Raw genomic sequence first — 72,089 nt, 5'->3', positions numbered from 1 at the left:
TATTATTATTTGCATTTTTAAAATTTATTTTGATTCATTTTGTGCAAGTGGGGTACAACTTGTTTCTCTGGTTGTACACGGAGTAGAGTCGCACCATTTGCATAATCATACATGTACATAGGGTAATGATGTTTGTCTCATTCTGTTATTTTTCCTTCCCTCCACCCCTTCCCCATCCCTCATTTCCCTCTGCACAATCCATCCTTCCTCCATTCTTCCCTGACCCCCTCCCCAACCCCCATTATGTATCATCATTCACTTAACAGAGAACTCAGCCCCACCCAGAGACCAGAGACAGCTAACTTATTATTAATTCACATTGATACTTTCTTACAGATAAGGACTTCTTGCTCTTGAATATAGTAAGTGCTGAAGAAATTGAAGGATTAAAGTGTTAACCAATCTATTGCTTTTAGAAAGTATTTAGAAGCTGGTTACTGCAATATATTTATATATATATATTTTTTTGGTTGGAAATTTCATCCTCAGATATCCCATCTGAATGTTCAATGGTTTTTGTTAATACATAAAGGGACACATCTGCAAAAGACAGATAGAAAATCAAGTATAACCACATCTCAGGTTGGTTTTTTGTTTGTTTGTTTGTTTGTTTGTTTGTTTGTTTGTTTGTTGGGGATAGAACCTAGGGCCTCAAACGTGCTATGCAACTACTCTACCACTGAGCTACACCCCCAGCCCTGATTTTATTCTTTATCAGTACAGAATAAAACAGAACACCAGAGTTCTGCAGAAGCAAAGTTGAACTTCGCTTGCAAGAAGTTCTAACCACCTAATCAACAGGAAAAAAATTGCACATTTTCACTCAGATACAAACTTGTACAATGAACTTGAAACATTTAACAATGGAATGTGAACTCAGCAAAATTATTTTTCATGACCCTGGGACTTGGTGAGGTTTCCCTCTTATGTCTTCTACATCTTCAACTTGATGTTTTCAACACCTGTTTCAAGTGTCACCTCCCATTTCTAACAGAAGTTAAAAATTCAGTACTAGAAGCTATCATAATCATAGTTATGGCAAGAAATTTAGTCATAACTAAATATTAAACTAAATAATAGGAGGCTGAGGTTAGGATCTGCAGTGAGCTGGATTTAAGGAACTCCACTCTGAGTGAGAACTAGGATGTATTATTAAGTGGGATTAAGTCTTCAACCTTTCAGTTTGCAGGGCAGGCAAGGGTATAGAAGACTGGTCCTACCTGGAAAATCCTGAATCAGAGGCAGTCCCAAACTTCCACACATTTGGTTCCTACCATATTTGACCTCCCTAATAGAAGCAGATTTAGAGCACAATAATGAAGAAAACATGAAGTGGATGCAATTGGACCATCAAATCTTTAACCCTCAAATATTGGTTGTGGACCATAAGGCATGTCACATGTCTCTCCGAATTTCAACTTCTCCATCACTGAAACCAGGATAGTATGTTAGTCAGCTTTCTGTCACTATAACAAACATCTGAGATAATCAACTTATAAAGAGAAAAGGTTTATCTTAGTTCATTGTTTCAATAGTTCTAGTCCATGCTCCATTGGCCTCATTATTTTTGGCCTGTGGTGAGGCAGCTCATCGTGGTGAAAATGTCTGGCATAGCAAAACCACTGACCTCATGGTCAGGTTGCAAAAGAGTGAAAGAGGAAGAGACCAGGATCTCACAATCCCTTCCAAGGGCATCTGCCCAGTGACAGGAAGTCCTCTCACCAGGCCCTACATCTTAAAGTTTTCACTACTTCCCAACAGCACCAAGCTGAGACCAAGCCTAACACACACAAGCCTTGGGGCACACTCCAGATCCAAACCACTGCAGAGAGTGATAATGCTTATTTTCTATTGAAGCTGGATGACAACCTCTGAATCACTGTTGGAAGGTTAAATAAAATCCAGGATGTGCAGAAATCAATAGAGTTCCTAAAAGTTGAGCTATGTTGATTGTGGTTCTTATTTATCACCTGGTGTACCTCCTACAAATAACCCGCTCATTCTTTTCTGTCTGCTTGTTTGCATCTATTGCTTTGAATATTTTCCTTCCAGTCTCACAAATTCTCTAGCTTTTCCTGTTCTTCCCTTAAACTCACTTCTTCTATGAAATTTATCCACATTTGTGTTTCCATTATGTGAATCTCCATCTTGATTGCCAAACCTGGACATATCATGAAGACAAACAATAACAGGCTTTTTTTTTTTAAATGACATTTCACAAGCACTTAATAAATATTTGTGGTCTTCAGTCCTTAAATGAGGTAGCAGTTATATAGTCTGAAGAGTTTACAGAGGAGGCCTCTTTAATTCATAATTCATAAGTATAAAGTTCAATAAAATTATAAATAATAAGGAATCAAGAAGCAAATGATTTTTCACTCAGGTGAAGGTTATTTATTTGCAAAGGCATGAAAATAGATGATGCCCTATGGAGATAATTGCTAGATCCATGTGAACTTGACTTTCAGAGAAATGGTGTGTAATGTTCTGCTTTTCAGTTTGTAAGTCAATCATCCAAAAGCCCAGGAGTATCTAGGTAAGTAAAGAGAAGCGAGGTAAAATGTAATCAAAATAGGCTACCATAGCCTGCTTATTCAGCTGTGAAGGCATGCAGTAAAATGGATAGTTTTAAATAAAAAGTATGCATTCATTATAACATAAAATGAATATTTTTAATTAAAACATGGGTCTTTAGAGCAATAAACTGAGCATTAAGAAATAGGATGCATTGATATAATTAAGACAAAATGAATATGATCCTTTTTAGTCATTTTTAGTTCACTGTAGCCCTCCTACAGAGTTCTGTGGTTCATAGAACTACTGATAAAACAGACCTGCCTTTAATGAAACAAGAAAACTAGAAGGAGTGAATCCTTCTTTTGCATAGAGAAGCATAAAGAATCTTCACAAGGAGGCAGGGGTATAACTCAGTGGAAGAGCACTCACTTATCATGTGCAAGGTCTTAGATCTGATCCTCAGCACCCCAAGAAATTCTGCACTCAAGGTCAGAAAACAGAAGCCGTAAATATACTACTTCTGATCCTGTAGGGGAATTTGGGGAAAGCACAGCCTTTATGAATCTCATTTTACTAAAATGCAAATGAAGGGGTTGAATTTGATGTCCAATAAGGTCCCTTCTTCCTTCTCAAACATTCAGTACAATACTTGCATAGCCTGGGGAGGGTCAACTCCTACTATACTATGTTTTCGGTTCTAAGTTATGGACATTAAGATTATTGGATCCTTAAAACACTCTCATTTCATGTATCTGGAATGGGTTGACTGATCTCTAGCCTGGTGTGGGTAGGGTTCAAGGCAGGGTTTCATTTTAATCATGACTAAAGTCACACTATAGATCATAAAAGTTCTGCTATTCATTTGGTAACAGGCTTTTTGCAAGACTAGAAAAAGAACAGAAGCTTTGAAGAAGTTAGGTAGCTTGAATGGAAGTTTGTTGACCTTGTCTGAGAGACAGGATTCTGAGACCTCACTTGATTAGTGAGAAAGAAGACTGTACTCCTCAGGACATAAGCATGGACCTGGGAGGGAATTAAGGCAAGCAAGTTGGATGAAGCTCTATTTACCTGAGTTTTCTAAACCTAGCTGTTTATATGCTCCATATACACAAGTCCCTTTGCTTCCTTATATGCAAAATTTTACTACAGGCAGACTTAATGCTGTTTGAAACAGTTCTGTAATTGCCAGAATTTCAGTGCATATATAAGCAACACTCCTATTAAGGAAAATTGGAAAAAGAAAGATCTGGATCTAGAGAAGAGGAAAGTGGAAAAATTTTAAAGAGCAGTAAAAATGTTTCAGTGTCCTCTTAGGGGAAAAAAAAAATGAACGAACAAATGAAAATAAAATATTCTTTCCCCAAAACGTAAAGACTTATATTTCTAAAAACACCCGACTAAATTTTTAGTTGAGGTCATGATGAAGTAACAAGTATCAGACTCACTCTCCAAAACATAAAAACAACAAAACAGGATAAAATACCTGAAGCAGCTCTTCTCAGGCAGTAGACAACAGACAGATGTGGCCTTTGAAGGAAAGAGAATAGGACATTCACTGACAGCACTTTTCAAACTGTGGCATAGGAAAATGAAGCCCAAACAGATAGCAGTGGTCTTACTGAGCTGAGGCAACAGATTGATTAAAGACTCTTAAGGCAACAGATTTGGGGTTAAACATTGTAAACACAGGAGCTTCTCAGAGAAGGGCTGCCAAAATCTTGGATTCACAGAGTGCCTTAGATCCTTGAGTCTTTGGCTAAAGGTTAAGCTGTGCATGTTCAAGGCGAGACCCTTGAGGAAGATAATAACTCTCGGAGGCCTCTGAGCAGAACTGAGTTTTCAGATGTCAGGCAGGCTGGAAGATGTTGGAGTTCCACCCTGAACTTGCTAAACAACTCAGACATTCAGTTAAGAACCAAGAAAGGGCATACCTAGAACAAAGTCCATTCAAATCCTACCCTAACAAAGCCTAAAATAATCAGGAAAACCAAATTGATCAATCAACAAATCTACCAGACACCAGAGTAAATGCAATGTTTTTAAATGAAAAGTATCAAAATTTAACGCTAAGTAGCATTCTCAAAGACCAGCATAGAACAAAAAATTGTTAGATGTGACACGAAGCAGAAAAACACTGGCCACAACTAGGAGGAAAGAAAGTTTACAGAAACAGAGTCAGCAATGACACATGCTAGAATAACTAGGTAGAACTCTAAGATAGTCGTTATAAATTTATTCAAGGATATGAAAGAAAAAATGAACATAAGGAGTTAACATCTCAATCAAAAAATGAAACATAAAATATGAAACCAAATGGAAATTATAGTCTTTAAAATTGAGTGTATAATATTATTAACAGAAGATGTATAATACAAAAGCACACAGATGGGAGGGCAGTAAATGGAGTAGAGGGTCTAAGATTTTACCAGGAAGTCATATAATAGGCTGACAAGTTAAGGATGGAACGGTAATCTCCAGAGCATCTCTTAAACATGAAAACAAACAGGAATAACTCAAAAAGCTTATAGAGAAGGAAATGGAATCCCCAAAACCAAAAAATTTCATCCAAAAAAAAAAAAGATAATCAAAGAAGGAGATAAAACTAAAACAAAAACAAAAACAAAAAAAAGGTGGGACAAATGGAACCCAAACAGCAAATAAACTCCTGAGCCAAATGTAATGATTCCTGAGGGAATTCAGTTCATGTGGGAAAATCCCTTACAAGCACTGTTGTATTCACTAAATATCAAAATCAATGCACTGCACAAACTCAGGAGTAATATATATGATAATTCATACCTACTAAGTTAGTTTGAGTTATTAATAATTTCTGTTTACTCTCTTCTACTCAAGAGAAATTTTTAGAAATTCCACACTCAGTAGTTTCAACAAGAGGCTTGGAAATTCTGTATTGTCACAGTTAAAATCCATTTTGAGACTAAGAATTATTTCCCCAGTGATTGGGTATTTCCAACTGTCTGACTAGGATACTTGATACAAAAGACTAGGATACTGTGGCTGCTTGATACAAAAAGTTTTGGATGTCACCTTTTATGCATGTCACCTGGCCAGGGAATCTGAAGATCTGATACCCTTGGCTCTGAAGGAGACAGTGGAGGAGCTTAGACTTTGGAGCCCAAAAGACTTGCAGTTAGTGTTGAACAGTCCCCTGCAAGAACCATGAGGTCACTTGGAGAGAGAGACAATGAGCCAGGTACAAATGTCCTCAATGAATTGTTTTGGGGCGCAACTTAAGAACAGACTGATCACCACTGAGAAGTCCAAATTTGAGAGTCTTTATTAAGCTGGCCAGCTGACTGTCTCACACAATGCCCCAAAAATGGCTATTGGTAGAACAGCCCCGACCACAGTGTTGTTGGGGTTTTTATACCATAAACTGGTACATCAATCATAAGTGTCTGTTGCTATGATTCAAAATTACAAACTAACATCTGAAATCATTAGCAGAGGGGAAAGTGGGTCAAAATGACCTTACTTAGGTACAAACTAAAGAATGGTTAGTAACATCTGAACAATCACTGTTGACATCACCGTTAACATGGTACATCGTTTAGGAAACTAGGAGTCAAAAAGAGAACAATTTTTCATTATGCAAGAATTGCCATTTTGTTATTTTGTATTGTCAAACAAGTCATGCTAAGCAACTGTTGATGGTACAGAGGCGGGGCGTTCCCGTGGGAGAAGCATTTCCTACATAACAGGGAGTCTCAGGGTAAAATGGAGTCTGTTTAGTCATTGTCCATATAGCCTGGCCTATAACAGTTCCATGGAGTCAGATATGTCAACCCATCACAGAATGTGGGAGCAACCTGAGGATTGATGGATGGTGGGACTGAGAAGTGGGTCATGGGTCCTATACACATAGGTGACCTGACCCTCAAAGCTGCAGTTCATTTGTGGTACAACAGGAGTTCCAGAGGACACACTGGGAGGCAGGGTGAATCTGGGGTACAAAGAAGTCACCTTATAAAACAGAACAGGTGCGTGGAGAAGTCCTGATTCTCTGTTCCTTTCTTTTCCCATTTTCCTTTTGTATTTACTTGTGTATTTTAGGAATTGTCAGTCTTCCTGAACAGTAAATTCTGGGGTTGTCATTGACAACACAGTAGGACACTGGCCACTAGTCGCTCTAAAGGAAAAGGCAACACCCATGGGACAGGGTTAGGAGGCACCTGTGGACTCCCTCGCCCTCTCCAGTTTGGGACGTGTCCTTTCTAGAGCTCCTGTCTGCAAAACACACTCGGAAGGCTCTGAGTTTCACGAGGGGAGGCAGATTCTTCCCTTAAAAATAATGTCTCCAATTTAATTTCTTTGCTGTTGCTATAACGTGCACATGAGCATCTTAACCTCCACGTGGTTCGTTTTCTCCATCTATAAACTGTGGAATAGGATATTTACAATATACCCAGCTGATGGGGAGTCTCATAAAACAAATTACCAAGACTTTTATGTTGCGTGTGATAAAATAGAACCGACTCCATTTCTCCAGCCTTTAAAACAAAGTGTGATGAAGTCAATGTGCCATTTTACAATGACTAATGAAATTGAGTTTAAATACAAACTTTAGTAATTTGTAAAATTGGAAAGAAAACACAAAGGATTTACTACATTATTTCACTTTAATCAAACTAAATGAACACTATTTTCTTGTCCTCAAATGACCTCTTGAAAGTCATAAAAGCCAAGATATTACCTATGTTGTTCCTTTAAAAATATTTGCTTCATTACTGCTGGAACCAGAAATCGATCAAAGAGGCAAAGGCAAGTCCAGTTATGTGACTGTTTCCTAAACCCAATGTTTTGATGCTTTGGTCTACTTTTAAATCTGGCCAATTCCAAACACTTCTGAGCTCATGAGTAACATGAAAACAAATTCACACAGTGATGCAGAGTTGCAGCAACCCTAGCACAAAGAAACGGAACAACTCAATCAGATTTTAGCTGTTCACGTGGCAAAGGTCCTGAAAGAAAGACTGCACAAAGCTTTTGAGGTCAAGCAACTCAAGGCTATGTACAAAAATATACTCTTACTCCCCCCACCCATAATTCTAATTTTTTAAGTATAAGGGATTGCTCATTGCCCGTAGCTCATTAATCACAGTAGCTTTTGATTGTGGAAAGTGCAGTCCAAAAGATAGTACTCTGAAGACTTGGCAGTGAGATTCCATGCCCATCCCTTCAATGTGCCAGAACACCCTGAACTCTGCCAACTATGATTGCACTTGGCATTCATTGAAGATGCTGAGAGATGTAAGCCTTCCTGAGTACAGCCACCTGGAGCAGATTAAAATCTGGGTCCTGCCGGTAAGGAGGTCTGAGGGATTGGGAATACAAGGCTGTTTTAATCTTTTCCAAGTCAGGCTGTTTAGAAACATCCATACATCAAATGTTCATGGATCTCATACAATTTCCTTCTCAGGGGAGAATTCAATTACCAGCAACATGAAGTGGGATTAACTTGTTGTGGAAAGCCATCTGGAGAGAAAGATTCACCATCCCCCATAAATATGTTCAGAGATTTGCCACCATGATTTTGAAGAAGTTGCAGGAAGTTGGTGCTCGAAGCCACAAATGATGTTTCCCCCCAAAGCCTGTTCAGTTGACCTGGTAAAATTAAAATGCAACTCGGAGAAAATCGAGACCTCCTTCTGTGCTGAAATAATCCTGCTAAGAGAGGGTAGTGTTTGGGTTTCAAGGAGGAGTTTGAGTATTTGCAAAGACATAACACATAGCCAGTGGAAAGGTTCCTGAAACTGTTGTGCATAAGTGAGCAGAAAGAGTCAGAAAAAGGCAAATAGGACTGGAGTGGGGACTACTAGGGACATGACTGAATCAGACTCTGGCTCTCTAGACACAGTCTAGAGGGCCAAATAAGGCTCACTCTCTTGAGAAATAAAGAACTAAATTAACCTCAGAAAGTAGAGGACCCAGAGAAGCACTAGAAACAGAGAAAGGCTCACATTTTAAGGGAAGAAAACCAATTGGCAGAATCTGGAGATAAACATGAGAAGGCCCAGACATGAGCCTAGCTGATGAACAAAGTCAAGTGGAAACCAGAGTTTTAGGTCATTCTGAAATGAAGCCAGTCTTTAGAGTAATAGAGATGCCAGTCTAGAGGGGAAGTGACCTCTGCTAAAAAGCCTGGGCCAGTCATAAAACAGTTTGGACAGGAACCTCTGTGAGGGGCAGACACAAATCAGAAAAATTATTATTTAAAAATTGGTCACATTAGGGCTGGGGTTGTGGCTCAGTGGTAGCGCGCTCACCTAGCATGCATGAAGCCCTGGTTCAGTCCTCAGCACCACATAAAAATAAAGGTACTGTGTCCACCTACAACTAAAAAACACATTTTTAAAAACTAGTTACTTTAAATATCTACAATCTTTACTGTTAAAATTACCAACAAACTATACACCAAGTATCTTTTTTATTTGCAGATAAATTGTGATACATCCAAGCAAGGCTTCTAGGTGAAGTTAGTATAAACTTGATTTTGGTAAAGTTAGTATAAGCTTGATATTTAAACCAGGTAATGAATGACCCTATGAGAAAGGAGAGTTGCAAAGTAAACTCAGTTTTGAACTTAAATACAAAAATCCTAACTAAGATATTGACAAACCCAATCTAAAAATTAGTAAAAATAACCCCTACGCCATGACCAATCAGGGTGGATTTTGAGATTCAATGGTGGTTTAATGTTAGCAGGAAATCTATTAATAAAATATACATTCATTTAGTAAACGAAAAAATCATACAATCATTGCACTGGGTGCAGAAAAGGCAAGAAATAAAATCCAATATTCAAAAACTCTTGGTAGGGGTTGGGGATATAGCTCAGTTGGTAAAGTGCTTGCCTTGCATGCACAAGGCCCTGGGTTCAATCCCCAGCACCGCAAAAAAGAAAAACAAACAAACAAACAAACAAAAACGAAAAAAAAAAACCTCACTCTTGGTAAACTAGGAATAGAAGGGAGTTTTAATAGTCTGATAAAATTAACTCCCAGAAATCTATAACAAACATATGTATCAGGGAAGTGTTTAAAACATTCCCTTTAGTATCAGAAACAACACTGGTATCACTACTTCTGTTCAACATTTATTAGATGTCCAAGTTAGCACAATAAGAAATTAAAGGTATATAACAGAAAAAGAAGAAAGTTAATGTGATGATAAGATTGTTTCTATAGAAAGGTCAAGAAACTCTTCAAGACAAACTATTGAATATTAGAAGAGAGTTTTGGTAAGCTTGTTAGATGAAAATATATTGCATTCAAATATACAAACGACACATGATTAGAAATCAAATTGTGTATTATGGTTTAGATATGAGGTCTCTCCCAAAAGTTCATGTGTGAGACAATATAAGAGCGTTTAGAGGTGAAACGATGGGGTTATGAGTACCTTAATCTAATCAGTGCACTAATCTGCCGATAGGGATTAACTGGGTGCTAACTACAGGTGGGTAGGGTGTGGCTGAAGGAGGTGGGTCACTGGAGGTTAGCCTTTAGAATATATATTTTGTCCCTGGTGAGACAAGCTTAGTTTCTGTCTGCTTCCTGATTGTCCTGTCCTGAGCTACTTGCCTCCACCCACACCCTCTGCCATGATGTTCTGCTTCACCTTCACCCAGAGCAATGGAGTCAGCTGCCTGTGACTGAGATCCCTGAAATCTTGAACCCCAAATTAACTTTTCCTTCTCTACATTGGTCTTGTTGGGTCTTTTGGTCTCAAAGGCAAAAAAGATAACTAAAACATTGTATAAACACACATACACACACACACACAAAAAAAAAAACAACAACAAAACTTACAAGGTTTCTACCAATACTTCTAACAAAAGATCTAACAATAGATGTGCAAGTCCTTTATGAATAAGAGCATAAAATTATAGAAAAACATAAAAGAAAGCACATATAAGTGGAAAATTGCGGTATTGCTTACTTACTATTTTGATAATAAAACTATTAAGAAATAGCAACCATCTGCCTGTTAATACATAAATGCAGTGCAAGTTCAATGTTCCAATACTTTTATGCTCCTCAATATCATTGAAAAATGATTCTACACTTAATTTGATGAATGAAGAGCAAAGAATATTTAGTAAATTTTTGAAGAAAAGAGATACATATCAAGTACCAAGGCTTAATATGAAACTACAATATTGAAACACTGTAGTATTGGGGCAGATGCAAATCAAGGCAATGGAATAGAATACACACTTTCAAAATGGTTTAATAACTGGACATATATAATAAGTGGTTCTGAAAACTGGATCTCCAGATAAAGAAAGGCAAAAGTAGATCCCTAACTTGCACTGCACACAAAAACCAGTTTTGAGGGAGCTAAAAACTTAAAATGTGAAAAAGCAAAACTGTAAAACTTCAGAAGACAACATAAGAGAAAATCTTTGTTACATTAAGCTCCATTAAAATTAATAAAATAGATCTAAAAATCGATGGACATAAAAATTTAAAACAAAATATTGTGTTAGAAAAGCAAGTAGGAAAAGGATACAGACAGTGGTGGTAACAGTGTGTACTGTTTGTGGAAAATTATACACAAATCTAGGGATAAACACAACAAATGGACATAAACAAATAAAGGTAATGATTGATAAATTTGAACCTTAAAAATTAAAAATTTAAAGCTGTGGCTCAATGGTAGAGAGTTTGCCTACCATGCTCTAGGCCCCGAGTTCAATCCTCAGCATAAAAAAAATATATAAAACATGTATACAAAGGATAGCAAGATAAAAATCCAATGGATGAAATGGGTAAGAATAATGAAAACCCATGTAATCAACAAATAATTGGTAGACCTGGTAATAAAGAACTCCAACAAGACCACAATAAAAGAAAAATAATCTAAAAGAAAGAGACATGATGCCCATAATTCACAGAGAGAAGAACTTTAGTGGCTAGTAAATGAAAAGATCCTCAATTACATTACCATTTGGAGAAATGAAAATTGAAAATCAATGAGACACTATTTAGTACCTATCATATTGGCCCAAAGTAGTAATAAATTGCATAACATCAAACACTGGTAAAAATGGGGAGCTGGTAATATCACCAGTGGGAAGAGCATTGGGGGGACCCTAGGAAAGCTGAAGAGCATTATTCTTTGATCAACTAGTTCCTCCTCTAGGTGTTTCTAGAGAAATCTTGCGTACATAAGAAGATTTGAGCAGGGCTCAGTGGCACATGCCTATAATCCCAGCAACTCTGGAGGCTGAGGCAGGAGGATCTCGAGTTCAAAGTCAGTCTCAGCAACTTAGCAAGGCTCTAAGCAACTCAGTGAGGCCCTGTTTCTAAATAAAATACAAAATATAGGGTTGGGGATGTGATTCAGTAGTTAAAGAGTCCCTGAGTTCAATTCTTGATACAAAAACAAAACGATTCATTTCAAAGTAGCTTTTAAAAAGAGGTTGGGGAAATCATAAAGGTAAGTAAAAATCAAGATGTAACCTTTAGATGGGTTCCATCAGGATAAGATAGTCTCTGGTTTATTGATACAGTAGATTCTATTCAGCAATTAACATGAATGAACTCAGGACTCCGGGTACAGCTCAGTGGTGGAGCAATTGCCTAACAAGCCAAAGATTTGGGTTTCCTCCCCACAGCCCACTCCTAAAAATATTAGTGCACTAAATTCTTTTCTGTCTCTCATGAAACTTTAAAAACCATGATCCTGATTTATGATGAGATCAAGTTGTGAAAGTATACTAACAGTATGATACCTCATCTGTGAGTTTTAAAAATATACTAAACAGCAATGTAAATTGTTTTAGAATATAGTTATTTGCTGTAAAAATACAAGAACACGTATGGAAATGGGGAGAGAGAAAAAAGAAAGGGAAGTGGAAATTACTTGATCTCATATTTAGTTTCTTCATGGGGATGGTGGCGGGTGTGGAGTGGGGGGTTGTGATGGTGATGAAGGGAGACAGAAATCTGAAAGCAAATATAAATTTTTAAACATTTACAATGTAAACATACTATTCTGGCTACACTGATGTCTGTTACATTGTAGGCCTTGTTTTCTAGATATTTTAAGTATCTCATAATTACATAATAATTTTATAAAGATATTCCTGATGCGTTAGGTGAAAAATATGCATGTAACATTTTGTTCAGACTTATAGTTTTTAAAGATAAAAGATTCATTTCAAAGTAGTTTCTAAAAAGGGGTTGGGAAAACATCTGATCTTTGGTTTTTGGGGATTGGTTTATTTTCACTTAGCATGATATTCTCCAATTCCATCCATTTATTTGCAAATGCTATAATATTATTCTTCTTTTATGACTGAATAATATTCCATTGTGTATATATACCACAGTTTCTTTATCCATTCATCTGTTGAAGGGCATTTAGGTTGGTTCCACAATCTAGCTATTGTGAACTGAGCTGCTATAAACACTGATGTGGCTGTGTTACTGTAGTATGCTGATTTTAAGTCCTTTGGGTATAAACCGAGGAGTGGGATAACTGGGTCAAAAGGTGGGTATAATGGGGGTGGTGAGGGTGGGGAGTGAGAAAAGAGTGGTGGAACTTTATGTAGAAGGAAATGAGGGGGGTATAAAAAATGGTGGAATGAGACAGACATCATTACCCTATGTACATGTATGATTACACGAATGGTATGAATCTACATCGTGTACAACCATAGAAACGAAATGATGTACCCCATTTGTGTACAATGAATCAAAATGCAGTCTGTAAAAAAATAAAAAATAAATAATTTTTTAAAAGAGGGTTGGGAAATTTATAAAGGCAAGTAAAAATCAAGATGTAACCTTTAGATGGGTTCCATCAGCTCACACGATATTCACGGCTAAGATTCTCCACACTAATTCTGTTTTCCAAGTTATGGGCTTCATCCTGAATTCTACTCATGCCTCCAACTCAGTCTCCAAAATGACACACTCCATCCTGGGGCTTCCAGATCTCAATTCTCCCTCTCATGCTATACCATCGAGATAAGAAAGACAAAGCTTGCTTTTCCTGGGGGCTCAGCCAACCATTCCTTTCTCCTCAGTGGTTCTGTCTGGCTGTGAGCTCATCTCCGATCAGATCCTGGGGTTGACTAATGGAGGCAGCTGAGTGGCTATATTAGGGTTCTCTAGAGGAACAGAATCAACAGGAAGTATGATTATAAAAGGGGATTTATTAGATTGGCTTCATGACCAGAAGCTGGATAGTCCACAATGGCTGCCTGCAGCTGGAGAGCTGGAAGAACCAGCAGCTGTGCAGTCCAAGAGTCCAAGAGCCCAAGAACAAGAAGAATCAACAGGGCTACCCTAGTCTGAGACCAAGGCTTCTGGGAACTATCTGGAGAATCACTGGTAGAGTCCACCTTGGAAGAATGAAAAAGGGAGAATCCCATATCCTCAGATGATCCAAGCAGCAATCAAGAACCCATTCAAGAAGAGCTGAGCTCACATCTGTATCTGCACCTGCTTCCTTATTCTTCCAACTTTTATTCCACTCAAGCCACCATCCTATTGGGCAGTGCTGCCCACCCTTAGGCAGGGTCTCCACTTCAGTTCACTATCCCACATGCCAATCATTCCTAGGTATGCCCTCACTGACACACCCAGAGCCTCTTAATCATCGGCATCTCTTAATCCAATCAAGTTGACAATTCAGATTAACCATTACAGTGGCTTACATCCTTCCAAGTCTGCGTCTAGATCAGTGGTTCTCAACCTAGGGTCTTTCACTTCCCATAGGACATTTGTCATTTTCTGGAGACATTTTTGGTCGTAATTCTGAAATAGGAGGCTACTGGCAACCAGAGGGTAGAGGCCAGGAATGCTGTTGAACATTCTACAATGCACAGAATAACTATAGACTGAACCCACTGCCCCTTATCCATTCACACCTCACACCAGTGAATTATTTGGCCCCAAATGTTCTCAGTACCGAGGCCGAAAAACCCTACTACAGATTCATCCTATCCAAATGGCATGACAAAAAATAGAGGCAAAGGACAACAGCATAATTTGTCAAACAAAATAAAATAGCACAGTTCAAGGAGAAGAAATAATTAAAACACTGGTCAGAGTATATGTGACAAAGATTGAAAAAAATACACTAAAAAAATCAGTAATGATTTCTGAGATAGTGTTCAAGAATTTTTTTGCATACTTCTATTTTCCAGTGTATCTAAAACAAATGAAATTTTGAAAAAAATAATTTGAGCAGGGTGCAGCAGTACATGCCTATAATCCCAGTGACTGGAGAGGCTGAGGAGGAGGATCTTAAGTTTGAGGCCAGACTTGGCAATTTAGTGATATCCCATCTCATAATAAAAAAAATAAAAAGGGTTGGGAATGCAGTTCAGGGGTAGAGTGCCTCTGGGTTTAATCCCCAATGCTTCAAGTAGATAAAATTAATTTTTAAAAAATCATTTGAAGCTGGGCACTATGGCGCACACCCATAATCCCAGTGGTTTGGGAGACTGAGGAAGGAGGATTGCAAATTCAAAGCCAGCCTCAGCAATTTAACAAGGACTTAAGCAACTTAGCAAGACCATGTTTCAAAATTAAAAATAAAAAAATGGGCTGGGGATGTGGTTTAGGGGTCAAGTACCTCTGGGTTAAATCCCTGGTACCAAAAATAAATCAATCAATAAAAATCATGAATAGTACAAAAAAATATCTTTTCAACAAACAATACCAAGTTGTCCAAGTCTTGCTATTAACTATTATGTCTTCTTTGTTTTTTCTTGACATTATTTCATGTAGACCATTCCATAAATCCAGATAGTCTTTATATTTGACATTTGGGTGACTATATTTCCTTGCATTACCACGTGAAGCTTTACCTAGCCATTTACTGGTGGTTAATGATTTTGAATTCATCTACCATTATGAGAAGTACAACTATAAATATCCTTGAAAAAATAATGTTCCTTTCAGTGCTTCTTTCCCTGGGATTTCCTCTCCAAAACAGATTTGCCAAATTGATAGAGAATGAGTTCTATGGTCTATGTCCATATTGTCAAATTTCTTCTGGAAAAACTATGCTACAATTTCTACAGGCAAAGTGGAAAGCTCAATCATCAGAGCTCTGTTAGCTTTGGTTCCTTAAAAATCCATTATTAATAATCAAAATGTGAGAGGTGATGTATTAAGCTATTCTATCTTATTTACTTTTGGTACTGGGGATTGAATCCAGGGGTGCTTTATCACTAAACTACATCCCCAGCCATTTTTGTTTTTAAATTCTGAGACAGTCTCACTAAGTTGCTAACGGACTCTTTAAATTACTGAGGCTGGCTTTGAACTTTCGATCCTCCTGTCTCAACCTCCTGAGATTGTTGCTGGAATTACAGGTGTACGCCACCATGCTCAGCTACTGAGCTATTTTAATTTGCAATTCTTTAATTATTATGGAAGCTGAACATTTTCCCAAGTGTTTATTCACTATTTGTATTTTCCCTGTGCAAGCCATCTGCTCGTACCCTTAAACCATCTGTCCAGTCAGACCTGACTATTGACCATGCAGATAACATTAACTTCCCTTGTATGCAGAACATTAAGTGTTTCTCTGTTATGTTTATTATAGTGCTTCCTTATGATCCTTTTGATTTTTCCAATTTGACACTAATCACTTTTGGTCCTTATTTCGTGCTGTGTATGTGTGTTTGTATTTAAATTTTCATTCACTTGAACTTGTTTGTCAACCTTATCATTTGTTTATTAGTATGTTTTTCAGGATTCTCTGTGGGAACAGAACCACAGGATATGTATATATATGATTATAAAAGGGGATTTGGGAGATTGGCTTATTAACCATCACAATTAGTAACTCTTCCTGTTGTTTCTATTGTCAGAAAATCATTTTTATTCTAAAATGGATATGTGTAGTGTTGTTTTATTGTGTGTCTCTGTGTGTGTGTGTGTGTGTGTGTGTGTGTGTATACACACTAAATCAAAACTTCTTTTGGTCAAAGTGACTTACCAGTCTAAGCCTTAAACACTAAGGTTTTATAGTTTCCCTATATTGGTAGTCATTATCCTTTTTGGTATTTCATTTATTTAAATATAAATATATATGTATAGATTTTGATTGATTTACTTATTTATTTGTGTGTGTGTGTGTGTGTGTGTGTGTGTGTGTGGTGCTAGGGATTGAACCCAGGGCTAATCTAGCACTCTATTACTGAGTTATACCTCCAGCCCCAAAATATACTTCTTATCTTCAATTATTTTAAATTTTTTGGCAACACAGCACCAGTGTGTTGTCTCCACAATGACATAAAATATCCAGGAACGCCGCTCCTGTACTTCTTTAACATCAGGCTGTGAGTCTTATCTTTAAGAACACCAGAGGATTGCTGGAGCTCCGGCCATCATGACTAACTTCCAGGGAGAAAGAAAAGGAAGGGCAAAAATTTGGTGCTGAGTCATCTCCTCTCTTACTACCAGTGAACATTATTTTAATCTTCATCATTTTCACTCTCTGGTTCCCAGAAGGGTACATATTTCTATTTTTCATTGAAAGTTGTATAATAACAGACCTAAGAGTTTAGATATTTTGAGTTTCAGTTCTAGGCCACCCTCCCAACACCCATACCACTTTCCAGGTGAGGAATCCAAGGTCAAAGACTGATTTGTCCAAACACCTGTATCCTGTAGGGGAAAAGGTGAAAATAGAATCCAGAGCCTATCCCCTGCTTTTTCTTTCTCCTCCTCCTCCTTCTCCTCCTCCTCCTCTTCTCTTTTCTTGTCCTTCTTCTTCTTATTTTGGTCCTTAGCTTGAACCCAGAGACACAACCCTGGCCCTGTTTGTTTGTTTATTGGTACCAGGGATTGAACCCAGCGATGCTTAACCACTGAGTCACATCCCCAGCACTTTTTTATATTTATTTAGAAACAGGGTCTCTCTCTAAGCTGCTTTAGGGCCTTGCTAAGTTGCTGAGGCTGACTTTGAACTTGCCATCCTCCTGCCTCAGCCTCCAGAGCTGCTGGGATTACAGGTGTGCACCATGGTGCCCAGATAAGCTATACTTTTTCTATTAAACCATTTATTCAAGTCTTCATTCACTCTGTCTTTAAACCTTAAGGTGTCTTTTAGAGTATTAATTAGATATATCCTGTTGGTCAGTTCCTAGGAATTGTCTAGATTATGGTAGAAGAATGAGCCCTGATGTTGAACTCTGGGTAGACAAAGGCAGATTACAGTTCTTCAGTGAGAAGTAACTGTGCCAAACTGACCCATCCCATACTCTCCCAAATGGTTTTCGATGGAGAGAAACAAACTGGCTTTTGAGCTGAGCTCTCATTTTGGAGGTTACTACATCTTATCTCTTTAGGGATTTTACTGTTGATAATTTTTTCTTGTGTTTATAGTTTTCAGAGAAGTACCTTAGGTATACAAAGAGCCGAAGTCATAGAACTTTGCCTTTCCTGAAGATTCTCACAATCAAAAGTAGGACCTCAGATACGCACTGTATTAGCTTCACAAAACGGAAAACGCCCATAGCAGTGGTTTAAACAAAATAAGGACGTGTTTTTCTCTCATGTACTGTGAAATCTGAAGGTTGGGCCATTCAGGTGGGTATATTAACTCCACAGCATCGTCAAAAACCCAGGATCTGGCTGGGGTTGTGGCTCAGCAGTAGAGTGCTGGCCTAGCATGTGTGAGGCACTGGGTTCAATCCTCAGCACCACATATAAATAAATAAATAAAATAAAGGTATTGTGTTCATCTACAACTAAAAAAAAAAATCCAAAAATCAAAATCAAAACAAAAACCAGGCTTCCTCATGTCTTCTACTATGTTAATACCAGGCTGTCAGTTGTAGCTTCACGTATGCCATACAATTGTTAGTGCCCCAGCCATCATGACTAATTTCCAGGTAGAGAGAAAAGGAAGGGCAAAATGCTGGCGTTCTTTTTTAACTACTTTTCTAGCAGCAGTTCAGTGATGTTCTGGAGTCCATTGTTGCCCAGAACTAAATCTTAGGACCATCACTGACTACAAAGGAGTTGATGGATGTAAACTTTCAGTTAGGCACATTATGGCTCTCAATAAAATAAAAGCTCTATTTATAAACAGGGAGAGAAGAATGGTGATTATCCAGGCAATGGGTATTTTGTGCTGCTGAGTAAATGAAGTGAAAGGTAGAATATAAAGTAGTGTTTTGTTCAGGCTAAGAACATGTGACCAAGAACAGGGTATTAGTGCACGGTCTTTCTATTTTTTTTTTCCGGGGGTTGGGGAGTACCAGGTATTGAGCTCGGGGGCACTCGACCACTGAGCCACATCCCTAGTCCTATTTTGTATTTTATTTAGAGACAGTGTCTCACTGAGTTGCTTAGTGCTTCACTTGCATCTATGTCTTTTACTCAGACATAAAACCAGACAAATATGACAAGAAGAAAATACACTATAGGCCAATGCCCATCATGAACAAAGATGCAAAAATTCTAAAAATTTTATTTCATGAAATCCAGCGATATAGAGAACAAGTAATATTTAACAATATATAAATAAATAACATTACCTGCTTTACTGCAGGATTACTAAGTTTAGCATTTAAAAATCAACCAACAAACTAAAAAAGAAAACTGAAAAAATAGAATTATACCAGTAGTTACAGTAAAGCAAAAATCCAATATTGCTTCCTGATAAACTCAGCAGATTACAGGTAGATGGGAATTTCCTCAATCTGATAGAGTATCTATGAACACCTCTACTATTATCATACTTAATTGTGAAATCCTGCCTTCTTTTCCTCTAAGTTCCAGGTGCAAGACGAGAATGTTCATGCTCACTACTTTAATTCAACATTGTACAGGTGCAATGAAACAAACAAACAAAAAAAGAAATGGAAGTAAACACTTCACAGATGACATGATTGTTTAGGTAGGAAATCTCATAAAATCCATTAAACTATTACTAAAACTAACAAGTTTGGCAAGATTGCAGAACACTAGATCAATACATAAAATCTACAGTGAAATAAATAAAACAACCTAACAGTATCAAATGTATAAAACATGTCCGCATAATTTTATCCAAAAATGTGCAAACCCTGTACTCTGAAAACTCCCGAACATGCTGATAGACATTAGACCCAAATAAATCAAGAGGCATATCTGACACATGGGTCAGAAGATTCAACACTGTTAGGATGTCAAGTCTCTTCAAATTTATGAACAGGGTCAATGCAATCCCAGTCAAAATTCAAGCAAGTTTGTTTGCAAATATTGAGAAGCTGAATCTAAAATTTATGTTGAAATGCAGGAAACCTAAAATAGCCAAAATAAATTTGAAAAATAACAGAATTACAGAACAAATGCTAGTTAATTCCAAGTCCAGTGATCAGCACACTGTGTTCATTCATACAAATGGATTAATGGGACAAATCAGGAAGACCAGAAATAAAACCTCACATTGATTAAAAAATTGATTTTTGACAAAGATTCAAAGGCAGTTCAGTGGAGAAGGCATAGTCTTTTCAACATATGGTGCAGAAAAAATTAGGCACTGGTATGCTAATAACAGAAAAGAAAAAGGAAACAAACAAAAATATTGCCATACACAAGAATTAACTCAAAATAGGTAGAAGACCTAGATATAAAACCTAAAGTCATAAAACTTTCAGAAAAAAACACAGAAAATCTTCGATTTTGGATTAGACTAAGATTTCCTAAATATAATACCAAAGGGCACAATCCGTAAAAAAAAAAAAAAAAAAAAAAAGGATGTTGAGCTTCATAAAATTAAAAACTGCTCTAAGATACTATTAAGAGATCCAAAAGACAAGTGGGACAGGGCTTTGTAAAGCATACGTTTGAGAAGTGATTTGTATCCAGAATACATTAAAGAATATTCAAGACTCAATAATAACTTAAGAATAAATGGGCAAAAACCTTAGACCTTCACCAAAGAAAATATATCTACTGCAGAAAAAAATGTTTTAACATTAGCCATTAGAGACCGTGAAATAGAACCACAACAGAGGCCACTGCCTATCAATTAGAAGGGCTGCAGCAGAGAGTCTCAACACTCAAGAGATTGCCAGGACAGAGAACTGGAGCGCTCACATACTGCCAGTGGACGTGGGAGGAAACAATTATTTACCTTCGACCTAGTCATTCCATTTCCAGGTATTTACCCAAGAGAAAAGACCTCACATATCCACACAAAGATTCGTACAGGAATGTTCCTGGCAGCTTTGGTTTTAATAAGGAGAAACTGGAAGCAGCCTGAATCAACTGGTGTCCAGATAAATACGGTTTGGCATATCCATAAATGGAATACTACTCAGCGCCAAGGTGGAATGAACAATTTGTTGCATGCAAAAACTTGCAAGCATGTCAAAATAATTATGCCAACTGAAAGAAGCCAGACAAAAATCAAGTACAAAATGTAATGATCCCATTTATATACAACTCCGGAAAATGCAAACTAAACTTGATCCCCGTTTGCCCTAGGGACGAGGGGAGTGGGGGTGGAATGGGGCCCCAGCGCGGGAACAGCTGGAGGGAGAGGAGCTGGAGGGAAGGAGGCTGAAAGCGGGTTAGAAAGCCAAGTTGGGGAGGGGGCCAGGAAGGGCGCCAAGCGGGGCGGGGCGGGTCAAGGGCAAGCTGGCTAAGGGCGGAGCGCGGGCCATGGGCGGGGCGGAGCGCGGGCAGTGGGCGGGGCGGAGAGCGGGCAATGGGCGGGGCGGAGCGGGGCGGAGCGGGGCAGTGGGCGGGGCGGAGCGGGGCTGAGGGCGGGGCCTCGGCGTCGAGCCCACCGGCGTCATGGCGCGTTTCTTCCGAGCGCTCTGGGGTTGGTCCTCCCGAGAGGCACCTGGGCAGGCGGTGCGGGGCCAAGCGGGCGGCCCAGGGGCCGGACGCGGGGACGCAGGTAGGACGCGGGCCCCGCCGCCTACGGCCTGTGGTTTCCCCTCGCGGGCTGCGGCTCGCGCCGCCCCATTTCTCCTGACCTTCTGCGTGCGCCGCTGCGGGTCCCCGCACTATCCTTGCGGTCTAGGACGGTGGTTCGTAAACTTGGGATAGCTGGGGGCACCCGGCTCTGTGAGAACCCAAGGAAAGGTCAGATTCTTTCCCAAATGTACACACAATTCTTTTATTTCTTAAAGTTCATTTATTTGCATACCATGCGAGTCCCGAGAACCGCGGACCTTTGGACTCTGGGTAAAGAACGCGGTGGTTGGTCAGCTGGACCTTGCGTGCCCTCTCCTGCGCTGGCGGTTGGTCTGTTCCACTCAGAGTTCTGCTCTTTTCGCATGTGCGAAGCTAGCAGTGCAGACTTTGGATTCTGTACTTGTTTGTGTGTATCTAAGACCCAGGGAGATGTGCAGGCAAATCATCATTTTTCCCTCTTCGGTCTGGCAGCCTTTTTTTTTTTTTTTTTTCCTCTATACTAGGTATAGAATCCAGGAATGTTTTACCACTGAGCCACATTCCCAGCCCTGTTTTTGAGACAGAGTCTTAATAAGTTGCTCAGGCTGGCCTTCAACTTATGATCCTCCTTCCTCAGCCTCCCAAGTCTCTGGAAGTGTGCACCACTGCCACCGGTCTGACAGTCATTATTAATGACTTTGAGACTAAGACAGAGACCAGGGGGGAGTGTGTGTGTGTGTGTGTGCTTACTTGCTTGCTTGCTTGCTAAATGCTTTTAGCCCTTTGTCAGAAAGGACATTGACATTTCACCAATTAGGACCCAGTCACTGTGGAGAACTGTATCATATATTTCAGGGCAGTTTATTGCTCGTGGGGGTTGACCTCCTGGGAAGTTTCACAAGAGGTCTGACTCTGCTTCCTTTTTTTTTTTTTTTTTTTTCTTCTTGCCTTACTGCGAATTGCACTCAGGACCTTGAGTCCCTAAGCACCTTGTATCCTCCATCCTCCGCCCTGAGTCCAATTTTATGGGTCCATTGAATACATTAAGGGATACCTAACTGCTGAAAATGTACCAACTTATTTGGAACTCTTTTTAATTCCATGAAATTTTTTAAACTGTAGTGTCAAATAAATAAATAAAAGCACTGGCAATGTAGAGTGAGTGGTAGCTGATCCAACAGAACTTTCTGTTATTAATTTACTGACCCCTCAATGTCTCAGTCAACCAGACTGAGGATATTTGCTGCAAACCTGCTATATTGCAAGCATTCCTTTGCTGAGAACCACAGGTAATGGAAACAATTGTGGGTTCGGAATTCTCCTTGTCCCCTTGAAAGGGTAGTGGTTTCTGCGGAAACTTCTTTATGCTTATACTTGACATGGTGGAAGCAGCCTAATGAATTGCCCTGGGATTGGAAGTTCTTCAGCCACATTAAAATTTGGCCAGACACCAATGCATAGCAGGAGCTGTGTAACTTATCAGACACCCCCTCCTGGGAATTTGTACTAAGGAAATAATTCAAAAAAAGAACAAAGCTATATGTGCAAAGACAGTTTTAACAGTGCTACTCTTAGGGACCGGAAACTGGCTTCAACCCAAATCAGTTAAGGAATGCTTAAGTAAATCATAAAAGTTCAATTCAACAAACCATTAGACATCCATTAAAAATGATAAGCAGGTAATCATTCTGTGGTTAAAGGTTGGTTGTTGATGGGCCCGTATTTGTGTCTTGGCTCCCTGTCACTTGCTGGCTCTGTGACTGCACTTGCATTGCCATGAAAAAATGCCATAGGTCGGGGGGCTTAAACAACAGACATTTATTTCTCACAGTTCTGGGGACTTAGAAGTCAAAGATCAAGGTGGCAATGGATTCCCTGGGTCCATCTTGCTTTGTGCACATACGGCCTCCCCATAACGTATGTGCATGGAGAGAGCAGACTTAATTCCCATCGTGGTGACCCCACTCTCATGTCCTAACCTACTTTATTTATTTGCGGCACTAGGGATTGAGCCCAGGAGTACTCCACCACTGAGCTATATCCCCTAGTCCTTTTTATTTTTGATTTAAAGACAGGGTCTCCCTAAGTTGCTGAGGCTGGCCTTGAACTTGAGATTCTCTTGCCTCAGCCTCCTCAGTAACTGTGAATATGACCTAACCTACTTTACATATAAGTTCACATATAGACTAAAAGTAAAGGGATAGAGAAAGATACACAATAGCTGATGAAAGGAAAGAAGGAGTAGCCATGTTAATGTCAGACAGAAATGAATTCCGAGCAAAGAAAGTTATCAGTGACAAAGGGGCATTATATAATGATAAAGGGATCAATTCTCCAGAAAGATATGAGTCTTTAATGTGTATGCACCTAACAACAGAGTATCAAACTATGTGAAGCCAAAAAATGATAAACTGCAAAGAGAAGTGTAGTACTCACTGTCATAGTTGAAGGCTTAAACACCCTCTATCAGGAATGGACAGGTCCAACAGGCAGAGAATCAGTAATGGCATAGTTGAACTCAGTGGCACCATGGATCAGCTGTTGACGTCTATAGACTGCTTCTTCCGAAAGGGGTTGGAGGTAGGAAAAGAGCAGGAAAGAGGTATTGAAGTAGAACGAACAAGACTTGGGAATATGGGACCACAGAAACGATGTGTGTGTGTTTATGTGTGTGCATGTGTATGTGCGCACGCGGTGGGTACTGGGAAGGCTGTGGTCCAGAATAACTAGTATAGCACAGGAGCTCATGGGAGAGTAGAACTGTGGTGGAGGCACAGAGGCCTTGGTTGTCACATTAAAGAGTTTGGGATTGACCTTGAGGGTATCATGTCACATTGAACTGTTTGGGCAGTGAGAAAAAAACCAATCAGAAATGCTTAGGATAGAAGGAGAACTAGGAAACTTGCTGGAGATCATGGTGGCATGGGCCAAGGTAATGGCAGAGGAGAAGTGACAAGGAGCAAATCCTAGAATTATTTAGAAAGTTGAGCCAATAGGCCTCGCTGCAGAAACAGCAGTTGTGGATAATGGCCCAGGTTTCCGGCTTGAAATGTAGTTGATGAGCTCGAGCAAATGTGAAAAGCAGATTCAGGTTGGAATGGGGAGATGCAGGAGGTCCTTTTGTGTGTGTTTGAGGTGAGACATCCCAGTGGCAATTATATATAGGACCGGAATAGCAGAGAGATCTAGGATGTAGGGAAAAGTAGATTTGGGAGTCCTCATCATGTACTTGTGCTTTAAGCTACTGAGTGGATAAAATCACCCATGGGGCAGGCATGGAGGAAGGGCAGAAGAAAGTCTAGGACAAAAGATCCTTTGAAGAGCATCAAGGATGGGCAGAGGAAGGAGAGTTGGAAAAGGACATTGAAAGGAAGGAAGTAACTGGAGAGGTAAGAGAATTTGGTGTCGTGGAAGTGAGTGTCAGTAGTGTCAGATAGTCATGAAGTCACAAAGTCAGGATGAAGTGTTGGTGGTTTTACCAGGAAAGTCCTTGGCTCTCTGAGAACAGATTCGGTGCAGGGCTAGGGGTGGAAGCTAATGTTTTGAGGTGTGACTGAAAGAGGTGAGGAAGTAAGAAGGCCTCTGTCAGGAGCTGGTAGGAGAGACCATGTAAGGAAAACGAGGTTTGTGTGAATTTCTTCTCCCAAGAGCCTCAGCATGTCTAGGTACAGAGGGCAGTGATCCAGTGGAGTGCAAGTTGATGGTTATGAAACGGAGACAGTGGACCTTGGTCCTTAGGCAGAAGGAGATGCACTCCAGAAAAACAGCAGCAGCAGACGGACAGTAGGAGGAGGTCACTTGTTTCATTGAAACAAGACAGAAGGACAGATGGGGACAGGTATAAGTAAATGTGGCAGCCGGGTAGCACATTGGAGGACTTTCCTTTGTGTGTGTGTGTGTGTGTGTGTGGTTTTTTTTTTTTGCCATGCTGGGGATCAAACCCAGGGTCTTGTGTCCTTTGTGGTTTTTTATTCCTGTGAAGTGAAGTCATCTGTTGAGAGTAAGGTGGGAGGTGGTGGAGACCATGCTTGAAGGACATTATAAAAGGCTTTAAATACCAATTGTAGAGAAAAGGAAAGTGATCTGGTAAGGAAATACAAGAATCACCATGGGTCATTGAGATTCCAGGGAGTTTACTAAGGAAATTTAGAGAAACTGTCTTTCACCCTGGGGTTTTAGAATCCCCTGGTGATTCCTACTCAAATCAGTTAACATTTTGGTGGTTGTAAAAGCAATGATTTTTAAATTCCTGTCATTCCTTCTCCATTACTTGGCTTTCTGCATGATAACTTTGAAGAGCTTGGGTGATAGTAGTTGTTACACAAATACATTTTGCTTTGCTCCCAAAGAGATGAGTTCCTGAAAATTTGTGTTAACTGAGGTATATTTTCATAGGAAAATTTCAGAAGTCTGTTTCCATGCTAAGAAAAAATCTCTGTAATCTTATAAAAAGAAAAGATAACTTTTGATACTTAACAGTTTCAAAAAAACCTTTTAAGAATGTAAACAGTCATCAACAATCTATAGTAAACAATACTGAAAATACACTATTGTGTAGTCTTATAAACTGGTGATAAAAATAAGTCTTTTCTTGCTAAAGGATTATTTAGTACTATTTTTTGTGACCAAAAATGAATTTCGGGGGTTGGAGGGAGTCAAGAGTGGAGGAAGGAGGGACTATATAGAGGGAAGAGAGGGGTTGGAGGGGTGGGGGGGAAGAAAAAAAAATAACAGAATGAGTCAAAAACTATTACCCTAGGTAAATGTATGATTACACATATGGTATGCCTCTACTTTGTGTACAAACAGAGGTACAAGTTGTATCCCATTTGTTTACAATAAAAAAGTAAATTAAAAAATAATACATGAATGGTGTGATTCAACATTTTGTACAGAGAAAAGTTTACTCCATTTATGTACAATGAATCAAAATACATTGTTATAATGTATAACTAAGTAGAACAAAAAATAAGAAACAAAAAAATGAATTTCAAAAATAATTTTATGGCTTGTTTGATTTATGGGTGCAGACGTCACAGGTGCTGTTTCTTGTTTGTGCTGGGGATCAAGCCCAGGTCCTCAAGCGTGCTAAGCTCACACTCCACCACTGATCTATCACTTTTCACCTTCAATGTCACAGGTAGTTACTAAGCCTTAGGGCTTCTGTTTCCTCATTTGTCAGTTGAAGAGTTGGACAGATTATAAAATTCCTTGCACATTCTTAATATTGGATGATTAAAATATTTTTATGAGAGTTGAGCTTTCTACCTGGTTTAGTGAAAGAGTACTGTCATAGTTATTTTCTTTATGATCACCCAAATAAAAGTAATAAGACAAAAGCTGAAAGGAATAAGAGAAAAATATGGATGAAAACCATGAAGCATTATCATAGACTGTGGTAGGTCTCAGTTTCCCTTGCGGGTATATAGAATAGGAATCTCTTGTCCACGCAAGATTTTTTAGTAAAGACCTCCCTTGACAAACAAAATCAGAAGTATCTTCATAAACCAGGAAGGAAAAGGAGTTTAATAACCTGCTATCTCAAGGTTCTGTCCTGTCCGATCTCTCCACTGCTCCCAGCTGTGTCTCAACAGGAACTGCTTCGATGAAAGTCAGAGGATCAATTTCCAGCCCTAGGTACCTGGGGAGAATTTATTCCACATTATTTCCTTTTTCTGCTACCTCTTTGGCTTCCATGCCTCAAGAGGACTGAAAACCAGTTCTCTATTTATGACTAATTTCTTATTAAATTAAATAGTCAAGGCATTTTGTACCTGAGTTTCTGGTCCTTGTTAAGAATGAAGTGACAGAGAGAATAAGGGACAGGATTATTCCTCTGGGTGCTGGTGTGCTTTGGGAGGAAAGTCAAGGGGAAAAAATTAATTGTACCTTTTCATTTTAATAAAAAAAGCCTCTACTTGATAATACAGAGTCTGTTACAAAATGTGAGCCATGTGGGCCATCTCTCACCAAGACTGAGTGGCAAGAGAAGCTGACTCCAGAGCAGTTCCATGTCACAAGAGAAAAAGGAACTGAACCGGTAAGCAGATGGGGTATGATTTATGATGTTCTGGTCAGATGTGTTGGTGGAGTTGGAATAGGTCCATTGTCTGACCCTGATTCGTCACTAGCTGCTATCCAGATCCTGGCCTCCTCCCTGGTCCCCCTGCTCAGGACATCAGTGGCTGTCTCGTAGTAGGAACCACCTCTTTCCTTAGACACAGTGCCCTCCATTGTCTGGAGGATCCTTTTGTGTCCTAAAAAATCTTCCAGTCACTTGAGTGCCCTCTGCTGTCCTTGGCTGCTGGCTGGACCAGGTTACCTCTGGTGACTGTGCAGCCTGCAGCTGTTGGGAGTGCAGCCATTCTTGCTCCTTGCTGGGCCACCCCCACACTTCAGCCAAAGAAACCTTTTGAAAACACAGAGCTGGCCACCCTGCTTCCCAGTTCAGCATCCTGCAGTGGCTTCCCACTGCCTTCAACAGAAAGGAAAGTACTGAATGACTGGTTGGGTACTGAAGTCCCCTGCATCCTATCCCATCCTTAAATCCAGCCATTTTTCCTCTGGGGCCTTCTCTAGATCTCACACATCCTGGGCTTCCTTCCCTTTTAAGGACCTTGCATCCGGCTTCCTTTCTCTTGCCCATCACCCCTCCTGCTCATTAATTCAGACCTGCCTTTTAACTTTAGCCCACATCTCACTTTCTCAAGCTCTCACAAAGTTTGCTTTTTTTTCATAGTGTTTGCCATCATTGTTCTATCCTCTAGCACCTAACGTGGTGCCTGCCTGTTGTAGGCATTCAAAAATTCAATTTTTGTGAATGTTGAGTGACTGGGGGCTTAGAGGTGGAAACATCACCTAGGCTGCATTCAGCAATCCCAACTTTCATCTATTTCCCAAGACGACAGCCCCCAGCGATTCCTCATCACAGCACCATTTGCTGTGGTTCTTAACAAGTAATCTCATTCAGATCCAAATACAGCTGTTGTCAGTTACCTATTGAAACTTATTATTAGATATTTTCATTTGTGAAGCAGATTCACAAATCCACTGAATCTGGACCCCAGCACTGTGGCTTCGCAACCTTCTAGAGTACTTTTATTTTTCCTTCGTCAGTACCTGCTTCATTCAGTCAACCAAAGAAGTGTATGTGGCCTCACAATCATGGTGGTACCTCAGTTTCTCTGATGCTAAAGTCATCAGACAGGCTGGCAGATCCCAATGGATTCTTGTGAAATGCTAGTATTTTTCACAACTTCCTGTGAGTGAAATTTTAATAGAGCCTTCTTTGGGAAAGAGACCACCTTCGTCACTTTTGTATATAGCACAATGGAGGTACACTTGATACTCTGTGAGCAGTCGTGTGAATGCTAAGAATGCTGTAAACAAGCCCTGATTTCTCAGGTGCAGAGCCAGGCAGGGTTCAGTGTGTACATGGAGCCTGGAGATGTGCTGCCAGATGTTTAGGAGAATAAATCCGTGGGCTTCTGAAACAGATGGTGCAATATATGCTGTGCATTTGGCCATTTTACAAAATGAGCATCATCCATTATTTTAACTAATGTTATAAATCCTGTTCAATTGCTCTGTTTCCACATGGAACTTTTTAGAATATTGCAGAACTGGAAGCCTTAGCACCATTAGGTTAAGGGAAGAGAGAGAAGACATCGAATCCTATTCTGTGACTCCACATGAAAATTCAGTTGTGTATGTTTTTTATTGGGCTGCAGTAAGATGCTAGTGCTCTGCTAGCAACCAACAAAAGAATTTTCAGCCTAATTGAGCAATAACTAAGAATTTGGCATCCACAGAGGGAGGTTTCCCGCAGGTCCTTCTCTGTCTGCCTTCCTGATCCAGTCTCCATGGACTTCTCCCTGCTCTGGGAGGAGGGACTAGCTTTCTTGCCCTCTGGCCACTGATTTAGTTTAGGCAGCAGGGAATGCTAGAGAGATCAGAGGACAGAGAAACCCGTCTGGATCCAGGGTCCTCTCTGAAGCAGGTCTGCAGTGGCTGTGTTCCTCCACTGCAGGTGGCTGCTTCTGTAGGCAGCCTCCCCCCACACAGGTTCTAGCAACCGCCCCCTTCCTTTGTTCCACAGGCTTAGTGGGTTGTGTCTTCTCACAATCACTAGCCCAGGGGTGTTTCATCCCCCTGCATTGGTTTCCATTGGCCCTGTCCCCACCCCTGCAAATAGTCCCATGTGAAATTATCTGCGGTCATCCCTTTTAAGTGTGTCCTCTTTCCAGCAGGTATGTTCTATTGACAAAACCAAAGAAGGAAGAAATGTCATTGGTCCAGACAGATGTTGAAATCCCAGGGTAGCTTGAACTTCATTCTGTCTCTGACCTTGTCCCCCCTGTGCAATCAGTCACTTCAGTTCCCTTTTCTAAATCATTCTTGACTCTCTCCTCTTTTTTCAGTTTCCAGTTCATTCTTTTTTTTTTTTTTTTTTTTGCAATGTCAGGAATTAAGCCCAGTACTTGCATATGCTGAACAAGCATTCTGCTGCTGGGCTGTGTCTCTAGTCCTTTCAGTCCATTCTTGACCTGGATGTCAAGTGATTTTTCTAAAAGCTGACTCTGGTCATGTGCACACCCACTGTACAAGTTTCTAGAGGCTCCCTGTGTTCAGCAGGACAGAGTGTGTGCACTGTCTCCTCACAGCCCTGTGTGATCTGGCCTCTCCTGCATTCATGGGACTGGGCCATAAAAGACCAGCTCACTACCGTTGGGATTTCTGCAGCTAAATGGAGGGTTTATAAAGAGGGAGAATGTCCAAGCGTACCCATGTAGGAGGCTTGGTAGGTTAATTTGAAAGTGTCTGCTGGGCATCTCATTGAAAATGGACCGTTAGTGCCACCCCAGGGAATTTGAAGGTTTGACCTGGAGTTTTCCCAGTTAGGGAAACTGGAGTGGGCAGAAAAAGTCCAGCCTATTTCTTGAGTCAACCCTCTTGATGAGCTGTTCTGAGCTTGACCTTCTCCATCCTGTGGAATTGGGTAATGCGCGCCACTGGGAGCTGTGGTGTGATCTTCACATTTTCCCCCTTTTAAAGTTTCTTTTGACAGAGAAGATGATAAAAGGAATTGGGCAAAATGGTATTTTGTTTTTCAACAGTGGCGTTCAGTTTGCAAAATAATGTTAAAAAAAATAAACTGACTTAACCCATACATTGCCTTGAGTCTTGCTGTGTTCCTCTTGGAATCACTTTACAAACCTGAAAGCTCTTCAAGCCATAATGAATGGAGTAATTCCATCTAAGCAGCAGCCCTGGTACCCGAGAACCTGATATATACAGTGTCCTCAACACCATGCAAAGTGTGTGAAAGGCACAAACCCCTGATCTCACCCAGCTGTGCTTCTTAGGTATTTATTTTCTTTCTTTCTTTTCTTCTTCTTTTTTCTTTAGGCAAACTCTCTGACTCTGAGCTATGCCCCCAACCCCCGCCTTGTTTTTAAATCTGCTATGTCACTTCCAGCACATGATGTATCTCATTTACTTTCAGCCTTTCAGCGGGATCTACCTGGACAATAAGGAGTCAGGAATGTATCACTGTGTGTGCTGTGACAGTCCACTCTTCAGGTAAGGTGAGGACAGAGCCATGGAGGGAGAGCAAACCTTCCTATTCCACACTCCTTCTCACCTGAGGTTTTGGATGAATAAATGTTTTTATATATTTACTTATTCATTGATTTATTGGTTTTTTATTTACTGGGAATCAAATCCAGAGTCTCACACATGCCAAGTGTGTGCTGTGTCACTCGAGTACACCCTCAGTCCCCCGCCTTGTTCTTGCCTGTTTTTTGTGGGGGTCTCGTTGTTATTTGTTTTGAGATGGGGTTCTCCCTGTGTCGCCCAGGCTGCCTGGAACTTGGCAGTCCTGCTGCACGCACCTTCTGAGTAGTTGGGGTTCCAGGCATGTACCTCCTGGCCATGTTGTCTTCCTTCTCTTTTGGCATTGTTGCATAAAGAGAGCTGTTTATGGGCTGGGGAGATAGCTCAGTTGGTAAAGTGCTTGCCTTGCAAGCACAAGGCCGCGGGTTCAATTCCCAGCACCACAAAAAAAAAAAAAAAAAAAAAAAAAAAAAGAGAGCTGTTTATAGAAGAGACCTGTCTGTTTTGATTTTTTTCTCACATGCAAAACAGTTAACAAGACTTCTTGGCTTATATTTTTCCTTTATGTATCCCCGAGAAATAGCAATTAAGCTATTTCTTGGTGTGTACCTTACGATAAAGCTATTAGAATTTTTTAGAAAGAAAGTATTTTAAAGAAATCTAAACCCTAATAGTATTTGCTTGGCCATGTGATTAAAACTATACCTCTCCCCGGGAAAATGGGTTTATAATTTAATTTAGGAAATGTAGAATTTTATGAGAATAGATTCCCCACAGTGCTTGACAGTAGTAAATACCATGCCCTCTCCTATGTAGCTAAAAGTAAATTTAATTGTCCCTTGATTTCAAAGCCTCTTTTAAGTCAATCAGGATCTAAAATCTCTCAACAAAGGCTTTTTTGTTTAGATATGCAGGAAACAGTCTAAAAAAAAAAAGTAGATTCAATGAAGAAGAAAGGAAACATCTTTGAAGTCCTGTTTTTCAGAACTTCAAAGATGTTTTCCTTTCTTTTGCATCAACCCTAAATTGGTTTAGAATAAAATATAAATCAAGCCAGCTCTGCAAATCTTCCATTAGCCAGTGCTTCCTTCTGTCCTCTGGGCTTTGAGCAGACGGGGTTTCCTGGCTGACTGGCTGCTAATGCGGGCAGCATTAGGGAAGCCAGACCCCGCCTGCAAGGACGAGGGGCATTAGGATCGATTTCCCTTCATGCTCAGGGAAGGGGACCAGCCCTGGCCCAGAGCCTTCACATTGTTGGTGGCCGATGCGGTATCTGGGAAGGCAGTCAGTCCAGGATGGCACAGGGGAGAGCTAGAAGGAATTTAATTTTTACGCAGTGGTGTTGGAAAAACAAACCGTCCCACCCACCCCCATACCATAGCAATCAACACTGGAGATTTTTGTGACCTCAAAAGTTGTGAGGTTTTCTCCTCTGAAGCAAGCAGCCAGTTCCATGGTGGATGCCAGCTGAGTGTCATCTAATCCAGTTCTTTTCTGACATGACCTACCTGGAGATGGCATCGGACCTCACAGATTGAGGGGTTGGTCCCCAAGGACCTCCCTCCGCTTCAGATGCCAGTTGTAAATCCCAGAGTTGTGACCTGCGCTTCTGATCTGCCAGTTACAAATTGGGTTTCCTGTAACCCCCTCCCTGGGTTCAACAATTCACAGAACTCAGGAAAACACTTACACTGATGAAGAGATACACAGAATGAGGTTTGTGGGGAGTGGAGCATCCTTCAGGAACCTCCCCGTGTTTAGTTATCTGGAAGCTCCCGGCCCTATCCATTGGGGTTTTATGGAAGCTTCATTGACATAGGCATGATGGACTATCTGTGATCATTGGTGATCAACTTAACCTTCAGCCCTTCTCCTTCCCCAGAAGTTGGGGGCAGAGCTGAAAGTCTTAACCCTCTGACCATGCCTTGCTCTTTCTGGTGACCAGTCCCCACCCTAAAGCTCCCTATGGGCTGTCTGCCACGGGCCAACTTATTAACATATGAAAAATCACTATAATTTTTAAGAGTCCAAAAATTTTAGAAGTTGTATATGCCAGGAAATGGGAGGAAGGCCAAATATGTATTTCAAAGTATCAACATGAGACTCATATTTTGGCAATATTAGTTATTCCTTGACCTTCGGTTCTGTGAAAGAGAAGTAGAGTGTTAAGTTGACTGACTTGCCTTGAGCCAGAGGACCATGTAGTAAAAGTATACTTTGTTACTACCCAGTCACCAGAGATGTTCTGTTTTCTATATTTGGACTGTGACCACAAAAAATGAGAAGTCATCCTTGTAAGAGAACTCTCCTCAATGTTAGCCTTCCTTCTTTGATTTCATTGATGTTCCACATCTGTAAAGAGGAGGCCATCTCACCATGTCCTGTCCCCTCACCATATAAGCTGTCACAGAGTCACAGAATGTTGGAGCTAGGAGAGACCAGAGCAGAAGGCTCTGTCCAAGACAACTCACTAGAATGGGGCAGATGTTTTGTACCTGCTCCGCCCCTGATGGTAGCCACTAGTCACGTGTGACTATTGAGCATTTGAAATGTGACTGAATTTTACATATGACCAGTGAGTATTAGCACAATGGTAGTTCAAATTTAGAAGGTTAAGTAACCAACTCCAGGTTGAGGGACTGAAACAACCAAAACTAATAGGAAAATCAGCCAAATCCCCAAAAGCCTATTAATCATGCAGCCTGTTTACTGAACTGCCAATTCATGAACCTTAATTGTTTCTTTGTAAATATTTAATTTTAGTTAAAAAGTTTCCATTTTCTTTTCAATAACTTTTGAATTTCTGTTCTATTTTTCTGCTGCTCCTGTAACTGTAGCTAAAACTGAAGGAAATAAGAGTATATCCATGTGTTGGTCAGTTTTCCATTACTGTAACAAATATCTGAGATAATCAACTTATAAAGAGAAAAAGTTTATTTTGGCTTAAGAGTTTTAGAGGTTTCAGTCTGTGATTACTTGGTCACATTGCTTTTGGCTTGCAGTGGCACATTGTAGTGTGTGGTAGAGCAACCCCCCGCTCTTGGCTAGGAAGCAAAAGAGAGGAAGGGGCTAGGATACCACGATTCCCTTCAAGGGCAAGCCCCCAGTAGCCTAAAGACCTTCCAGTAATCCCCATCTCTTAAAGGTTCTACTAACTCGCAATAGCACCAAGCTGGGACCCAAGCGTTTATTTACTTATTTATTTTTTGACAGTACTGGGAATTGAACCTGGGGCCTTACACTTGTGAGGCAAGTGCCCTACCACTGAGCTGTATCACCAACCTGGGACCATTTTCTTTCTCTGTTTCTGTTCTCAAGCTTCTATTATAGGAAGTAGGGGAACAGAAAAAATAATTCCTTTAAGAATTCAGATAGAGTCAAAATGAAGTGAAAAGTTGGTCAGCCAGAATTAAATTCTAGTTAAAATTACAAGTAAATGAAGGCTGAGGTTGTAGTTCAGTGGTAGAGCGCTTGCCTTGCACATGTGAGGCACTGGGTTTGATCCCCAGCACCACATAACAATAAATAAATAAATAAATAAATAAATAAATATATTGTAAAGACATATTTTAAAAAAATTACAAGTAAATGCAGGGTCACCACCTCTTGCTTTGCATCAACCGGGCAGCCTCCCACCTGCAGAATCTCGGACTGGGCCAGCCTTCTGGACTTTGTTTGCCCCTTCTGTATGTAATTTAGATTTCATTTATTCTTGGAGGCTAGATTCCTTGTTGAGGCCTTCTCTGACAGCACATGTTGTTTTGGATTTGTTTTTCTGCTCTAAATTCCCGTTACTTTGTCAGTAGCACACAGTCTAGGACTTAAGTATTCTGCTGACTCTTAACATTTTCTTTAGTTGAGGAGTTAAAACTGATAAGCTTCTCAAGTTCCTTAGCCATTATACTCCTTGTACATACGCATGGAGGTTGTTATGGGCGGAACTGTGTCTCACGAAAGATGTATTGAAATCCTCGTCCCTGTAAATGGAAACAGGGACATTGGTCATATTGATGTACGGTAGGCCCTTAATTCAATATGACTGATGTCCTTATAAGAAGAGGAAAAAGTCAGACACAAAGAGGAGAATACCATGCAGATGTGGAGGCAGTGGTTAGTTTATCAGCTGTAAGCCAAGGATTGCCAGCCACTTTCAGAAGCTAGGAAGAGGCACAGGGGGATTCCCTAGGACCTTCAAGGGACCATGGCCCTGCTGGCATCTTGATTTTGGACTAGCCTCCAGAACCCAGCGTATGTCCCAAGTACTTCATGGTCATGTTCTGTAGTCATGCTAAGAAACTAACATGGAGGTGCTCACCAGGTGACATCTGCCTTACTGCTTAGCAGCAGTAGCAATATGCAGACTACCTAAAGATGTTGCAATGATGATGGAAAGCACCATGGAGATGTAAGAAAAGAAGCTGCAACTTCTTGTTTCTTTCGTTTGTTCGATTTTGGTCTTTGGTTCTTTTGGCACTGGGGATTGAACCCAGAGGCACTTAACCATTGAGCTGCATCCATATCCGTAGCCCTTTTACTTTTCATTGTAGCACTGGTCTCACTAAGTTTCGGAGGCTGGCCTCAGATTTACAATTCTGCTTCAACCTCCTGAGTTGCTGGGGTTACAGGTGTGGTCCACCACACCTGGCACTGCTTGAGCACTTAAAGCACTGGACTCAGTGCTTTTCATATACCCCATTTAACAGATATGAAAACTGATGCTTAATCTCTTTAAGTCACTTGCTCATGTTTTCATTCTTTTTTCTGTTGCTATAATAGAGTCCCTGAGACTGAGTGGTTTATAACAAATATAAGTTTATTTTGGTTCATGGTTCAGGAGGCTGGGAAGTCCAAGAGCATGGGGCTGGCATATGTTTGGCTTCTGGTGAAGGTCTTCTGCTGCATCATAACATGGTGGGAAAGCCAAAGGTCAGACAGGAGCAAAATGCAAAGGGTGGCCTTGTTCTGCAGCAGCTGGCTCCTGTAACTAGTCCAGTCCCATGAGAACTCCCATGCTCCCTCTTAATGAGCTAGTTACCTCTTAAAGGCCACAACTCCCAGCACTGCCACAAGGGCAGTCACATTTCAACTTGAGTTTCAGAGGGGCAAACCACATTCAGACCACTGCAGTCACACATCTAGTAAGTGATAGCACTGGATTCATGCTCCACAGGAGACCCTGAGCGTGCCCTTCCTCAGGGACAGAAGGCCCAGCAGTGAACAAGCCCACGTGGCCGGCGCTGTGCTGTTCACACCCAGCATTACGTCAGACCTCCCAGCAGCGCTCTGTGGTGTCGCTACCTTCATTTCACGGCAGAAAACAGTCTTAGGAAGGTTAACTTGTCCAGAGTGGTGCCACGGCCACGAAAACACCAGCCCGTAGCACTAGAGCTCTGAAGCCCACGCTGTCGTCTGGGTTTCCATAGGTCACTTGGACAGGGCTCTAGAAGCAGACTCTATCACTTTCTGGTGCCAGCCATCCAAATTACAGCTCTAGGTCCCTGGGAAGACATGACTGGCCTCCAGTGGGCATGCCCAGCCAGTGTGACCCACAGGCTCCCTGTCCAGAGCCTCTTTCCCAGATGCATCTGTCACGCTTAACGTGGTCCCCCGCCGATTCCATCATCTTGGAAATGATCACAGCACATTCGTGGAGAGCACTGCCTCTCCTAATGAGTAGCTGTGGGTTGAGGGTTTTAGGGTCAGGAGTGCCTTCCAGGATGTCATTACTCCTGAGGGACTCTGGACTGTGGATAACCTTGGAATTAAGTGATGTTGCCCCCCGACTGCTCCCTCTTCCTGGCAGCTTCTGGTAGGGTTTATGAAAGTGTTTTGTGAGATCACATATTTTTCTGGTCATAAATCTTAAAACAGGAGAAAACTGAAGGCTAATTCACTTTTTATGTGACATTCTAATGTCCTGAGTAGGTAACATTGAAAACCTCTGGTGTGCACCCTTCCTTCAATTGAATGCAGGTTCTTCTAGGAAATTAGGCTTAGAGTTGTCAGTTATATCTGGTGCTTCTGCTCTTACTTTGGGGGCTATGGAATATCCAGAAAAAGGAAAAACAAACCAGATAAACAAGAGAATACCTTCTAAAGTACATGATACAGAATGGTTTTAGTTTTCCAGGGGTGAGTCTTATCACCTGCTGGTCATTTAAATATGTATATCATAATTTCTAATTAGCTTTAATATTTAGGTCCTCAGTCTTAAGTGATACATGTTGCCCCTCTCATATTACTTGGTAAAATCTCCAGATTCTGCTAATTGCATCAATAAAGGTTTATTGTTTCCCATAAAATGTTTAATGACTTTTTATTAGTCTAAAATTCATTCATTTAAAAAATTTATTATATTCATAATTCCCTATCAAAATTCCTTTCATGATCAGTAGTTTATTTAATGTTGAAGATGGAAAGATGTTGGTTAAAAGATTCTTATAATGTTCTTCCCTGGGACACAGTGGCAAGGCAGATGTTTTTGTTTCTCTATTGCAGTGCTAGGGATTGAACCCAGGCCCTTGAGCATGCATGCTGGGCAAGTGCTCAACCACTGAGCTACACCCTCAGCTCCATGTGAATATTTTTGAACCCTGCCTGAGTGTTTAGACACTTCTAGTTGGACTCATGGCTACTCAAATTTCATTAATGTCTATTATTAGTAATAATGATATGGGAAAGAATAGCTACAAACTTACTATGTGTCAAGCACTACTCTAAACACACCATATGTAGACATATCTCAGTGAATTCTGTCAGCAAGCATGTGATTTAATAATGCTGCTGCTATTCTGTAGTTTAGGACACCAAGTCTTCAAAAGATTAAATAACTATTGAATAACTTGCCAAGAGCACACGGATTTAACTGTGGATTCATACCACATCTTTTGGAAGTCAAGCCCTTACCACTAAGGGGACATGCCTGTGGTTCTCAGAGAGGATTCCTGAGGGTCCCTGGGACCCACCTCGGGTATCTACCAGGTGATCCCTTTCCCAGGATGTCTCCATCCACGTGAGGCGAAGTCCTTTTGGTTTTGTGCCGGGGATTGAACCTTAGGGCCTCATGCATGCTCTGCCACTGAGCTGTCCTGTCCCCTTCCTGTATCAAAACAGTCTTGCAACAGAGTAAACACAGAGGCACATATGAAGTTTCAGTTGTCTTTTTTCAAGCCAGACAGTAAAGAGATGTGCAGAATTGTAAAACAGCGCCATCCTTCTCGTTCAGTGTCTGTTTCATTCTGGAAAACAGTATTGTCATAAAATGTTAATATGTAATAATTTATTTTAAAAAGTAATATAATGCAGACATATTTTAAAATTCTCAGTTATCATTTCTAATTTGTTATGTATCAACATCTGTAACTCATGTAAACTGAAACTCTAGGGAATCCTCAGGAATCCGGGGGTGTCTAAATTTAGACCAAAATGTCTAAACTCGCCGTATCACGATGTCCTCTTGGTGGTGGACTTTGCGCTCTCTGCCCACTCCCTCTGTGTTCAGAGCTCAGGATTCCATTATTTACCACTCTTTTTTTGTTTGTTCAATTTTTGGCAGGGTTTAACTTTCAATTATTTCTTTCTTAGATAGAGAGCAAGTCATCTTCCTACCATCTAAAATTTTTTAAAAATCTATTTTCCTGGAGCCATTTGCAGGAGCTTATCTGTCCAACCTCTTAGAGAATGGGCTCTTTGTTCATTTTTTTTTTTTTTATGTGGTGCTGGGGTGGAACCCAGGGCCTGGTGCATGCTAGCAGGTATTCCACCTCTGAGCTGCACCCCTACCCTTGAGAATGGGGTCTCTGGTGAGCTGATTTTCGAGTTGCTCCTCTCCTCCTCTTGCCAGCTCTTCTGACCCATTCTAGCCTTCAGCATTGTTAGTTCTTTGGAGACTCCCCTGGAATGTCGGGCTTCACTGGGTGCCTGGGCTTATTTATTAATAAAAATAATCATAGCGAATATACGTGCCCAGCTTTATACCACACTCTGCAGAGCGTCCCCTTTAGGTTAGGTACAATTGTCCCATTTCCTGGACGATAAAACCAGGCCTTGGGAGGTCGAGCAGCTTGTCCAATTTCCTGCTACTGAGTCCCCCAGGCAGGCAGCCTCCTATGTTTAGATAATTGGAAGTTCCCTGTGCTAAAAATGGTTGCTTCATGAGATCTGCTGCTTCTCTGATGTGCTGAGATCACGCTGACCCCCTTTGACCACTGTTAACTTCTGTTTGATTTCTCCCTTTTCTGAATTCAGAACACATGGATTTGATTTGTGGTTCCTAATATGCAGCAGAGTTCACAAAGCTCCAAGTGTTTTTCAGTCCTTTAGATCAGACATAGAGAAAGAAGCCATTAGCATCAAAGGCACAAGACATCCTTTCACTCTGGCCAGGCAATGTCCTTAATAGCGAAGGGGTGCAGTGGGAATAGTTCTGTGGAACTGATGGTTGACCTGGCCAAGCTTGCAATCTGACAGAGCAAAGTGGGAATTAGGCCTGGCTTATTGGAAAAATGAATTAGGGGGAAAATGCTCCTGGGTATGTTAATAACAGCATCTTTAATAGTCATGGTGTTGGTACTGCCTTCCACAGTTCTGAGAAGAAGTTCTGCTCTGGCACTGGATGGCCTTCATTTACTGAGGCTCATGGCACCTTGGACTCTGATGAAAGTAACAGTGGAATCCTGAGACGTCTGGACACCTCCTCAGGAAAAACTCGCACAGAGGTGGTCTGCAAGAAGGTGGTGTATTTTGCTTCATATTTTCGCTGATACTGCTGCAAGTGCTACAGAGAACTCTCCTGTGCTTGGCCTCTGCTCTTGTTCCATGGAGGCACTTTGTTATCAAAAGGCATTGGGAAACGGCACTGTGGCACACGCCTAGCTACTTGGGAGGCCAAGGCAGGAGGGTCGAAAGTCGGAGGCCAGCCTTAGCAACCTAGTGAGACCCTGTCTCAAAATAAAAAATAAAAAGAACTGGGGATGAAGCTCAGTGGTAGGCTCCAAACTTGGTCCCCAGCATCACAAAAACTAAAGAACTAAATAAATAACTAAATGAAGTAGAAGAATAGACTAGTAGAAACTCATGCCCATATTGACCCCTCTCTTCCATCATTCTGGGCCCTGCAGGTTGAAAGGCTTCCTGGGCCATTTTCTCAAGTAGGTTTTCCTGGTTCTCACCTCCCACAGAGATCGGAGAAGCGGTAGGGTCTAAAAGAGTGGCAGGTCACATGCTTTTGAGCTGTGACAGGCAGCAGGAAAACCCATGTGGTTGGCTTCTCTCTGTCTCTTTCCCCACTCAGAAGTACGTTACCAGAAGGCAGAGGGACACTGCAGGTGACAACAGCACTTTGCTCCTTCTGGGAGCCTGATTGGAAGGAGTGGCTTACATACAGATGGAAAAATCCCTTTGCTGTCCCTGGGTGCTCTCGTCCTCTGAGGCCTGTGTTTCGTAAAATGTCAGAGGCAAGTGGATGCAGCAGCATAGTTTTGCCTGTAATATAAAAATAATAATACCCTGTCCACAACAACATTTTTCAGTACTCAGCAGGAATTTTGCTGCTGCTTTCTGTACATTGTCTCAATCATCACAACAGCTCTATTAAGTAGGTATAATTATCATCCCCACTTTACAGATGAGTAAATTTGATAATTGGCACACGTTCTTACTTGTAAGGTAGGGCTATTTACCACTATTGTACTCTAAGTTCTTCCATATCTTAATCCAATTCTGATGTGACAGACTCTCCCCACCCCTAACCCACAAAGATGTCAAATTCTGGAGTTGGGTGGCCACACAGGGTCCATCTGTCTGGCTCTATGTGAAGGGTTCTGGTTCCACTAGAAGTGATGCAGGCTTCTCTCCACTACAGTGTGAAGCTCATCTTGGCCATGTGTTTCCTGATGGACCTGCACCCACAGGACAGAGGTTCTGCATCAACAGTGTGGCCCTGAAGTTCAAGCCAAGTGAACAGTGACATCGTGACATCTGTACATCCTAAGAGTCCCCTGCTTCGCCACTCTTCCTCATGTATCCTTGATTTTCATGATTCAGGTGGATGGCTTGTTTTATTTACTATAAAACTAGGCTAAATTTGCTGGTTACCTGAAGGGAGTCACAGCTTCTCTCCTTAACCTGGAATCAACTCGACCCTGACTCATCCTTAGACTTGGGAATTTCACACAATGATAGAGGGGCAGCCATTCCCACCAACTGGCTTCCATAGGCTTTGGGTGGGACCTCAGAGCAGGACTCTTGGGGGATGTCAGGAGGCTTATGGACTTGGACATCAAGATCTTTCATGATGACCCTGAACTTTCCATTGCAGTTAAGTCCTTCATGGACATGTGTAGGAGAGGGATCAGGTGAAAAGAGGAAGGAAAACACAGGATCAGAGGAATGGAAAGGCCAGCACTGCAGAAAGAGCTGGGTTGGCTAGGAGCGTGCTTTGGAGGCACATTTTGATGGATGAGCTGTGTAATTTTCTTTCAGGATTTTGAATATCTCAAACTTCTGCTTCCAGTCTCACTACCCATAAATCAGTTCCAACATGAGTTTCTTAGATTTCAGTGATTATGAATAAATGTTCACCTTTATACCTTCTGGCTACAAAGTTCAACTTTAAAATGTTCAAATAAAATATTTACTGATACTGTGTTTGCTTTTTGTCTAAGTCTGTGAATCATAGACATGACACTCAGTCAATATGACAAATAAGAACCAGAACACATGTTAGCAGGCATTTGGTTATATCCAGAGGAACAGCAACTCAACTGTTTCACAATAATTTGTTAGTAAAAGTTAGTAAAATTTGTTAGTAAAAGTATTTAAGTCATTCTCCTTTTTTTTTATGGACAGAAAGGAAACTTAATTATTCCATTTTTTCTTCTCATTACCTTATTATACATCATTTGACATTTTCTTTAGTGGCTGCTCTGGAAATGACAACATGCATCCTTACCTTGTTACTTTTATATGCAAATCATGGCTTTTCTTGGCTTCTTCAAGAATGCTAACATGAATTCCATGAACACTGCTCCATATTTTGTTACTATTTCCATGTAGTTAATTTTACATTTTAAACTAAATTACTAGTAGTAATTATTACTAAAGTATAGAGTTGATACTTACCTGTTTACCTATTTGCCCATTTTTTTTTTGTTTTTGTTGTTCTTTATTTCTTCCTGAATTCCATGTTTTCCTATGGGATAATTTTTTCTTCTGCCTGAAAAACTACTTTTATTTTTCCTTTGGTTCATGTTTCCTGGTGATGGATTTCTCTAGTTTTTGTTGGTGGGAAAATGTCTCTACTCTCCTTTAACTTTTTAAGAATATTTTTTCCTGGGTATAAAATGCTAATTTGGAAAATTTTTAAAAAAATTTCCCTATAGATAATCAGTTGCCCAGCACCATTTGTTGAAGTCTTTCTTTAATTTCTTTGGCATTTTTATCAAAAAACAGTTTCCATATAAATGGGGCTCTACTTCTGGACTCTTCTATTTCATCAATACATCTGTCTGACAGCACTCACCACACTGTGTGGACTGACTTAGCTTGATAGCCAATCTTGAAATTAGGGAGTAAGAGTTTTCCATCTTTGTTCTTTCTTACAATTGTTTGGGCTAGGCTAGTTCCTTTGCATTTTCATGTAAGTTTTTAAATTCGTTTGTAAATTTCTGCAAAACATTCAGCTGGGATTTTTTTTTTTTTTTTTTTTTTGGTACCAGATATTGAAAACTGGGGCACTCAACCACTGAACCACATCCCCAATCTTATTTCATATTTTATTTAGGGACAGGGTCTCACTGAGTTGCTTAGTGCCTTGCTTTTGCTGAGGCTGGCTTCAAACTTGAGGGCCTCCTACTTTAACCTCCCGAGCTGCTGGGATTACAGGTGTGTGCCACAGCACCCAGCCATTGGCTGGGATTTTGATTGGGATTGCATTGAAAATCTTCATCAATTTTGGAAGAATTGACATCTTAATAATGTCGTACCTCCAATCCATGAGACTTATATAGTTCTCCACTTCTCCTTCAGTTTTTCTACTTAAGAGAAAAACATTTTGTAGTTTTCAGCATGTGGGTCTCACATACATTTCGTTCAATTTATCTCAAAGTATTTTAATTTTCTTAAGGCTGTTTTAAATTGATTTACCTAAATTTCATTTTCTAATTGTTGGTTGCCATTATAAAGAAATACAGTTAATTTTTGTGTTTTGAACTTGTATCCTACAACTTTGCTAAAGTGATTTCTATTAGTCCTAGTCCCTGCTCCCCTGACGACGGTGCCTTAGAGTTTTCTGCATACACTTTATCTGCAAATAGTGCACTGTTACCTTTTTAATATGTCTTTTTCTTTCCCCTCCCTTAGTTACTACCTGGCCTTATAATACAAAGTTAAACCACCATAGAGTGGATATCTTTGCTTTGCTTTGTGATTTTAGGTAGAAAAGATCAAACCTCTCACTGTTAAGTATAATGTTGGCAGATTTTTTCATAGATGAACAATCAGATGAAGAGGACTTTTATTTCTAGATGTTGAGAGATTTTATCATGAAGGAATATTGATTTCTTTGAAATTTTTTTCTGCATATGTTCAAATAATGATATGATTTTACATCTGTATTCTATATTGGTGAATTACATTTATTGATTTTCTGATGTTAAACTAGTCTTTTTTTTTTTTCTCTTTTGGCGGTGCTAGGGATTGAACCCAGGGCCTTGTGCTTGCAAGGCAAGCACTCTACCGACTGAGCTATCTCCCCAACCCTTAAACTAGCCTTATATTCTGAGATAAAGTTCACTTGGGTATGGCATATAGTGTCCTTTTTACATAATATTGATTCTTATTTGCTAATATTTTAAAGAACATTTGTATCTGTGTTCATGAGTGATATTGCTCTGAATTCTTTTTCCTTGTGATCTCTTTGATTTTGTAGTCAAATTAATGAGGAGTTTGGAAATACTTTCTCCTCTTATTTTCTGAAAGATGTTTGCATAAGATGTATTATTTCCTCCTTCATTATTTGGTGGAATTCATCAGGGAAGCCATCTGGATCTGTAATTTTCTATGTGGAAAGTTTTAAATTATGAATTAAATCTCTAATTTATATAGAGCTGTCAAGTTTTCTTGAGTCAGTTTTGTTAAATTTTGTCTTTTAAGGAATATATTCCATTTAGATTATCAGACTTATTCCCTTCTTAGGTATAGTGATACCACTTCATTCATTCCTAATATTGGGAATTCGTGTTTTCTGTTTTCTTGATTCATCTAGCTAAAAGTTTATCAGTTTTATTGGATCTTTTTATTTTTTTGAAAAAAAAAGGCTTTTGATTTTATTGTTTTTCAGTTTTATGTTGTGTTGATTTCTGCTCTTTATTCTTTTGTTCTTTCTTGTTTGCTTTGGATATAACTTATGCATCTTGCTCTCTGCTTCCTTGTTGCCATATTCTGAGCTGTTCTCCTGCAGGCCATTCCACCATGATGCCTCACCTTGGGTCCAGAGCTATGGAGTCAGCCGTCTGTGGACTGAGACCTCTGAAACCACATTGACCCTTCCTTGGAAATGAGGAACATAAGATACAGAGGGAGAAGATGACAAGCCTGTGTCACACAGCTGCTGTGTTTGCACTAAACTGGCAGAGTTGAGCAGTTGCAAAAAAGACAAGACAGCCTTACAAAGCCTAAAATGCTTACCGTCTGGTCCTTTTCAGAAGGCTGCTGACCCTGGCCTAGGACATTTTTTTTAATCGCACACTATTTTGAACTAAAGTCACCAATGATCAGTTTCTTTGTGAGAAGAGAAGAGAGTAAAAGAATAAAAAAGCAAACCAAAACAAAACAAAACAAAATAACGTATGCTTCCTTTTGTAATTTTTTAAGGTAGAAACTTAGAACATTGAGTTTTACACTTTTATTCTTTTCCTATATGAGCATTTAAAGTTATAAATTTTCCAGTGCACTCTGCCTTACTTACATTGCACAAATTTTGATATGTATATCTTCATCATCATGTTTATATGATCTATTAACATTTTCTAATATTTTCTATGACTCCTCTTTGACCTAGTAATTATTAAGCAGTATGTTAAATTCCAAATATTTGGGATTTTCCTGAGTTTCTTATTGTAATTATTTCTGATTTAATCCCATTGTGGTCAGAGAACATAGCCTGCATGATATAAAAATTTTTAGATTTATTAAGATGGTCTGATGGCCTGCCATGTGGTCTATCCTGATGAGTGCACCAGGTGCACTTGAAAATAATGTCTACTCTGCTATTCTTGGTGTAGAGTTCTAAAATATCAAGACAATTTGATAATGTTCAGGGCTTCTGTGTCTTCACTGATTTTTTTTTTTTTTTTTTTTTTTTTTGTCTGAATTGTTCTAGCAGAGAATAGAGATGTTAAAAATTTCCAGGGATGTTTGTAGATTTTTTTCTTTTTCCCTCTCATTCTGTCAGTTTTTGGCTCCCATGTATTGGACACATACAGATTTTGATTATTGTATCTTCCTTAACATTGAGCCTTTTACCATTACGAAGTAATGAAATTATCTAGTAATACATTTTTATTGATATAATTCACAAAACATAAAGTTTACCATGTAAAAGTATATACACTTAGAACATATTTTGTTTTCAATCTATTTTAACATATCAATATAGCCAATTCAGCCTTCTTACATCAGCTGTGTGCACAGTCTGACTTTTTTTGCTCCATTTTCTTTCAAACTATCTGTTGTTGCTATTTGTATTTGAGCTGGGGTCTTAGAATACTGTCCAGACTGGCCTTGCATTCTTGGGCTCAATTGATCCTCCTGCCCCAACCTCCCCAAGAGTTGGGTCTTATAGGTAGGCACCACCACACTCAGTGATTTCATACTATCTATATCTTTATATTTACACTTTATCTCTTGTAGGCATTATATAGTTGGCTTTCATTTTTAACTTTTAATCCATTTGACAATCTGCCTATTAAAGTTTGAATATGAAGTGGCCCCACTTACTTACAGTGCTGTTAATGCTGGAATATTCAGAGGGAAAATTATTAGACTATGAGAGCTATGACCTCAGTCCATCCAAGTTTGAATATAGGCAGGTGGAGCATGGCTAAAGGAGGCTGGAAGTGTGCCCTGGAAGGCCGCATCTTCCCTGTGGCTCCCCCTTACCCCCAATATCCTCACTTCCTGACCCGCCACGAGCCGACAGCTCTTCTCTATTGGACCCTTCCCCATGATGCGCTGCATCAACTTGGGCCCAGGACATTAGTCAGCCATCTGTGGACTGAGACCCCAATTCCATGAGCCAAAATAAACTTTTCCTCCTCTAAGTTGTTCTTGTTGGCTATTTGGCTCACAGCAATTCAAAAGCTTACTAAAATGCTGCCTTCTAACTAAATTGTTTAGTTTATCAACATTTACTACAAACATTGATATGGTTGCATTTGGGACCACTGTTTAGTGACTGCTGAAGAGAGATGATAGATAATAGATGGATAGATAGCTAGATAATCTTAACTTTTTATTGAGCACTTATAATGAGTAATGCACTAATTCACATAAAATATAGAAATTCACTTACAGCCCTCTTAGTTTATACCCCTATTTATTTATAGATTTTATATATAATCATCTACATATATTTTTTTAGATAGGGTCTTACTAAGTTGCCCAAGCTGACCTCAAACTTGAGACCCTCCGGCCTAAACTTACTGAGTTTCTGGGATTACAGGCATAAGCCACCATACCTGGCATCTACATATATTTTAAATCTACAAGACCATGTTATAATATATACTTATTTTATATATTTAAATTTTATAATTTATGTTTATTTTATAATATATATTTTATAATTTATTTTATATATGTTTTATAATTTTTAAGCACAGTTTATGGAAGGAATTAAAAGATAAAGGACAGAAAGAAAAAAACTTATTTTGCATTTACCCAGATACTTACCATTGCTAATGCTTTTTACTATTTTTTGAGAATATGAGTTTCTGTCTGGTATCATTTCTCTTCAGATGGGAGAAATTTCTTTAGCAGGTCTTATAGTGCCAGTTTGCTGGTGACTGATTCTCTAAATTTTTTAAAAAATGAAAATGTCTTCCCTTTACATGTATTTATTTATTTTTTAGTGCTGGGGATTGAATCCAGGGCCTCACACATGCTAAGCACTCTTATCACTGAGCTATATACCTCAGCCCTAGTATTTATTCTTAAGTTATATTTTCACTGACTGGAGAGTCTTGTGTTGACAGATTTTTTTCTTATTTTGTTTCTGTTTTGTCAGGGCTTTAAAAATGGTGGCCCACTCTCTTCTGACTTCCTTCATTTTGAAAGAAAAATCAGCTGATCGTAGGATCGTTGCTCCTCTGTATATAATATGTCATTTTCCTGCTGCTTTCAAGTCATGCTCACTGTCTTTGGATTTTGTCTTAGTCTGCTTGTGCTGCTGTGACAAATCCCACAGACTGCGTAATGTACAAAGAACAGAAATGATTTTCCCACAGTTCTTAAAACTTGAAGTCTGAGACCAAGGTGTTAGCAATTTTCATGTCTGGAGGGGGTCTGTCCCCTGTTCCGGGCTGCTCCCTTGTTGCTGTCCACACCTGGTGGAAGGACAAAAGTGGTGAACACTGTCTTATCTCGTAGCAGAAGAGATTGAAGGGATGAACCTACTCCCTCAGGCTTCTCTGCAAGCCCTCCTGGAGGGCTTCACCTTCACACCCACAAGGAAATTTCGACATGTAAATTTGGGGGGACCCAACGGGTGGGCCTTGATGTGGGTGCCTTTGCTTTTCTATTTAATGCATCCTGTATCTGTGAATTTTCATCTGCCATTCAATTTGGGAAACTTTCAGTTATTTCTCCACGTAGGTGTTTTCTCTTTCTCCCCCTCACGTCCCCCTGGTGTCCAGGTACACGTGTTTTACCATTGATCTCACCAAGTGACTCACTGAGGCTGTGTTCATCTTTTTTCTCTTTTTTCCATTCCTTTTGTCCTCTGTTCTTCACCTTGGGTAGTTTTTGTTGATCTGTCTTCATGTTCTCTTGTTCTTTTTTCTGTTGCAGCCATTCAGTTTTTATCTAAGTGAATTTTTTATTTCAGATACAAATATTTCAGAAATTATGTTTTAGTTCTAAACTTCTGGTTTTTTCTTTGCCGTTTCTATTTCTTTGTTGAGACTTCCTGCTGATATTTTGATTCATTGAAAGCATATTTTGTGTTATTTCATTTCTTGGATTTGGACTTGATTTATTTTCTTTTCTGTTGAGAGTGTTAATTTTTTTTTTCTTCTGTGTCATGCAATTTTGGATAGTGTCCTGGGTAGTATGAAGGTTAACTTTTGGAGATGCTGGATTTTTTATTTTCTCTAAAACATGGGGATTTCCCCCATTGTTTTAGCAGGAAATATTCTTAGCTGGACTTGAACTTCAAACTGTTTTTCTTGAATAGAGGCATCAGTCCCCGTTCAGATTGTCTGTGGTTGTCACAGACAATCTCGTTAGCTGAGATACTTTGAGTCTACTTCATGATCCGTAGTTCACGGTTCAGAGCTGTGGGCAGACTAAATTTTGGGGTCTGGCACTGTCTTTTCCCCTTGTCAGATTCTTCTTCTTGTTCCAGTGTTCACAGTTTCCTGACTATACATTTCTGGTTTTCCAGACCCGACAAACACCGCAGAATTTTCTCCTGCTTGCCTCCCGATGCCTTGTGTGCACCACACAGACCCAACTCAGCCTCAGGCTAAGATCCGGACAGATGAGAACTGACAGATGAGCTCCCCACCACCCTTTGCCCTTTGGATAGCTCAAGTTCTTCACTAGAGACCGTCTGCTTCTGTTTGTTCCCCAGTCCTGCAGACGGTTGCCAGGGTCCGCAGTTGTTCTACAGGAGCACGGTAGTCTGCAGGGCTCTCGGTCATTATATCCACAAGGGGAAAGGTAGGACTCTGTTCACCAGTACACATGCTCCTTGGCTTACAGTGGGGTTGCGCTCCAGTAAGTCCATCATGAATTGAAAACATCAATTGAAAGCTGAAGATGCATTTAATACCCTGGACCTACCGAACATCATGTGGGTAGGGTATCGGTTGTTTCTCCTTGTGATAAAAAAAAAAAAAAAATTATAAGCTATCACTGGGGTACACACTTCTGATCCCAGTAATGGGGAGGCTGAGGCAGGAAGATCTCAAGTTTGAGGTCAGCCTGGGCAACTTAGTAAGACCTGTCTCATAGTAAAAAATATAAAGGACTGTGAATGTAGTTCAGTGGCAGAGCACTTGCCCAGCATACTAAAGGACCTGGGTTTCATCCCCAGCACTGAAAATAAAGACAGAAAAAGCCAGGTGTCAGGGCATACACCTATAATCCCAGCTATTTAAAAGACTGAGGCAGAAAGTTTGCAAGTTTGAAGTCAGCCTGGGCAACTTAGCCAGATCCTGGATCAAAAAGTAAAAAGGGCCGGGGATGTAACTTAGTGGTAGAACACCCCTGGGTTCAATCCCCACTATCACACACACACACACACAAAAAAAAAAAAAAAAAAAAAAAAAAAAAGAAAGAAAGAAAAAAGAAAAAAACTATAGGGTGTTGGTAGTACTTTATCTATAACCTTAAATGTTTTTATTTATAAAAGAAAATAGATGAAGTAAAAGATTCAATTAAATAAATTTTTAAAGAATAATGTAATCTTAAGGAAAATAAGATCAAGACATAAATGAATTAGAGAAATAGAATAAGATATCAAATAACTGGATCTCTGAAAAACAGCAGCAATAAAGCAAACTTCTAATAATTTTAATCAAGAAAAATGAATATATGAATTAAAATTAGAAATAAAATATGGGGTATAAAAATAGATATGGAAAAGTTTAACATACTCTGTAGCTAGAGCTCAATGGAAAAAATAGGATAAAATATATGATTTTTGCAGGAAATATTAATTTATCAAAATTGCTATAAGAAAGGCTGAGGATGTACCTCAGTAGTAGAGCATTTTCTTAGCACGTGTTCAGTCCCGAGCACCAAAAAAATTAAACACAAACACAGCTCAAAATTACTAAAACAATAATAGTAATAATTGATAATATCTGAATAGACTAATAAGCATGGAGAAAACTTTAGAAATTATTCAGTGTTGCCTCCCCAAACTGACTGTGGGCCTGGAGAGTTTTATGGTTTTGTTCTTTTAATCCTCCAATAATTCCTGAACCATATTCATAGTTCCTAGGATGGGGAGTGCAGAAGGAAGAAAGCAATTTTAGTATTTGGGAAAATAGCTTAAAAAATGACATCAAACCCTGTCAATGGTAGAAGATAACATAAAAGAAGGGGATCTATAAACCAGTTATGCCTAAGACATTAGATGTGAAAACATTAAGCAAATTATTACAAATGTTAGCACAAAATTAGCATTATGTTAAAAGAATAATTTGGCTTTCAGTGTGTGTGTGTGTGTGTGTGGTACTGGGGATTGAACCAGGGGTGCTCTACCACTGAGCTACATCCTCAGTCCTTTTTGTTTTAATTAATTGATTAATTAGGTTTTTTTTGACTCATGGTCTTGCTAAGATACTGAGGCTAGCCTCCACTTGTTGAACTTGTGAGCCTCCTGCCTCAGCCTCCAAGTCACCAGGATTACAGTTATGAGTCACTACATCTGACTTAGCTTTCACTTTGATTAGTACAATGAATTAGATTCTCTGAAGGATGCTCCAGTTTGAAACAGAACAAAAATAGAAACTGTCTAAAGCAAATTGTCTTTTCTAATTGCATTGCTGGACCTACAGGAAATAAGTGAGATCTTCCAGGTAGATTGGGGCTGGCAGTGGTAAATCGAAGCATTCTGAGATGCTGGAGAGATGAAGACAGCATCACTTATTCAACAAATATTGATGGAGCACCTGCCATATACTGGGGTCTTTTCTAGGTGATGGAAATGTAGTATTGAAAAACACATGAAAATCTCTTTTGAGATTCTGCTGTTACAGGAAACTTACTTTCTAGTAGGGGAGACAGGGAATCAATAAGTTAGTAAATATAATAAAATTCGAGATAGTTTTAAATACTATGGAGAAAAATTAAGCACAGAAGGGAAGGGCATGTTGACTGGATTTCCATTCTAGATAAGGTTGTCAGGGAACATCTCCCTGAGGAGGTACAGTGGAAAGGCTTGGAGATGCTGGAGCTAGCCGTGCAAATAGACAAGGGAAGGACATACCAGTAGAGGGAGCCCCACACAGAGTCTTGTGGGCGAAGTGTGCATGCAATGCTTTAGGAACAATGAGGGGACCAGCATGGTGAAGAGGAACCTCTGAGGGAAGGAATAATAGTAGGTCAGAACGAGTCTATATAGTGACCTATCCGCTCTTTCAGTATGGTGAGCTGAAGAGATAGTTGGGGACACTCCCCCATATCCTTTAAGTGTTTGAGGGTGTTAGTAATTCCTTCAATCATTTTTCCAAAGGGAGCATCATCCAATTACTAGAGTAACTACACTGAGGAGAGGAGAAAAGTCTAGAAGTTTTAAGTTCTGTTGGATCATATTGTCGCTGATTTCAAGGAATCTGTAAGGCATTGTGGTTCCACTGTTCCAGCGGGGATGTAGTGCACAGAGGCAAATGGGCCTGGCCCAAATCCATCTCGCAGGAGAGCCACAGAGTCCATGGACCCATCCTGTGGTCATCTTGCTAGTCCCCGAGACCATAGTCAGGGTGGACATACTTCCCCACTGGTGAGACCTTACATGATTTCCCTGACTTGTGGAGTAAGGACCATTGTGAGAAGAAGGTTCACCAGGAAGTCCCCAAATCTGGTTTCTCCTCGGCCAAGAGAGTTAACCCAGAAGGAGTGCAACATCCCAGGGGAATGGCAGGTGTGAGTTAATTAGGAAACAGTGAATTTAAATTTTAAAGATAAAATCGTGGCACTCAGGATGCACAACTGCTTCTCTTGTCCAAACAGGTCCAACAGGCACTTGTGACCTTAAGAAGGTGGAGGCCTCAGTCTGCAGGCTGGTCAATGGCCCCTGAAGATGTTCGTCCTGTGGGTTTAGGCATTTTGGAACCCACTATCTGAGGGGTTTTTAAGGAAGCTAACTTTAAAAATGTCCTAAGGGTGGGCCTCAGAGGTCCTCATGTCTCCACTCTGCCTCGGAACAGAACCTAAGCAACGTCGTCCATTCCCCATGATGCAAGAGTAATTGAAACCCATTACACAACAGTGACCGAGATTCTTACTTCTATCCCAGAGCGACGTGGCAAGGTGTCCTATGAGACACCACTGGGGTTTCAGGACTACAGCAAAAGGCCGTGTTTGGTGACTTGCCTCTGTGAAGTTATCCAAGATGAGGTCCTGGCGTCTCAGAGCACAGAATGCCCTTAAGTCTGACCCTTCGTCCCCTTCCCTGGAGTTACGAACAAAAGAATAATTCATGTTGCATTTAGATGCTGATTACAGGGCATGGGGGCTGGTAAGGGACGGGGGTGGAGGGAATATTCCTTGTGATCGGAGTATTTGCTGATTGGAAACTGTTTACAGACTTGTTTCTCTCTAGCGGGTACCCCTTGAAATCATTTTCTTTGTCACTGTTAAAAGCCATATGAAAAAAAACAACCACCTTGATTACTCCTCTTTGTACTTCAATCAGCAGCGTGTCAGCCTCTGAATAAACGGTAATTCCTTCACTGTGCCTGCCAAGGAGAACATGTAGGCCACGTTAAAAAAAAAAAAAAAATCTTGGTAGGGGTCTCAAGAACAATTAGCAATTAAAATAATCTATCTTCTACGTTTTGCTGTATAAACACGGCTGCTTGATTGATTTCACAGTCTCGGGCGCTGCTTTGCTCTGCATACTCGCTAGTTTGCAGCCCTGAGACTCTTCGGAGGCATCTGAAGTGTTAGGCAAGGCAGCTCTCGGCGCTCATTAGTGCATCATTAACTTCGGAATGGGACTCCGTGCTTCCCCAGAGAGAGCACTACCGAGGCTCCCCAGTACGGCCCTCTCATCTCCATGACTCAGGACTGGTTTCTTCGTAAGAAAGAAGCTGGCCAAAGCAATGCCAGCAAAAGACCTGGTGTGGCTGCTTTCCCTCTGATCCCCAGCCACAGCCCATGACCCACGTTGCCTAAAGGTACGGTCCCCTCAGGGCTGTTCCTGGAGCCGTAGACTCAGAGCCATGAAGCAACACAGATAGAAAAGAATGGAAAGTCACTGAGCCCAAATTCTGTGGAGTTTGCAGATAGGAGCTAAATCCCAGAGAGCTTTCACTGGCCGGTGACTGTCACACACCCCAGGTTCCTGAGACCTCATGCTGGCATTTTACGGGTAGAAATTGAGTTAGGTGACTTCTCTTTTGGAAAAGCAAGATGTTTATATCTGCAAAATGGTTCAGGTATGACCCTGATTTGAGGCAGAGGAATGGTCTTGATGACTTCTCACTGCCAAGATTCTCTGACAGCTTCAGAAAAAGAGGTGTGATGTTCCCTGTGGGTGGGCCACTGTCCTGCACCACCTCATTCCCCACCTGCATTCCAGGAGCTGGGACATTGTGCGTCAGGGCTGGGACCCTGCAGCAGAGCCACGACTAGGATGGGGCAGGAGAGACACCTCACTCTCAGACCCTGAGAGTGTCTTAAATCTGGTATCCTACACACCTCTTGCCTCACCATTGTCCCTGCAAGTGTACCCAAAGGGCATAGGAATGGGAGAATTAAAACATCGAGGGGCAAGGCAGGGAATGGTACCGAGGAGGGTCACCAAGTTATACTGCAAAGGAGAAAAAACATCCCTGCAGACTCTCAGCCCACTGCTGCTGGACCCTGGGTGTGTGTTATGAATATGAGGGAGGATCACCTTCTAGAAGGTCTGCAGTGACAATTTCCACCTGTACCTAAAGACATTTACCCTGGATCCTGTACTAAATGATTATCCCAGGATGAGGACAGTGGACAGAGCCTCTCCCTGACATCTTTCCCCCGGGCTCAGGCAGGGTACCTTGGGCAATCCATAAACAGAGTGGGACAGAGAACACTCTGAGGGTCACTTACTACCAGGTCACACTGGGCATCTGGTTAACAAACAACACCCCCCCAAACATGTCTTCAATAGGCTGATTAAATTCAGACTGAAACTAAGCTTAACCACACAGAATGCCTGAGGTATGTTAGGTCAGAAATTAGGCGACTGTAGAGGGCAGAGCTGAGCAGCTGGAACAAAGGCCAGCCCGCCAAAGGGGACCACCAAGGGAGACTAGAAAATTCTACTGGCTTGTCACTCAACAGGACCCCCTCCCATCCCAGTCTACAAAAACCCTGGGCAGCCAGGGCCACGTGCGATTTTCTCCAGGACCCTACTTGAGCTGTACCCGGGGGGTCTGGGAATTTCGCCCGAGAGCCAAATTCCAATAAAGCTGGCTCTGGCCACTTTCTGTCCAATTTTATTTGGCCACTAACTGTGCCCACCGAGCCCACTGAGCCCACTGAGCCCGCCGAGTTTACAAGGTACATGTCACATGATTTTGCCATGGACAATAAGCTACCAGGAGGCCAGGGACCCTCCATAAGTAGTTAGCACTTAACCAAAAGTGGCTCTGACTCACTAAAAAACAAAAAGGTTGATAGGTTGTGACACAGAATAACCAAGTGATGGAGTAGATAGTAAAAAAGAAAGTTTCTAGCAGCCTTTGTGTGTCTTTGAACATTTTAAAACCTTACCATAGATTTTTTTTTAAATATGGGGGGGATGGCAATATTTGCATCCTAGGGCTAATTTCTAAATTTTGCAGATGTCTTTAAAATTTTTTTTTCCAGATTAGGGCATATATTTTTTTTTCAAATTTGTTTAAATCACTATGTGACTCTCCTTGCTGAACAATGTTTTTCATGAATTCTTAATTTTCCTTTTGTTTCTAAGTACATTTCTGAAAGAATATTCATCAAAAACTCACCTTTCAAATCCTAGTATTTGTATTGTGAACATCTGCACTCAAAGACGGTTTTGCATTTAAATGTAGTTTCAGGTAATTTTATCTACTCTCGCTGTTTTTCCTTTTAAACTGGCTGAAGTTTAGTTTCTATTACTTCCTGCTCCACCACTACCACTTGCCGTCTACTCGTTGTACGTTCAGGCCCATGTGCTAGTGAGAGGAGCAGGAAAGCCCAAGCGACAAGACCCTGGCTAACCTGAAGCTGCTGGTGCGGCCAAGACCCTCTCTCAGGACGCACTGTGGCCCGGGTCTGTTGCTCCATGGACGCCCTGCCTGTTAGGACTTGTGCTAAATGGAGTTCAGAATGGTCTCAGTTCTCCTCTGGCCCCTTGAATGGGATCTGAGTCATCTACAGAGGGAAGATTTCTCATGAAAATCTCTGTGGAATACTGGATAAGGATCAGACACCAGAAGCAGACAGTCAGACCTCTCGGGGAGGCACTTTAGGGGAATGGACTGGAGGACAGCAGAGCATCAGGGGCAACCATTCTCCCAGTCCCTGCAGGCAGCCTTGCACTGTCCCATTGACTCCAAGGATGTTGGGTAGGTTGATCAGCATCTGTGGTCTCACAGAAGCCTCCATCCGGAAGCAGAAGCAAGCCCCACTGATGCATTGTCAGAGACAGACGCCAGGGGGGCGCTATATCGCAGGGAAGAAAAAAATGGGCTGCCAAGTAGTGACAGCAGCCAATGGGCTGGAGGTGGCTGCCTTTACAGCCCCGTTGGAGACCCCAACAAATGCCTGGGAGTCATTCGATGATTGTGTTCCTTCCAAGGTATGTCTGTTGTAATTTGGGCATTAACAGTGGGGTGCTGGCAAAGTAACTCAATGGCAGGGCATTTGCCTAGTATGTGTGTGGCTCTGGCTTCACTCCCTGAAAAACCACACCCCCCCACACACACACATACCCAGGAAGAGTAAATGGACTTTGGTGTTGTAACCACAGGCTAGAGAAACCTGGGTGTAGCCTGTGTATCTATGAAGGGTATAATGCTTCACTCAGGAGAAAATAAAACACACAAAACATTTCTTACCTTTATTCTAATTTCAATGGTACAAATTACATTTAGCAAATTGAAACTTCACTGAACTATTATTTGTCACCTGTGAGGTTGGCACAAGTCTGAAAGTCTGCTAACATACTTTGTTGGTAACACCATAGAAAAACAGATAACCTTCATGAATCACCAGTCAGAATACAAAATGGCACAACCCCTATAGAGGGTAATTCCACTTCTTGGAATAGCTGCTGAAGAGATATTGGAAAAATATTTTTAAAAGAATGTGCAAGGGGATATTCACTGCAATACTGTTTGTAAGTGAAAAAGACAAGGAACTATTCAAGTGTTCATCAGTAGGGTTGGCCCCACAATGGAGCACTACCTAATGAAAAGAAGAAATGAATGATACTTGTATGGAGAGAACTCTGAGATATATTGTTAAGTGGGGGAAACCTGTATGGAGAGAACTCTGAGATATATTGTTAAGTGGGGGAAAAAGCAAAATGGAGATAAGTGTGTGTAACATGTATGTCTAATAAGGAGGAAGATTTCTTCAAATAAACCTTCTTTTGTAGGTTTGCCTTTTGAAGCTATGGAAATATTTTATATCATTATACAACTAAATTAAATTTTAAAAAGCAATCCCCAAGCAATCACGGACAAAGTGACACAGTGGACCTAATTCTATATTATACAGTGGCATAACCACACAGGAAGGAGTCATTTAAAACTTGGTTATTTGACTGTATATCCAGAAGGGGTTATTTACATAGGACAGAAGAACTACCAAAGGAAAAAGTTAGACTGTTTTCAGTATCATACTTTTGGCATAAAAGTGATATTTTGGTGTCTTTGGAAACTGGGATGATCAAAATAAAAGGAAGAAAAGCCTTATGGAAGATTGATAAAGGTAAATAAAAACCCTATAGTTTTTGTTTTTAAAATGTGAGTTGGAAATAGCTGATATAGAACTTGATATATGCTTTTCTTTAAAAAAAATTTCCCCCCCCAACATGCTCCCTAAAAAGCACTGAAAACAAGGAGCAATTCATTGGGAGCAGTTTGTGGTCTCTAAGTATTTCCCACAGAAAGGACCCAGGGCTCCTTAAGTGGAGTGATGGGCGATTCCAGATTTGGGACAGAAAATACACAAAAACAAACCTGGGGCAAAGTATCCTTACCAGGAAGTGAGGGAGCTATCAAGTGCTTCACTAGAATCACATCTAAAGAATCTGAGAGCAAAGGGCTCACGGTGACTGGAGAGGGGACAGTTTGAGAAATAATATGAATAGTATCTAACATAGCATGAAACAATTCAAATATGTTTAAGTCCATGAATTACTAATGATGGAAATAAAATGTTCATTGCTTCCTTGTTGAGGATATTAGGTAACCAAATCATTATTTTAAAAGTTGGTAAATTAAGAAAAAAAAACCTCAAGCATCGTTCCTCCCTTTCCTATGGGGATGAATTTGAGGATAGTTGAATCATTGAGTTTGGATGTTTCTTTTTATTGAATTAATCTAGATAAGTGGAATGATACAGTGTTCTGTATTACTGTTTTGTAATCCCTAATGAAATACAGGCTTTAGGTAAGGACAAAAAAACAAGCAGGCATCTGAAGGAGTCTCTCATCAAAAAACTCCAGCATCAATCTGATTGCCTTCTAGGTAGAATCTACACATTATCTATCAGGTAGGTAGTATCTACACGTGAAGCAGAGAGCCAGAGCCCAAGCAGAGCATGGTGATTTTGCTGAGTTGAGGAGGCAGAGATCATAAATCAAAATTTGGGTGGTCTGAAATGTTTGGAATCTGCAGAGAAGAGCAACTGAAGGAAGGGATACATGCAGAACGTGCCACTGAAAGTGTGGTGGGGACCGGGTGGTACCTGCACAAAGTACTGCTATCCCATCGTGGACGGTACTGGCTTCGTAACCAGAGAGCTGCTCTGTAGCACTGAGGGCGAAACAGACGGTGAAGGGAGTTGGGAGATGCTGGATCCAGACCTAGCAGAGAGGAGAGAGAGATTCCCTTACCTCTTGCTAATACCTGTGGCATCCAGCTGAGATTCCAGAAAGATCTTGCCTTAGGAATAAGGATGCTCCCTGTCAAAACCCCAAATCAAATCTCCAAAAAGATCCCTTGCAAACTTCAACTGGGAAGGGTAAGGACATGGGATTTAGGTAAAAAAGAAGACAAAAGGAAGATGGGACCAGGTGCAGTGGCACATGCCCATAATCTCAGCGGCTTAGGAGGCTGAGGCAGGAGGATCACAAGTTCAAAGCCTCTCCCAGCAACTTAGCAAGGTGCTAAGCAAATCAGCGAAACCCTCTCTAAATAAAATCCAAAAAAGGATGGGGATGTGGCTCAGTGTTTGAGTGCCCCTGGGTTCAATCCCCAATACCCACACCTCCCCAAAAAAAGATGGGTGCAGTAAACCAATTTCCTGAAGACAGGAAAGAGTGTTTGTGTGAGGAGAGGAGACATGAGCCTGGAGGAGCAGGAGGGGGAAATTGCACATGAAAGGGTCCAGATAGGATTGAAGCTGGTTTTATGGAGCTATTGGAAGAAGTGTTTCATCGATACCAAACCCATATTTCTCCTCATTTCAGTTATCTCTAAAATTTGGTATGCCTTACAATACAATTTTTTCCTTAATGTCACATAAAATAATTTTGCATCTTATAGTTGACAATGTTTCAGGTTTAATGAAATATGGTGGTCCTGTTAGATTTAAGAGGAAAGCACCAAGTAAGAAGCAAGAAGGAAAAAGACTGAAAAGGTGAGCAGGTGAGCAGATCAGGCAGACTGTGTTAGGCATCTGGATTTTGTCCTGAGTGTAATCCAAAGCCACTAAAGGATTTTAACAGGGGACTTGCTTGATCAGATTTGCCTATTTTGGAAAATAACTGTTGGTCATGGGGAGGATGAACTGGAAGGGAGCATGGGAAGATGTTTTAGGAGATTGTTGGTATGATCCAGAGCAAGATGAGCATGATCTGGGCTGGGTTTGCTGGCATGGGATGGAGAACATGGACCTGGAGAGGTTTAGGAGACTGGATGTTCCGTTCTCACTGATCGTCTCAACGTGTGGAAGGTGTCACGGGAGGAGTCAGGATGGTATTCACGCTTATGAACTGGGCCACAGGATGATTGATGGGACCATTTAAAACTATAAGGAAGGGAGGAGAAGGAGAATTGTTACAAGGAGGAAGATGGTGATTCCCATCAAGTCCAGAGTTCCTGGAAGACACCCAGGGAAAGGCGTCCAGTGGACACTTGGACATATAGGTCTGAAGCTCAGGAGGGAGATCTAAGGTGATGCCATAGACATGGAGTCATCAGCACAAAATGGTAACTGGGTAATGGGATGGGGTGATCCCCTGTGGAGAGTGCAACAGAGAAGAATCATGGCCAAAAACTGGGGGTCATGAACGGTTAAGTGAAGGGCAGAAGGAGGCATCCCACAAGAGAGCACATAGAACTAGCAAAAGAAGGAGGAGAAAAAGCAGAAGAGTGTGAGGTCATGAAAGGCCAGGGCAAAGGAGTAGCCAGAGAGGCCCTATGTGGTCCATCTGTGAAAGTCTCTCTGGAGGTCAAGATGTAGACTGGAAATGCCTATTGAATTGGGCAACAGGTTCGTATCCAACAACATGAAAAGGAAAAAAACAAAATGGGGACAGTATATTATAAGTAATGGGCTCTTATAATTTAGTAATAAGAAGGGAAAAATCATAAATAAGCAACACACATTAACAAGCACTTCTCCAGAGCCCACCCCTGTGTCCTGTCCTCATGCTAGGTGGGAACGATGGTGGTAGAGCTGGTGCCCCTGCCCACCAATGGCACCCAGAGTGTAGGGGTCAGTATGTGGACCCTGGGATGCTCCTCAGAGCTCTGCTCATCACTCCGATGGGCCTCTGTCCCCATCCAGTTAAGTGTCATGAATCAAACATTGCAGATCAAACTTCCTGGGTTACGGCACACACAGTCAAGGCCAAACCCATAGGGAACTACTACTCCAGGGAAAATGGCAAGGCCAGTCATGCAGAGATGAGAAACCTGTTTCTATCAGCACTAGCTGTCCCCCTCTCTGGCTGCCCCTGTGAACTGAGACCTCTTGCCCTGCTGCACCCAGACACAGGATTTTCAGGCCACTTGACATACAAAACCCTAATCCAGGAAACAGCAAAAGGGAGTTTGAGATATCAAAACCAGGAAGCTCATAAAAATGTGTAGAGGGCCCTGACAGAATCCAGCTGCCAGCCCAGGACTGAGGCAACTAAACCCAGCAACAGCAGGGTTCACACAGAGCTGGGTCGCACAGGGCTGGTTCTCTCCTCCATCGCCAGCACCAAGAAGGGCTTCTGTTCAGACTGCTGCCTGGCCAGGACACCACTTCCTGTGCAATTCCCAGGAATCAAAGTGTGCTTGTAGATTGCCTTGCCCCAAACCTTCAGAAAGCCTTTGGTGCTATATAGAAGGTTCTTAGTGTGGTCTTCAAGAACAGGATATGAAAAAGAAATAAGAAATAAGCCAAGCACTGCATGTCTCATTCTCTAGCCACATTGGATGCGCTATGCTCCTGCCTTTTGCTCATGCGGGGCCTCTGCCTGGAACCTCTTCAGGCTAAATCCTCTTTTTCTTCAGGTCTCAGTTCAACTCATTTCCTTGGGAAAACCTATGAGCTTCCGAACCAGGTCAGATCCTCCTGTTATATGCCCCGGACTCTCCAATCGTTTGCTACGCTTGCAATTCATAAACTATAACCACTTATTTATCAGCAGTCTTCCCTCTTGATGGGCTGTGAGCATCCCAGTATGGTTTTCCAGCTCCTCTTAGCAAAGTCCTCCCCTCCCTTACCACCTATGGCAGAGTCAAAGGCCATCAAGAGTAGCTTGTCTCACTGGTGACTTGAAGAGCCAGAGTTTGATGTGGCTTTTCTCCGAGCAGTTGTGGAGTCTCCACAAACAGCACTGATCATTTTGGTGGAGGTGATGGACTCAATGGGACCACCTAAATATGTTGTGGTCACTGCTTTTTTCCAGGACAGGCACAGTGCCTGGTTCACAGTAGGTGCTCCAAAATACTCACTGGATGACTGAACATTGGACAGATGGCAACCTGGGTTGTGTACTGCGTAAAATGCTTCCAATGGTCATAGGATGACCTCGTGTCCCATGCCTGGAATGGTGCTGATCTTCAGCAACTGTCCTTTCTCACTCAAGAATATTCTAGTTCAGATGACAATTTATTTAGATGCTGTTTTTTCATCACTCACAAATACCTGAAAAAAAAGGAGGTATTATGATTTGGATGTGAGTTGTTCCCCAAAAGCTCACATGTGAGACAACACAAGAAGGCAGAGGAGAAATGATTGGGGTGTAAGAGTCTTAACCCAGTCAATTAATTAATCCCCTGATAGTGATTAACTTGATGGTAACTGAAGTTGCAGGGTATGGCTGGAGGAGGTGGGAATTGGGGCATGGCTTTGGGGTATATATTTGTATCTGAGGAGTGGAGTCTCTCTCATTCTCTGCTTTCTGATCACCACATGAGCTGCTTCCCTCTGCCACACTCTTCTGCCATAATGTTCTGCCTCACCTCAAGCCCCAAGGAATGGAGTCAGCTGTTTATGGACTAAGACCTCTGAAGTTGTGAGCCCTCAAATACACTTTTCCTCCTCTGCAGTTGTGCTGGTTGGGTCCTTTAGTCACAGCAGTGAAAGAGCTGACTACAACAGGAGGAAAGATTTATTGTGGCTCATGGTTTCAAATGTTTCAGTCCATGATCGACTAGCTCCATTGCTTTGGGCCTGAGATGAGGTAGAACATCATGGTGGAGAGCATCTCAGCTCATGACAGTCAGAAAGCACAGAGAGGAAGGGGACCGGGGAGAGAAAGGGAAAGAAAGAGACCAGGAGAAGGACTGAGCATAGGAAACACCCTTCCAGGGCATGCCTCCAATGACCTACTTCTTCCAACTACATCCCTCTTCCTACAGTGTCTATCACCTCCCAATAGGCCATTCAAATTATTAATCCAGCTGGGCATGGTGGAACAAGCCCTATAAAGCCAACAACTCAGGAGGCTGAGGCAGGAGGATCACAAGTTTGAGGCCAGACTCAGCAACTTAGTGAGGCCCTGACTCAAAATAAAAAGGGCTGGGGATGTGGATCAGTGGTAAAGCACCCCTGGTTTCAATCCCCAGTACCAGAAGAAAGAAATAATAATAATTTTTTTTTTTTTTTTGCAGTATTGGGGATTGAACCCAGGGACTTGTGCTTGTGAGGCAAGCACTCTACCAACTCAGCTATATCCCCCAACCCTGAAAGAAATAATTATTAACCCATCAAATGGATTAATCTCTTGATAGAGTTAAAGTTCTCATGATCAATCATTTATTGAGTTCCACTTCTGAACATTGCTGCATTGGGGATCAAGCATCCAACAGCTAACCCTGAATTCTTGAACAGAAACATCGACCATCCAGAGGGAAAATGGTGAAAATACCTCACCTGGGACCTCTAAACTCCTTTCTCACATTGATCCTGCATTCAACAAAATTTGCATGTAAATCCCCTTGTTTTTCTTATCAAAGTAATAGATGTTCAATTTGAAAATTTTAGAAATTCAAACAGAAGTAAATCTAAATTTCTGTAATCCCATCCCCAAAAGTTGGCCACTATGAATATTGGGAGATCATTTTCCCCACAAAAATACATACTTTTGATATTGTAAAAATGAAAGCATACTTGGGGGGAGGTGTTGAAAAGTTTAAAATGGAAAGTGCAGGGTATTTAACTTACCAGCAGAAGGAATAAATGGGAATGCAATAGTGTGTGTATATCGCTATTGTGTATGTGTGTATCTGGTGTGCATGTTTGCATTATTTACACAGAAGGTAATTATTGTGCATATTGATCTGTAATCTGTTACTTCCACTCTACATTTCTCAGATCTCTCCGTGTAATTAATGTGGCGTTGACTGATTTTTTAAACAGCTATGTGGTGTTATGGGGCAATATATACAATGTGTTAAATTTTAAAGAGTTTTTAAAATGCTACTTGAAAAAAAAATGTCAAAGCGTTTCCATAAGTTTTGAGGTATGAACTGATAAAGAAAACTGAGGTGAGAGGGAATTAAGTACAGTTCAGCAGAACCAGGTATAATATCCATGCACATGAATCCGTAAGTAAGAGGAAAAAGAAACTTAAAAATCCAAGATCACACATTGCAGTGTTATGGGGCGCAACTTAAGAACAGACCCATCAGCACTGAGAAGTCCAAATTTGAGAGTCTTTATTAAGCTGGCCAGCTGACTGTCTCACACAATGCCCCCAGAAATGGCTATTGGGAGAACAGCCCCGACCACCGGGTTGTAGGGGTTCTTATACCAAAAATCACATCAATCATAAGTGTCTGCTGCTATGATTCGAAATTACAAACTAATATCATGAGATCATCAACAGAGGGGGAAGAGGGTCAAAATGACCCTTACCTAAGTACAAACTAAAGAATGGTTACAAACATCCACACAATCACTGTTCACATGGTACATTGTTTAAGAGCAATAGGAATCAAAAGAGAGCAATTTTTCTTTACATAGGAATTATTATTCTGTATTGTTAAACATGTCACACTAAGTAACTGATGAGGGGTACAGAGGCAGGGTGTTCCCATGGGAGAAGCTTATTTCCTACATAACATGGAGCCTCAGAGCAAAATGGAGTCTGTTTAGTCATTTCCCTCATAGTCTGGCCTAGAACATTCTAATGGAACCAGATCTGTCAGCCCGTCACGTTTGTAGAGAGTAGAAAAGTAGCTGTTGGACATCTTATTCTTTTTCTTCTTTTGTTTTCACAGTATTAACTCTCTCCTCTTGTGCATCCCTAGCCCACAGGATTGTTGTAAGAATGAACGAGATAATGTATGTGACAATACTTTTGTAAGCTGTAAAAATAACATCTCTAAGCCTCTTTGTGTTTAGGATGTAATGGGTACTGAATTATAATACCCAAAGTTGTATTTTATCTCTATATGGAAGGTACTTGCATTGGACAAGGTTCATTTATATATATAACTTATGTACATATATATATATATATATATATTTTATTTCATAGCACGGATTGAACCCAGGGACACTTAACCATTAGGTCACATTCCCAGCCCCTTTTTTATTTTTTATTTTGAGACAGGATCTCACTAAGTTCCTTAGGGCCTCACTAATTTTGTTCAGGTTGACCTTGAACTTGTGAACCCCCTGCCTCAGTCTCCTCAGTGGCTGGGATAGCAGGTGTGTGGTACTATGCCCAGCTGATAATTTGATTCTGATACACATATATACATTGTGGAATATCTGCTACAATAAAACTAATTAACATATCCATTACCTCACGAATGTAATTACATTCGTTAAAAAGTTCCTAAACTTTCATACCATACAGAACAGGATAAGTGTTTTAGTTTACACTGATTGAACTCTGGCCATAGAAGTATAAATAATAATTGGTGTCATCATACATGGTGGCATAATGCCTTTGAACTTGTCATGTATTTAGAGATATTTAGAAAACCAATAACTACTAGTGAATGTTTTCCTTCAAATATTAGATCTGGCTCATCAACAATACCAGCATTACTAGGAATGTTATTTGGATATCTTTTATTTACACAAAGCAATGAACTACTTATCTGAACAACATAATTCACCCTCAGGAGCTAAAACCATTTAAGTGTCATACCTGAACTTCTCTTTGCTATATATTCATAATCACCAAGTTATTTAGATGTTTCTAAGTCCTATGAGAAATCAAAAGAAAAGAACATCTGAAAAAAAGATTTTGAAGACTCTTAAATAGTAGTCTAGAAAAACTGACACGAAAAACAACTCATTTTAAGCTCCTCCTTTTTAAAAACATTAGATATGTTGTACTTTAAAAAACTAATTTGTGCCCATGTTAGAAACTCTTCTAAAGTTACTTTTCAAATAGTCTCACAGGAGAGTTTTTCTATAGAAGTAATTCAAATTACTTCCATAGAAAGTGTCAACAGGGCTGGGGATGAGGCTCAGTCGGAGAGAACTTGCCTAGCATGCACAAGGCCTTGGAGTTTAACCCCCAACACTGCAAGAAAAGGACAGGGATGGAAGGGAAAGGGAGGAAAGGGAAAAGAAAAAAGGAAGGAAAGGGGAGGGGACAGAAAGGAATGAGTCATTAAAACAAAAGGGCATGTGGTGCAACTATAAATATATGGCATTAAAGCTCTTACAAAAAGGTTTACTAAGCTTTAGAATTTTAGTTATATCAACTGGATGATATTTTGACTGCACAGAATAAGTAGCGCTTAATAAGTGCCATGGTGGCCTGGCCCAAACCAGAGGGGTGGGCAGCAAGGGGGCTCCAGTGGGACCAGCTTGAAACTGCCAGGCTTGGGGTGTGGGCGGGTCATAGTGGAGGGGGAGGGACTGGGCGGGGCAGTGAGGTCACAGGGCAGTGAGGTCACAAAGCCCATTGGGGCCGGTTTGCCCGGCTCCCCACCTGCCTCAGGCATTCTGTTCCTAGTGATCGACTTGGTCGCAGGTGCAGGTTTGGGCTCCCACCCAAAGTCTAGTGTCCGCAGCCTATTTTCGTGGTTGGGCAGGATGTAGTTGCCAAAGTAGTTTTGGTGCGATGGAGGGGCCAAAGGCCGCCCCTCAGTCTTACTGGGACCTGGGTCTGGAAAAAATATTCAGGGTTGTGCCAGCATTGCCTGAAGATGGAAGACCAGGCCCTAATCCTGATACCTTTCGTCCAGAGCTGGTAATATGTGCAGCTATTGGATTTTTTACTGTTTTCTTGTTTTTGTGGAGAAGTGTTCAGTCTGTTAGAAGCAGGCTTTATGTGAGGAGAGAAAAAAAGCTTGCTCTAGAACTTTCTGAACTAATTGAAAAAAAATGTAACCTACTTGATAAAGTTAGCCTTCTTCAAAAAGAGCATGAAGGCTTACAGTCGTCTTTCAAGGATGCCAATCCTGAGAAGGCATCAAAAGAAGTGCAGTATTTGGAGATAATACTTGAAATGCTGAATAGGTCCAAATCTAAACTAGAGGATGAAACACTCTCTCTAGAAACAAAGCTAAAAGAAGAGAAATCTAAACGTTCTGAACAGGATGAATTGATGGGAGATATATCAAAAAGGATAAAGTCCCTAGAAGACGAATCAACATCCATCATAACACAAGTAACTGAAGATAAAACAACCTTAAGACTAGTTCAAATGAACGAAGAAGACCTTAAGGAAGCAATAAAAGAGACTTTGAACGAAAATTACCAACTGCAGGAAAGTCAGAAACACCTTTTACGAGAAGCTGAAGTGTGGAAGGAAAAAGTGAGTGACCTTAGAAAACAGAAAATAACACTCAAAAATTCTAAAATACAGGCAGAACAAGTTCTAAGTGATAAAGAAAGTCACATTAAGTCTCTGACCGAACGCTTGCTGAAGATCAAAGATCAGTCTCCTGTGCCTGGAGAAGACCTAACAGGTGATGGTAACTTGGAGATGGAGAGGAAGAGTGAATTAGAAATTGGTGCTCACTTAGGTAATCAACCAAAAGAAGCCTTGAAGGAGCTGCTTTATGCAGCTGAGTTAAATGCCTCCTTAGACACCTTAGAAGGAGAAAGACGTCAAATGTACACTTTATTATCGGAAGTAGATAAAACAAAAGAAGATCTGAGAGAACGTATAAAAAATCTGCAGAACGAACAAGAATCTTTGCAGTCAGAAAACACACAATTTGAAAACAAGAATCAGAAACTTCAGGAGAAATTTAAATTAAAGATGGAAGAACACCAAGAAAATACATTGAAACTCCACAGGAAATTAATAGTAGAGAAAAAGTGCCGTTTGGAGGAAGAGGAGAGGTTTTCCGAAGTCGAGAGAAAGATCAACCATGCAGCTAAAGAACTGGAGACCTACAGAAATCGAGCCAAAGATCTTGATGAAGAGTTGGATACCATCGTGCATTATTATGAGAGGCGGAGTATATTCTATGAGAAAAAAGCACAGGACAATGCGTTAGCAGCTTGGAGAGCTGAAAAAAACCTCAACTATTTCAAGACAGTAAACGCTAACAAGAGACAAAAGTTAACTGACATGGAGTTGCAATTTAAACTTTTAGAAGATCCATATGCACCTAATGTCTTCAATACAGCATTTGCCAGAGGGCAGTCCCCATATGGTCCCTCACCACTGAGTGGACCTTCATCTGAAATGAGAGCTTTTCCCTTCAAAAAGAAGGGTCCACCCAGATTGTCACCTTTATATCCAGGGAAAGGAGGAAGAGGCTCAGGAGGCCCAGAGGATCCTCTGGACCATCACATTAACAATGAAAGAGGAGAAGCAAGCTCTGGTATAGTAAGTGATCCACACAGAGCGCCTGCTGGCACTGGGCCCCTGTCATCGCCATGGGAACTGGAACATAAGATGATGATCCCTCCACAAGGCCGACCACATTCTGATCCAACATGGATACAACGGCAACATGGATATTATTATTATGGAAGACGGCAACATGGATATTATTATTATGGAAGACCATCGGAACCAGGAGAACCACCTCCAGTCCAATTCAAAAATGTCTGTTCACTGAGGCGTTTTCCTCATCCTCCGCCAAGAGCTGGATTTTTCCCCCCTACCCCCACATTCTGAGAGGAGAAGCGAATTCCCTTCAGGGCTGATTCCACCTTAAGTGAGCCTCACAACATGAATCCTGACAATATATTTGATATCTCCTCAAAATATGACATCTCATTTTTAGTTTAACTGCTTTTAGTTATTGTATTTTTGCTTCAACCAAAGTTTAATTCAATTAGAATTCCAAAAATAATATTATATAAATAAAGATGATTTAAATATGAATCTTCTGAGTAAATTATTTCCATTTTATCTTATAGTATAACTTTTAATTTGATTAATCCACTATTACTTAACAATGGTAGTTTTATATACATAATCTTGCAGCTGGGAATATTTTAAACTCCAGACTGTGCCTCTATGCCAAGAAATGTATTTGCTATGATTGTCGCTAATGTGAAAATATCTTTATGCTTTATGAAATATTTTAATTGTTTTAAAGGCTTTTTGGCATTGGCGATACTAATAAAATCAGTTTTTCCATTATATAAAGAATAACTAGAGCATAATTAAGAGTAAATAAGAAAACATGACTGAACATGTCATTTAACAGGAGATTGCAAAAACAAAAAAAATTTTCAGTTCTCAGAAAATTTTTAGGAATTGGAAACCACAATTTAAGCTCACCCTATCCCCATTTTCCCTTATATCTTGTTTATTTTGTGCCCATTTTCATAATATTAAGATTTGCATTCTGCTGTGGTTCACTGATATGGGGAGTGACCTAGTCTTTGTTTTGCTTTCAGGGAGACTTTAGCTATATATACAATGTTTTAATTTTTAAAGAGTTTTAAAAATGAAACTTGAAAATAAATGTCAAAGCATTTCCATAAGTTTTGAGGTATGAACTGATAAAGAAAACTGAGGTGAGAGGGAATTAAGTACAGTTCAGCAGAACCAGGTATAATATCCATGCACATGAATCCGTAAGTAAGAGGAAAAAGAAACTTAAAAATCCAAGATCACACATTGCAGTGTTATGGGGCGCAACTTAAGAACAGACCCATCAGCACTGAGAAGTTCAAATTTGAGAGTCTTTATTAAGCTGGCCAGCTGACTGTCTCACACAATGCCCCCAGAAATGGCTATTGGGAGAACAGCCCCGACCACCGGTTGTAGGGGTTCTTATACCAAAAATCACATCAATCATAAGTGTCTGCTGCTATGATTCGAAATTACAAACTAATATCATGAGATCATCAACAGAGGGGGAAGAGGGTCAAAATGACCCTTACCTAAGTACAAATTAAAGAATGGTTACAAACATCCACACAATCACTGTTCACATGGTACATTGTTTAAGAACAATAGGAATCAAAAGAGAGCAATTTTTCTTTACATAGGAATTATTATTCTGTATTGTTAAACATGTCACACTAAGTAACTGATGAGGGGTACAGAGGCAGGGTGTTCCCATGGGAGAAGCTTATTTCCTACATAACATGGAGTCTCAGAGCAAAATGGAGTCTGTTTAGTCATTTCCCTCATAGTCTGGCCTAGAACATTCTAATGGAACCAGATCTGTCAGCCCGTCACGTTTGTAGAGAGTAGAAAAGTAGCTGTTGGACATCTTATTCTTTTTCTTCTTTTGTTTTCACAGTATTAACTCTCTCCTCTTGTGCATCCCTAGCCCACAGGATTGTTGTAAGAATGAACGAGATAATGTATGTGACAATACTTTTGTAAGCTGTAAAAATAACATCTCTAAGCCTCTTTGTGTTTAGGATGTAATGGGTACTGAATTATAATACCCAAAGTTGTATTTTATCTCTATATGGAAGGTACTTGCATTGGACAAGGTTCATTTATATATATAACTTACGTACATATATATATATATATATATATTTTTTATTTCATAGCACGGATTGAACCCAGGGACACTTAACCATTAGGTCACATTCCCAGCCCCTTTTTTTATTTTTTATTTTGAGACAGGATCTCACTAAGTTCCTTAGGGCCTCACTAATTTTGTTCAGGTTGACCTTGAACTTGTGAACCCCCTGCCTCAGTCTCCTCAGTGGCTGGGATAGCAGGTGTGTGGTACTATGCCCAGCTGATAATTTGATTCTGATACACATATATACATTGTGAAATATCTGCTACAATAAAACTAATTAACATATCCATTACCTCACGAATGTAATTACATTCGTTAAAAAGTTCCTAAACTTTCATACCATACAGAACAGGATAAGTGTTTTAGTTTACACTGATTGAACTCTGGCCATAGAAGTATAAATAATAATTGGTGTCATCATACATGGTGGCATAATGCCTTTGAACTTGTCATGTATTTAGAGATATTTAGAAAACCAATAACTACTAGTGAATGTTTTCCTTCAAATATTAGATCTGGCTCATCAACAATACCAGCATTACTAGGAATGTTATTTGGATATCTTTTATTTACACAAAGCAATGAACTACTTATCTGAACAACATAATTCACCCTCAGGAGCTAAAACCATTTAAGTGTCATACCTGAACTTCTCTTTGCTATATATTCATAATCACCAAGTTATTTAGATGTTTCTAAGTCCTATGAGAAATCAAAAGAAAAGAACATCTGAAAAAAAGATTTTGAAGACTCTTAAATAGTAGTCTAGAAAAACTGACATGAAAAACAACTCATTTTAAGCTCCTCCTTTTTAAAAACATTAGATATGTTGTACTTTAAAAAAAAAAAAAAAAAAAAAAAAACTTGCCATAACTAATTTGTGCCCATGTTAGAAACTCTTCTAAAGTTACTTTTCAAATAGTCTCACAGGAGAGTTTTTCTATAGAAGTAATTCAAATTACTTCCATAGAAAGTGTCAACAGGGCTGGGGATGAGGCTCAGTGGTAGAGAGCTTGCCTAGCATGCACATGGCCTTGGAGTTTAACCCCCAACACTGCAAGAAAAGGACAGGGATGGAAGGGAAAGGGAGGGAAGGGAAAAGAAAAAAGGAAGGAAAGGAGAGAGGACAGAAAGGAATGAGTCATCAAAACAAAAGGGCATGTGGTACAAATATAAATGTACGGCATTAAAGCTCTTACAAAAAGGTTTACTAAGCTTTAGAATTTTAGTTATATCAACTGGATGATATTTTGACTGCACAGAATAAGTAGCGCTTAATAAGTGCCATGGTGGCCTGGCCCAAACCAGAGGGGTGGGCAGCAAGGGGGCTCCAGTGGGACCAGCTTGAAACTGCCAGGCTTGGGGTGTGGGCGGGTCATAGTGGGGGGGGAGGGACGGGGCGGGGCAGTGAGGTCACAGGGCAGTGAGGTCACAAAGCCCATTGGGGCCGGTTTGCCCGGCTCCCCACCTGCCTCAGGCATTCTGTTCCTAGTGATCGACTTGGTCGCAGGTGCAGGTTTGGGCTCCCACCCAAAGTCTAGTGTCCGCAGCCTATTTTCGTGGTTGGGCAGGATGTAGTTGCCAAAGTAGTTTTGGTGCGATGGAGGGGCCAAAGGCCGCCCCTCAGTCTTACTGGGACCTGGGTCTGGAAAAAATATTCAGGGTTGTGCCAGCATTGCCTGAAGATGGAAGACCAGGCCCTAATCCTGATACCTTTCGTCCAGAGCTGGTAATATGTGCAGCTATTGGATTTTTTACTGTTTTCTTGTTTTTGTGGAGAAGTGTTCAGTCTGTTAGAAGCAGGCTTTATGTGAGGAGAGAAAAAAGCTTGCTCTAGAACTTTCTGAACTAATTGAAAAAAAATGTAACCTACTTGATAAAGTTAGCCTTCTTCAAAAAGAGCATGAAGGCTTACAGTCGTCTTTCAAGGATGCCAATCCTGAGAAGGCATCAAAAGAAGTGCAGTATTTGGAGATAATACTTGAAATGCTGAATAGGTCCAAATCTAAACTAGAGGATGAAACACTCTCTCTAGAAACAAAGCTAAAAGAAGAGAAATCTAAACGTTCTGAACAGGATGAATTGATGGGAGATATATCAAAAAGGATAAAGTCCCTAGAAGACGAATCAACATCCATCATAACACAAGTAGCTGAAGCTAAAACAACCTTAAGACTAGTTCAAATGAACGAAGAAGACCTTAAGGAAGCAATAAAAGAGACTTTGAACGAAAATTACCAACTGCAGGAAAGTCAGAAACACCTTTTACGAGAAGCTGAAGTGTGGAAGGAAAAAGTGAGTGACCTTAGAAAACAGAAAATAACACTCGAAAATTCTAAAATACAGGCAGAACAAGTTCTAAGTGATAAAGAAAGTCACATTAAGTCTCTGACCGAACGCTTGCTGAAGATCAAAGATCAGTCTCCTGTGCCTGGAGAAGACCTAACAGGTGATGGTAACTTGGAGATGGAGAGGAAGAGTGAATTAGAAATTGGTGCTCACTTAGGTAATCAACCAAAAGAAGCCTTGAAGGAGCTGCTTTATGCAGCTGAGTTAAATGCCT

The 72,089-nt window shown here is 40.6% G+C and overlaps 3 protein-coding genes across 4 annotated transcripts in view; all 3 read left to right on the top strand.

The window, feature by feature from the left end:
- Positions 1 to 21,259: 21,259 nt before the first annotated feature.
- On the top strand, positions 21,260 to 41,003 carry Msrb2 (methionine sulfoxide reductase B2). 2 transcript variants are annotated; one of them, XM_047521100.1, is made up of 5 exons: positions 21,260 to 21,408; positions 27,338 to 27,447; positions 30,913 to 30,989; positions 39,607 to 39,754; positions 40,885 to 41,003. In XM_047521100.1, exons 1-5 carry the CDS (start codon positions 21,303 to 21,305, stop codon positions 40,987 to 40,989), a joined length of 546 nt encoding a protein of 181 aa, XP_047377056.1. In that variant the 5' UTR covers positions 21,260 to 21,302; the 3' UTR covers positions 40,990 to 41,003. The 2 variants fall into 2 exon arrangements, with proteins under 2 accessions (XP_047377056.1, XP_047377057.1); XM_047521101.1 differs by lacking the exon at positions 21,260 to 21,408 and adding an exon at positions 25,140 to 25,245.
- A 24,682-nt stretch (positions 41,004 to 65,685) lies between these two features.
- Positions 65,686 to 67,701, top strand: LOC124961155 (melanoma inhibitory activity protein 2-like). The gene has a single exon (XM_047519895.1). The coding sequence runs from the start codon at positions 65,686 to 65,688 to the stop codon at positions 67,699 to 67,701; it is 2,016 nt and encodes a 671-aa protein (XP_047375851.1).
- Positions 67,702 to 71,126: 3,425 nt separating this feature from the next.
- LOC124961154 (melanoma inhibitory activity protein 2-like) overlaps positions 71,127 to 72,089 on the top strand; it is a 2,015-nt gene continuing 1,052 nt past the window's right edge. Inside the window, 2 exon segments of the mRNA XM_047519894.1 lie at positions 71,127 to 71,346; positions 71,349 to 72,089. The exon segment at positions 71,349 to 72,089 is cut by the window's right edge and continues 1,052 nt beyond it. Of these exon segments, the coding sequence (XP_047375850.1) occupies positions 71,127 to 71,346; positions 71,349 to 72,089 (961 nt within the window).

This window comes from Sciurus carolinensis, chromosome 12 (genome assembly GCF_902686445.1).
Source record: "Sciurus carolinensis chromosome 12, mSciCar1.2, whole genome shotgun sequence".
NCBI classification, from domain to species: domain Eukaryota; kingdom Metazoa; phylum Chordata; class Mammalia; order Rodentia; family Sciuridae; genus Sciurus; species Sciurus carolinensis.
This window is presented reverse-complemented; position numbering and strand designations above follow the sequence as displayed.

Coding starts and splice junctions, on each gene's coding strand:
- LOC124961155 (XM_047519895.1), top strand. CDS start 65,686: ATGGAGGGGCCAAAGGCCGCCCCTCAGTCTTACTGGGACCTGGGTCTG.
- Msrb2 (XM_047521100.1), top strand. CDS start 21,303: ATGGCGCGTTTCTTCCGAGCGCTCTGGGGTTGGTCCTCCCGAGAGGCA. Junction 21,409..27,337: donor GGCCGGACGCGGGGACGCAG/GTAGGACGCGGG, acceptor TTGATAATACAG/AGTCTGTTACAAAATGTGAG. Junction 27,448..30,912: donor GAGAAAAAGGAACTGAACCG/GTAAGCAGATGG, acceptor ATTTACTTTCAG/CCTTTCAGCGGGATCTACCT.